General features: G+C 36.3%; 3 protein-coding genes across 4 annotated transcripts; 2 read left to right on the top strand and 1 right to left on the bottom strand.

Moving 5' to 3' along the window:
- The first annotated feature begins 32,810 nt into the window (after nt 1-32,810).
- On the top strand, nt 32,811-34,036 carry LOC141707708 (uncharacterized). Its single transcript, XM_074511035.1, has 2 exons — nt 32,811-33,264; nt 33,526-34,036. The coding sequence occupies exons 1-2, from the start codon at nt 32,957-32,959 to the stop codon at nt 34,010-34,012; spliced, it is 795 nt and encodes a 264-aa protein (XP_074367136.1). The 5' UTR covers nt 32,811-32,956; the 3' UTR covers nt 34,013-34,036.
- A 1,692-nt stretch (nt 34,037-35,728) lies between these two features.
- On the bottom strand, nt 35,729-41,851 carry LOC141707709 (2-dehydro-3-deoxyphosphooctonate aldolase 1). 2 transcript variants are annotated; one of them, XM_074511036.1, is made up of 15 exons: nt 41,698-41,851; nt 41,018-41,080; nt 40,794-40,891; nt 39,923-40,019; nt 39,619-39,684; nt 38,642-38,701; nt 38,430-38,504; nt 38,240-38,324; nt 37,883-37,941; nt 37,722-37,766; nt 37,204-37,302; nt 36,969-37,016; nt 36,829-36,876; nt 36,498-36,580; nt 35,729-36,087 (listed from the first exon to the last, which is right to left on the bottom strand). In XM_074511036.1, exons 2-14 carry the CDS (start codon nt 41,051-41,053, stop codon nt 36,524-36,526), a joined length of 873 nt encoding a protein of 290 aa, XP_074367137.1. In that variant the 5' UTR covers nt 41,054-41,080; nt 41,698-41,851; the 3' UTR covers nt 35,729-36,087; nt 36,498-36,523. The 2 variants fall into 2 exon arrangements, with proteins under 2 accessions (XP_074367137.1, XP_074367138.1); XM_074511037.1 differs by having other exon boundaries at nt 41,633-41,715.
- Nucleotides 41,852-42,481: 630 nt separating this feature from the next.
- LOC141706037 (zinc transporter 1-like) lies at nt 42,482-45,151 on the top strand. Its single transcript, XM_074508870.1, has 3 exons — nt 42,482-43,230; nt 43,319-43,468; nt 44,787-45,151. Exons 1-3 carry the CDS (start codon nt 42,607-42,609, stop codon nt 45,090-45,092), a joined length of 1,080 nt encoding a protein of 359 aa, XP_074364971.1. The 5' UTR covers nt 42,482-42,606; the 3' UTR covers nt 45,093-45,151.
- Nucleotides 45,152-72,089: the final 26,938 nt, after the last annotated feature.

Genomic DNA, 72,089 nt, shown 5'->3' on the forward strand with positions numbered 1-72,089 from the left:
GCCAATCCACTCTATGTTCAGATTCTCAAGAATGGACCCTTCACTCCTATGGTAAGAGTTGAGGAATCTACAGATGGAGACATGGTCATACCATCTCATTATGCTCCTAAAGATCCAGTTGAGTATTCTGACCCTGAAAAGGAAAAGGTCTCCCTGGACAACAATTTATAATTGATATTGATTGAGTCACTTGACAATGTGATGTACAACAACATTGTCAACTGTGACACTGCTAAGCAAATATGAGAGAAGATTGAAATACGCTGTGAAGGAACTGAGGAAGTTAGATCTAATCAAAGAAGGATACTGATTTCACAGTATGAGGGTTTCATGGCTAAGCCCAAGGAAAGCATTACTGAAGTGTTTGAAAGATCTAATAAGCTGATAAATGACTTGCAGCTTCATGACAAGTACTATGAAGCTGAAGAGGTGAATCTAAAGTTCTTGCTTACTCTTCCTGATCATTTGGAACAGAAAATCTCAGCAATCAGGGAAGGGAGAGACTTGAGCAGGATAACTCTGGAAGTTCTATATGGAATTCTCAAAACCTATGAACTAGAGATGATTCAAAGGCAATCATTGAGATCTGGCCAATGACATGTTGTAGATGGTTCAAGTGCTTTAATAGTAAATGAAGGCCAAACATCCAATGATGAACCAAGATCTCATATCTCATTTGCCTCAACAAGTGAGCAGAGAACAATTGATTCACAGGAGCAAGTCATACTAGAGTTAGAAAAGGATGAGTACTATACTCTTGAAGAACTGGATGAGCTAGATCAGTCAATGGCCTATTTGTCTAGAAAATTCTCTAACATTAGAGTAAAGAAGCCAAGGTACTTCAGGAATAAAGGACAATCCTTCAACAAAGACAACAGCTGGAAAGAGAAAGGGAAGTACAATTCTGATATCAAAAGTGGTTACAAAACTGGATTTGTTGACCGATCTAATATAAGGTGCTTCAGCTATGATGAACTAGGCCACTTTGCTACAGAATGTAGGAAACCCAAGAAGGCAAAGAAAGATAAGGCTTATCTTTAACTTGAAGCAAAGTATGAATCTTCTGAACAAACAGCAAAGTAAAGCTTATATTGCAGAAGATAAAAGTTGGGATGACTCTGAGAATGATGAAGATGAAGAACTTGGAAACTATGCACTCATGGTCTTGGAGCAAGGAGAATCATCCTCATCTAAATCACAGGTACAAACTCTTACCTCCACTGATTTAAATGTGAATCGATATAAGGAAACTGTTGAAAAGATGAGCACAGAAATGTTTCACATTCATACAAGCATGGTTGCTGCTAATAAAGAAGTTAGCAGATTAACAAAGTTAAATGAGAAGCTTGAAAGTGAAAAACAAGAAGCTGAACTGTTGACAGTGGAGCTTGAAGCCTTGAAACAAGAAAATGGCTATCTGAAAAATAAGCTTAAGTGTGCAAATGAGATTGAGGTTGTACTAAGAGAAAAACTGGAGAAAAGTCAAGTAAAGTTGAAGTCCTTCAAGAATGCATCTGAATTGGTTGGTCAGTACCATGAGAAAAATAAACCATGTGCAAACATTGCCATTGGTCTTGATTATAATACCTTAAAAAGCAAGAAAAAAAATACTGGTGATAGAGGAAAAGCAACAAAGAGTGAAAACGTTCCAGCAATGCTGAAAAATGCTGGGTCACCAGTATTTAAGACTTGTAAGGTAAACTGCAGTGAAGAAGAATTGATTATCAAGCAAGAAATTACAGACGAGGATAATGAAAAGAAGAATGCAAATTAATTTCAATCTTCCAAGGCTGAAGAAAATCTTATGGACAACCAAAGTACCAAGACTCCTGTCAAAGAAAACAAGAGTGAAGATGCAAGAAAGAAGAAGAAAAATAGAAGGTGAAGAATGGGGAAAAACAAAAGCAATAATATGGCCTATGTTGCAGATATTCCTGGTAAGAAGTGTGGAATATGTAATTCTACAAATCATCTAACTCATCTTTGTAAAAAGGGTATTAGTAAGCCAACTGAAGGAACTTGCAAATACAATGAAGCAGATTTAGATGATCCCTACTCATTCTGTGATAAGTTTGATTACATCCCTTGTAACTTGAAAGTGATGAAGAGTTGTCATAAACTGAGAGTAGACCTAAAAGAAACATAAATTGAGTCTACATCGGAAAGGGAAAATGCACAACAATCATTAAACTCTATTTTATCTGAAACAAATCACTCTACTTGTACTAAATCAGTTAACAAGAAGAAAGTACCAAACACTGTTTAGGTTACTAAACACACCTGAATCTCATTGTGTGCAGGGTGAAGTGAAGAAAGTCATATGGATCATTGACAGTGGATGTTCCAGATATATGACATGTGATAAGGCCCTGCTATCACAGTTTAAGGAGAAAGTTGGCCCATTGGTGACATTTGGAGACCACAGTAAAGGATTCACAATGGGATATGGAAAGATTGTTTCTGAAAATGTTATCATTGATGATATAGCACTAGTAGCTGGTCTTGAGGTGAATCTTCTCAGTGTTAGCCAATTTGTAGATAAAGGCTTTGAAGTTTTATTCAACAAAGAAGAATGCACCTTTATCAGCAAGAAAACTGGTGAAATTGCTCTAAAAGGAGCAAGGAAAGGAAGCTTGTTTGTTACAGACTTGGACTCAATAAATAAGGATGGTATATGATGCTTTTACACCAAGGCATCAGAAGAACAAAGTAAGCTATGGCATAAGAAGTTGTCTCACTTGAATTTCAAGGCAATTAACAACTTAATCAAAGAGGAGTTAGTGAGAGAGATGCCCAAGCTGGAGTTTGCTCAAGTTCAAGTCGGTGAAGCTTGTCAGAAAGGAAAGATGAAAAGATCTAGTCACAAGTCAAAAACTGTGAATTCTATTACTGCACCCTTGCAACTTATTCACATGGACTTGTTTGGGCCAGTAAATGTCTTATCAATTTCAAGGAATAGATATGCACTTGTGATGGTGGATGATTTCTCAAGATACACTTGGGTAGAGTTCACGTACTCTAAAAATGAAACTCCATATATCATAATTGAGCATATCAAGAAGATAGAAAAGCAGGCTGAAGATTATAATTATGTGAAAAGACTGAGAAGTAACAATGGAACAGAATTCAGAAATGCTATATTAAGTGAATTTTTCAAAGACAAAGGCAATGTTCAAGAATTCTCAGCTGCCAGGACACCTCAACAAAATGGAGTAGTTGAAAGAAAGAACAGAACATTGGTTGAAGCTGCTAGAACAATGCTGCAAGATGCCAAGTTGCCGACAAGTTTCTGGGAAGAGGCTGTCAACACTGCATGTTATACTCAGAAAAGATATCTCATTAACAAGGCACCTGGCAAGTCACCCTACTCAATCATGTCAAAGAGAAAGCATATTATAAAGCATCTTCATGAGTTTGGAAGCAAGTGTTATATTTTCAAAGACAATTCTGAATATGTGGGAAAATTTGACTCAAAGGTCTTTGAAGCAATTTTTCTGGGATATTCACTGGAAAGAACAACCTACAAAGTCTATGTGATTGATCAAAAAAGATTATGGAAAGCATAGATGTGACCTTTGATGATGACAAGTGTCCAGGCTTAAAATGCCTTGGTGATAATGAAGTTGAAGCCCTTGCATTTGAAAACCTCAATATTAACAGTGATTCTGATGGAGAAGATGAAGTTAATGCACAACTAATGATGAATGAAGAGTCTACTGAACAGGAAAATCTTGGTAATGGAAGCTCATCTCAAACACTTGAACTTGATAGCACAAACTCAGGGGGAGAAAGAGAAGAAGGATCTACTAGTCATAACAATAATGGAGAAAATGATGAAGCCACAAGTCAACAAACTCACACTAGGAAGTGGGATAGAAGTCACACCAGAGAAGCAATTATTGGTGATCCTATTGATGGTGTGAGGACCAGAAGTGCAACTGCTAATGAGTGCCTACATGCATGTTTTCTGTCTCAAGTAGAGCCTAAGAAAATTGATGAAGCTCTGCTGGATCCTGAATGGATATCTACCATGCAGGAAGAGCTGAATCAGTTTGAAAGAATCAAAGTCTGGAAGTTAGTTCCTGCATCAAAGAACAGGAGCATTATTGTAACAAAATGGGTGTTCAGGAACAAAATGGATGAAAATGGTATAGTTACCGAGAACAAAGCAAGGTTGGTTGCAAAAGGCTACTCACAAGAAGAAGGGATTGATTATGATAAAACTTTTGCTCCTGTTGCAAGACTTGAAGCTATAAGAATTTTTCTAGCATTTGCTGCACATTCAAATTTTAAAGTGTATCAAATGGATGTCAAAAGTGTCTTTCTGAATAATGAGCTAGAAGAAGAAGTTTATGTGTAACAACCTCCTGGCTTTGAGGATCCAAAATTTCCTAACTTTGTGTATAAGTTACTCAAGGCTCTATATGGACTAAAACAGACACCTAGAGCTTGGTATGACACACTATCAGATTTCCTATTGAAGTATGATTTTACTAATGGAACCATAGACAAGACTCTCTTCCACAAGAAATATGGTAAAGATATGATCCTAGTTCAGAGCTATGTAGATGAAATCATCTTTGGTTCTACTAATGAAAAGCTGTGCCAAAGATTCTCCAAGCTTATGCAAAGTGAATATGAAATGAGTATGATGGGGGAACTAAGTTACTTCCTTGGACTTCAAGTCAACCAAAGAAGTGATGGTATCTTCATCAGCCAAACTAAATATGTCAAAGATCTTTTGAAAAGGTTTGGAATGGTTGATTGTTCACCTGCATCTACACCTATGTCTACTGCATCAAAGTTGGATGAAGATAAAAAGGGCAAGAGTGTAGATATCTCAAGCTACAAAGGGATGATTGGATCATTGCTTTACTTAGAAGCAAGCAGACCAGACATTATGTTTGCAACATGTCTATGTGCAAGATTTCAAGCCAACCCATTTGATGGCTGTAAAGAGGATTTTCAGATATTTAAAGGAACTCCAAACTTGGGATTATGGTATCCTAAAGGAACTGGTTTTGAAGCTGTTAGATACACAGATGCAGATTTTGCTGGATGCAGGGTTGACAGAAAGAGTACCAGTGGAAGCTATCAATTTCTTGGACAAAGACTTGTATCCTGGTACAACAAGAAACAACAATCTGTATCAACTTCTACAGCTGAAGCTGAATACATAGCTGCAGGAAGTTGTTGTGCTCAAGTGCTTTGGATTAGAAATCAGCTAATGGATTATGGCCTAGTGTTACACAAAATTCCTATCATGTGTGAAAATACTAGTGCTATATCTATAGTAGCTAATCTAGTTAATCATTCTAGGACAAAGCACATTGATGTGAGGTACCATTTTATTAGAGAACATGCTACTAATGGTACCATTGAGCTCATTTTTGTACCAACAGAAAATAACTAGCTGACATTTTTACTAAACCTTTGGATTAAGCAACTTTCACTAGACTTGTAAGTGAAATTGGAATGCTCAATTCTTTATCCTAAGGCAAGAACTCAGCTAATGTTTTGCAGCAGATTAATCTCCAGTACATCAATGTTAATTTGATTAAATTGGAAATTAACTGAAATATGAATTATAAATATTTCAGAAATCTCTGCATATTTGTTTTTCAAATTCAATTAACTTAGAATTTTTCAAATTCTGAGTAAACTGCTTAGTTGTTAATTTACATCCTTAATATGTAAAATTAACTCAAGGCAAAATTACAATAACCAAAAGTATCTAGAGAACTGAGTTCTCGATAAGTATAAATTGACTTCTCGACAAGTCATTTTAGGACTTCTTGAGTGAGTCTTCGATAAGTCAACTTACTGACTTCTCGATAGGTTCAAAATGACTTATCGATAAATCCTTGTAGAGTTCTCTAGTAGTATTCATTCACAGAGTTCTCTTTAAGTACAAACTTTAACTTATCATTAACTCAGAACTGAGATAATTTAAATTGATAAATTATTTTTGTAAAATACTTTTGAAAAATGCATTCTAATTTTATTATGAATATATTCAAGTAAAAGTTAGAATTAGTTCATTCCATTTTTGGGGACAAACTGGGTATTTATTTGACATTTCGATAAGTCAAGTTTGAGTTCTCTATAAGAGTGATTTAAAATGACTTCTCGACATGTACTTCATTTCTCAAAATGACTTCTTGATAGACAACTCCAAATGTCTATTTTTGAGTTCTCGAAAAGTCATCTACTTTCACTATAAATACCCAGATTTCTTGATTATTTAAACTTAGAATTTCTCAAAATTATAAGTAAACTGAGTATTTATTAATTCATATCCTCAGTATATGAAGTTAATAAATAACAGATCAAAAGAAGCAAAAAGTATGAAAAACTTAACAAATTTAATTCATAAATTATGTTCAGAAAAATATTTTTGACATACTTTGGGTGTGTTTGGTATTGCTGTTGTAGACAGCAACAGCAGCTTTTCGCTGAAAAGCAGTTAAAAACTGTTTGGTAAAATTTAAAAGCTACTTTTCGGAAAAGTGCTTTTGGCCTAAAAGTTGTTGGTAGAGAAAGCAAGTCCCCCCATGCTTTTAGAAAAAGCTACTTTTCAGCTGTTGCGAGAAGCAGATGCTGATTTCACCATCAAACCTTACCAAAAACATCATTATTTTAATTTTTTGCATCAAAACATATACGTATCAAAAAAATTAACAAACAGTCATCTGATTTTTACAACAACACTTTTTAAGCAGCACTTTTTCTAACAGCACATTAATTTTTAATAGCAATCCCAAACAGAGCCTTTGTCTCTAATTTCTATGACTTATTGACACATTTACATTCTTATGTGCTTGCTTTTTTATGTGGAAATAGGTTAGTCTAATGTTAGTAGACTAGTACATTATTTGTGATATTTTGAGTATGCTAACAGTGGTTAAATTATTTGACTATATGCTGATAGGAGTAATTACTTTTATGTAGGGAGTACTTGTTTACTTGCATGGGGAACATTTATTCTAAATAGTGAACTAATATTCTTGAGTACCTGCATGGGGAATAGTAACTAGTCATTTCTAACTGTCAAGTATGCTTATGTGATTATTACTCTTATTATCCGGGCAACTCAAGAGTCTATTGGTTTCTATCTTTACTCCCTCTATAAATTAAAACGCTTCACTCTTTATCATTCATCACTCTCCTATTCTCAACAAATATCTGATTTCAAACTCACCTCCTGTTCATCTCTCTCTCACTCAAATGGATGCCCCAGTCTTTTACAGACTTATTCATGGAGCTTATCAGCATGTTCATCATTTAGAAGAAGACCAAGTTTACTTTGATCCCTTCGGACTCTGTGTCCATCTCAGGGGGGTTATTTGTAGCCCCTTTGATATTCCAAGAGAGATATTTGATGAACTCTCATGGGATGATCAACTCAGCATCATTTTCTTTGAGATGGAAGTTTCTCTAGAGCAGGAGAGACGTGCAAGAGTAGCTGAGCAGCAACGCCTTACTGCTTTGGAGTTACACGAGAGAATCATTTCTCTTGCACACTTCATGTTCAGAGCTTACCAGCGCAGGGCAAGGAGGTTGGAGGCAGAGAAGAAGAAGCCCAAACTAGAGTAGTTAAAATTAGGATTTACTTGTTGAATCTATGTCTTAATGTACTCTGTTTCCATTATTAATGAAAATCCAAATTCTTCTCTAAGAATTCTCTTGTTTGTGTAATGATTCCTATGTGTTTATACCTGTACTGAATATTGTCTTCTCTACTATAATGCTTGAAACTAAAATATCTTACAATGTATTTGTCTAACAAAACTCTAAAAAGATACTTTTGTTCAATGCATTACAGGTTCAACACAATCTACTCAGACAACAACAGGGAATTCAGATAATCTATCCACAGGTATTAGTGCTAAAACTGCAGCTAAAATATTTCAAAACCAAACTGCAGTTTACCCAAGCACAGCAACACAAACACAAACTCAAACACAATCCCACTCCGGTAACTCTCAAAAGGAACCTGTTTTACAAAAGGACAGAACCCCCCAAATGTTCTTCAGTTGTTTCGTGGTTTGAGAAAAGAAACATGGTATCACAAACATGGAAACTTATCAGTTTTTCACGAATATCACTAATGCACTTTCATGTGCAAAATAGTCTTAACAGACTGATAGGTTTGAGGGTAGTACTCCTGAGGGGGAGCTATCTAAATCCTCTCCAATTCAATTGGAGGTTCCTCATGTATAAACAACTCCCCTGACAATCCTAGCAAAAAAAGTTGCCTCTGCAGTTGAAGCTAGGAGTACAATTGCCTATGATAATGTCATGAGAAGGCAAGCTTAGCACATTCAAGTGTTAGTATGGTACAAGACATACAATGGTTTGAGGCTGGAGCATATGGCAGTAACCCAGTCAAATCCCCTCCAATTCAATTGGAGGTTCCCACTATAAGTAGAGGACAACACACTCTCAAAACCACAAAGCAATCTGTGAGTCAAACTGTGACCCTAGTCACAGATTTTTATGAACTCGCTCTTCTGGTGAAATGAGTATGATTATACCTATATGGATTTCCCCTACTCATATGATCACAGATAAACTCTTCTCAGCCATCTCTTATTTTTTTAGGACAAACAACAATTGAGCCTTTCATGTGAGAATGTGAGAAAAGATTGAGAGACTAACAGAAAATAAGAGAGGCAGGATCCTTCCTGGAAAAAGGAGAGGTAGATGAGTGTCTGGATTTAGCAATCCTTGTGAGGTTACTCTGACTCTTAAAAGTCATGAGACTAGTGCAGTGAGAAGTAGTGAGACTACTTATTCAAAAGAACAGAGAGCTTAGGAATTTCCTATTCTATTTTACTTGATGAACTCATCACTAAAGACTTCACTAAAGCTTGAAGCTGTTGATAGTGTTCTAAATGGACATTGATTAAAAGCTTGAAAAATATGCATCTAGCTGGATCTTTCTTCCTGAAGATAATGTCAAAAAGGGGGAGAATATATCTAAATGCCAAAACAGCTAATGGATGTTGCTAGATAATAATATTATTTTGTTGATAGGGGGAGAAGGAAGAGTAAATCTAAATGCAACTCACAAAAGAAGATCAGATGGGAAGATTGGTTTCTTCATTTAGATAAAGTTTTGACATCATCAATCAGAACTTGTGCATAATTTCATAATGAACAAGTTGGGGGAGATTATAATATATAATAGATGATGTCAAAGATTACTAGAGCTAACAATGTCATTAGCATCTATGATCTGAGTATAAGATTAATGAAAAGTTATTTTCAGTAATCAGTTAAGCTTGGGGTTAGCCCTAAGTAAGTTGTATTGTTATCTAAATTTGTATTCTGTACTTGTAACACTTAAAGTCTGTAAAATTACAAAGGAGCAGTCTGGAATCTTTTTCCTAAAATAGTATCAAGCCTAAGGTACCTATCTGGAAGAAGATCAAGAAGATCATGCCTCAGAAGAATTTTGAAGAAGCTTGGAGTTGAATAAATCTGTTTGGAGAAAAATGTTCTAAGTCAGGATCTCTACAAGTCACATATTTAATGTTATAGAGAAGTCATTCGAGAACTCCAGAATGACTTATCGAGAAGTCATTCAAACTCCAGAGAGTACCGACGGATAAGCAATATATCTACTCGACGGATAAGCAATATCTACTCGACGGATGGGCTATATATCTACTCAATGGATGAACAACATCTACTCGATGGATGAGTAATATCTACTCGATGGATGAGGTATATATCTACTCGATGGATGAGCTATATATCTACTCAACGGATAAGCAATATCCACCGGGAGTAGAGAAGTCAGGAAAACTACTCGAGAACTCAAGAAGATATCGACAAGTCATTCTTTCACTAGAGAACTCAGAGTTATCAACAAGTCTATATCCATTCGAGAACTCATAGATATCTACAAGTCAAGTGAAGTTATGAAGACTAGAGATCTCGATGAGCTGAAGACCTCTACAAGCCAAACTCATTATGGAATACTAGAGATCTCGATAAGCCTTTGTACTTATCAAGATATCAAGTGTTCTAATAAATATCCATGTTGTAAGGTTGTAAGTTATATTAGACAAAAAAATTATAATAATAATGAAGGGAAAGTGAGATAAAAAAGAAACTAAGGAGATATGATCCATATGAAAATGAAGAAAAGATATAATTAGTGGAGGAAAAAAGCTAATTAATTAAGGAAGGGAGAGATTTAGTGGAGATTTTTTTAAAGATAGTGGAGTTTGCCATTTAAGCACCAACTTTTTAAGGAGAGAATGACATGAGTGTACTCTCTTTTTAGTATAGTGTAGATTAGTTTCCGGGCAGATACCCGATTATATGATATTAATTTTAATTAAATTACTATTTTAAAGTTAATATATATATATAATATTAATGATGGTATATTACACATTTATGAAATAAAATTTACATATTTGTATACTAAATTAAATTATTTATAATTTTATATTAATAATCTATATGTCTTAATAGACATATTTAATATTTTATTCAAATGTGTTAAGTGAAGATTTACAATGATGGGTATGATTGAATAGTTTAAGTGATTATGAGTTTATCCTCTATCGTTACGGGTCATGGATTCGACTCTGCCTCACTTGAAAGATTCATTTCAAGGATTTCTTAGAACAAATACCCATGTTAGAGCAACTCCAACAGCTTACTTATAAAGGATCCTTACTTAAAATTATAAGGAATCAATCAAAATTGGAACTCCAACAGCATCCTAGTAGTTCCCTAAAAAGTTAATGATAACGGATACTTAATCATTCCCTATCTTACTTTTATTAATTAAATATTCATTTCCCTCCTGTTTTCACACTCCTTTTTCTCTCTCTTCTTTAAAAAATACAAATAGGATTTGAATTTAATATTATTATAATAGTAGTAAGGAACCAAAATAAGGATTGTTGTTGGAGTATGGCTACTTTATAATGTATTAAATAACTAGGATCCTATTAATTTATATTATATATAAGGAACACACAAGAATACTATTGGAGTTGCTCTTATAAGGGTGTAAGTTATATTAGTCAAAAAACATAATTTACAATGATAATGAAGGGAAAGTGAGATCAAAAAAATTTAAGGAGATATGATTCATATGAAAATGAAGAAGATAGATAATTAGTGGAGGCAAAAAAGCTAATTATTTAAGGAGAAGAGAGATTTAGTGGAGATTTGTTTTTAAATATAGTGGAGTTTGCCATTTAAATACCAACTTTTTAAGGAGAGAATGACATGAGTGTACTCTCTTTTTAGTATAGTGTAGATTAGTTCTCGGGCAGATACACGTTTATATGATATTTATTTTAATTAAAATACTATTTTAAAGTTAATATATATATATATATATATATGATGGTATATTACACATTTATGAAATAAAATTTACATAATTGTATACTAAATTATATTATTTATAATTTGATATTAATAATCTATATGTCTTAATAGACATATCTAATATTTTATTCAAATGTGTTAAATGAATATCTATAATGATGGATATGATTGAATAGTTTAAGTGATTATGTGTAACACCCCCTTTTTAATAATAAAAGGAGATATTACTTAAAATCCATAAACCTGCAAACATAGCACTAATATATTTCTAAATGTAATTTAAACAGTCTAAAATCTCAAAAATAATATTAAATCTCCAAACTGTCTAAATCAATAATATAAATACAGAAATCTCTATTTAAATAATTAAGTCTAGATAATGATAAAGTCTGAAATCCTAATCGATAAATGGGGTAGCTCTCCATCACACAGTCTCGGATCCCCCTAAGCACCTGCCAGAAAAAGAATACGGCATGAGCCAAACGCCCAGTACGAATTTGGAATACAATTTATAAAACAAAAAATCAGAAATGAATATTTCACAACTTATAATAAAACAATAATTTTAAAAACAAGCAGGGCTGAAATAACGAGGGGTTAGGATATTTCATACTGAGATCTGAACAAATACAAATACACACAGCATAGGGTACCTAATGTGTGCAACAGAATGGATAACATGTACGGCATATACAACGTAACCATAAATCAAATCATAAATCAAACTCTGAGTGCACCCACATATCCTGAACAAATATCAAATACGCAAAAACTCCTCCCAAGAGCTAACAGAAGGATACGCCGTGACCAATCACACTGTCACGGAAGTGTCATGTCACTGGTGCCGCAATGACATGGCTATAGTACCCCTATAGCTGGTTAACTCAGTATAGCCTATATCACACTAAGGGTCCAAATGAAAAATATTCTTGCAAAATTTAAAATCACCTGAGTCAAATAATTCAAATTTCTAAAACATAGGATGTCATAAATAATTTTCGATAATCGGATAAACAGATATTTAAATTTTCCAAATCATTTTTAAAATAATTTCCGCACGTCAAATGATCAAACAATTTTAAATGAACGAAGAAAATTTGAAATTGAGCGAATCAGAGATATTTAATTCTAAGAGAAGTAGCGCTGAATAGAAAGGGGACAGAATACGTACCTCGAATATTGCAACTAAAATGCTAACAAAATCCGCAATTGATCCGCTAAATCCCTGTCCCGCTATCTAAATACAAAATTTATTATTTATTATTAATATATTTTTGTAAGCATACGTATTATTAAAATCAAGTGAATGATTTGTAATTATGTAATTAGTTAGACCCAACAAAACAGTTAGGAAACAACTTTGTAATAACCCCAAAATTTTGAACTTTTTGTAACCCTTATGAATAGTGTTTTTGCTAATATTGCTGAATAAGAAAACTTTTCCTGCCACACTATGTAGGGGTTCTTTTATGGATATTCTGAGATTTTATTGGTACTCTATATGATATATAAGTGTATGTAACATCGTCAGAATCCAAATTTGAACCTTTTGATTTTTCCCGAAAATCAACCAGATATCAAAAGAATTGAATATAAGGTAACAGGATAAAAGGGATTTAAATTCAAAGATTTTAAGAGAGGATAAAAAAAGGAATATAATGTATTGAGAAAGGTAAGGGAACCTAAGTAATAAGATCCCGGGTATGATCCCTCAAACGATAAATGAAAACGAAAGTTAAGCGAACCGTATAACAGATCGGCGGTCATTAGCCAAATAATTAAAAGCTAATCAAAGAGATTAGTGGGGATGATGTCATCAAACCAATAAGAAGAGGACAAAGGTGGGAGGGTGACATCACATGGTGACATAAGCATGACCAAGCAAAGTGTGTTGTTGGTTGAATTAGAACCACACAAAAATTACCATGGTAAAAATGTAACAAAACAAAACAAATCAAAATGTCAACCAACCAATGCCAAAACATTTCATTTCACCAAAAACACAAAATTATCTCACCATTCTTCATCAAGCTCTCGGCTTTTTCTTCTTTTCCAAAGCAAGAAAATCAAAATCCTAGTTCCAAGCTTTGTTAAATTGCAAGGTAATTATCTAAGACTCCTTATGCATAGTTATGGATATCCTATAAGTTTGAGCTCCTAAATCATTCACAATCTCTTCCTAAAAATCATAGAAGAAGATGGTGAATAGTGTTTTTCAAGAACTAAAATTTTTGTTCTTGAAGTTTTGTTTAGATTAAGCTTGGATAAGGACTTTAAGGGTGATTCCAAGCTAATTACTTGATTCTCCACTCTCCAAGGAAGGTATAACCCCTCCAAACCCTAACTTTATTTGAGTAATTAGGTTTAGTTTTGTTGTTATAATTCATGAGAGGCTTGCTTGTTGTGAATGTAGAAATTAGTTGGTTTTGTGAAGTTTTTGGACTGGTAGTTCTTGGATTGTTGATTAATGAACTTAAGTGTAGTTTAAATTCATGTTTAAGAATAGTATAAATTGATAATGTGGAGTTGTTGGGGCTGTTATAATGAAGTATGGATGGATTTTTGGTTGGGATGTTGATTGTGAGTTGATTGTGAGATGATTTGGAGTGGTTTAAATTTGGGTAATCGCGTAAACATAGCCGTCGTAATGTTCGATTTACTTTAGGATGTTTTTGTTCTTAACATTAGGACCCGTGAACTCACTTCTAGGTTTTTACCATTGCCATTATTAGATAGTTCATGTTACGAGTTTCGTTTTGATATATAGTTCGTTTGATTCCGATGTACGGTTTAGGAGAAACAGTCGTTTTAAGTAACGACATTCCGCGAACGAATCATTACCCCTCGCCTTACTTTGAAACATAGGTTAAAGACCTAAAAGGACTAATTGGAGTATGAAACATTTATGTAAAGTGTGTTAGGCAGTTGGTAAGAAACTCGTGAAAGAATCGCCTTAAAACTCGTAATGGTTAATTTATTAAAAATAGTGGAGCCGAGGTTACTCGAGCGACTTAAGAGAATCATTAAGCGCAAAGCGAGCGTTAGAGTCTAAATTGGTTAAAGTATAGATTTATAAGTGCTTTGGTTTAATTCCAACTTATATGTTGTTTATAGGTTACCAGACTCGTCCCAAGCCATTTGTAACCCCCAGCCGCTCAAGAAAGTTTTCTATCCGTTATACTGTTGTTGTGATGTATACATTTGTACATGCATTATTTTGTGATAGATGCCTAATGGTTAAATTAGCAAATTCTTGCGATATATTGTAGCATGTGATATGGTATATATGCATGCCTATTTCGAAATCTTGATACATAAATCTGTTGATTCAGTTGATAATACTTATGCTAGAGATAAGCGGGATTTGCGTATACCCTTAGTATAGGGGACCCAAAGGTGAACTTTTTCTAAAACCGGGAGTCGAGGCTCCCGAGTATAATATATATATATTTATATATATATATATGAATAGTTTCCAAAACTATGAATCGAATAAGGTTTATTCGATAATTTTATTTTATTATTGAATATTATCTTGAATATTCATTCGAGGGCTTATGACCCCGTTTATTTATTATTGAATATTATCTTGAATATTCATTCGAGGGCTTATGACCCCGTTTATTTATTATTGAATATTATCTTGAATATTCATTTGAGGACATATGACTCCGTTTATTTTATTTAATGAATATTATTTTTAAATATTCATTCGAGGACTTATGACTCCGATTATTTACTAAATAATATTCTTTATTTTATTAAAGAATAATGTGTCGATAATCAAACTTACTTTTGATTATTCAAATAAGGATATTACTTTCGTATAAGTACATCTTTGATTATTTAAGATTCATTTCAAGTATAAGTTTTACAACTTCTACTTCAATTATTTTTATAAAGATTATTCTTAATGGGAATATTATTTAAATAATAATATTCAGATATTTTCTAATATATTGAGACTGATTTATTTATTAAATCAGCATTACTCCAAACATTCTTAAAAATGTTTTCGAGTCTTCAAAATGATTTTAAAGGTTAGGGCGGATCCCAAAGCTCATTTTTATATTTAAGATCCTTCTTTCGAAGGGGATTTAAATACTCGCTCAAAACCTGAGGGATCCGGCCCTGTGGTATGTTTTATATTCGCAATAAGGTTGCTATTTTGATAAAAGAGTTTTGATTACTTACCCAATACTCGGGAAGTAGAATTCTTGGAATAAGTTATCCATTTAGATACTTGCATTATTGTTTACCCTATATATTATCTTGCGAGCTGTAATGCTCACTCTTGCTTCATTTCTTCATCACACAACAACAGTTAAGAAAGATGGCCAGACTCAAGCAGACCCAGCGCAAGCGCGTGGGAAGCATCCCGCGTCTTCCCCTTGATGTTGTAGCTGCTATAGCTGCAGAGGTAGATCTATTGGTAGATCAGGCATTCTACTTTTGGGAACCAAATATTGTATAATTATAACTTGTGGCAGATAATGGCAATTAACTGTAAATTTATGAAGTAATCATTTTGGGTTGTAATAACTTTTAAATTGTGGATTCAAGGACTTGTACTTATTTCAATTTCATCTCTGAGACTATAACGGGTTGTGGTGTGTGTTAGTGTGGGGTCACAGCATGAGGTTATTTATTATTAATTAAGTGAAGTGATATTGTGGAAAGAAAGACCGTGACGACCCAGATCCCTTACCCCGGATCTGGGGGTGTTACAGAAATGGTATCAGAGCCAAGCGTTATAAACCTCAGAGATGATGCGACAATATAATAATAAACTCACAAAGATAATAAGAACTCTTGCCAAGTTAATGGTCGGACTACTTAAAGTAGCGCTGACAGTTAAAACCCTTACGGGCACCCTTATAAGTATCATGATAGTAACTTAGCTCGTTTAATGTGTAGGCACATGAGATAGAGGACCCTGAGATGTTCGAGCGGGAGCATGATGAGGCACTGCTAGATGCCGAGGATCAGGAGGAGCCTGAGATGGAGGAGGATGAGGAGGACCCCTCAGAGGAGTCAGAGACAGAGGTTGTTGCTATTTCAGATGAGGAGGACCCGGATGAGGTCCCAGTGTCTGAGGAGCGTGTCGGAGCTATGGTAGTGTACACTGGTACCCCTTTACCCTCACTCCCGGTGGTCAGAGCCCCTACCCCTCCACCACTATCTTGGAGCCCATATGATGACAGCTCAGAGACCCATACTCCCGAGCCTAGGAAGACCGAGGAGGCACCCCCAGCGGCTCCGGATTCACCACCTCTCGACCCTGCCCATAGGCAGTCTTTGTTAGCCCACGGCTATGTTCAGGATGTACTGAGGACCCGAGTGGCTGTTGCTGAGGCCCGGCTGGATGAGGCCAGGAGGGAGTTGGATGTGTAGAGGGCGGGTAGGCGTACCCAAGCTTATGAGACTAGGGCTGCTATACCCCGATCCTTGAGGAGGGAGCTGACGGGGATATAGTTCACGTCCCGAGCGAGACTCCGATCGCTCCAGGGGGACAGACATGGTAGGATCTCCAGGCGGCAGGCCGACTATATCTTCCCTCGTGCGATGGAAAGGGTATGGAAGCTGACCCGCTCCGGTGTGTGATTCAGGACTGACGATGGGATAGTCTAGTTGTCTAGTTAGTCGAGGCCTAAGTAAGAGCCAATTTTCCGGGATAGTTGACTTGTATATAGCATCCCTTTTTCTGACTGGACAGATAGACTCTTGTGTATCACTTTTGAGGCAGATGGCTGTAGCACTGTTGTACTTTTGACCAGATCAAACTATGTATTTCTCGCATTATGTATATATTTGTTTCCTTTCAGTTCAGTTCCTTAGTGACGAGATCACTGTTTTTATCATTATTATTACTGCACTTCTTATTAGAACTGTCATAAAATAATAAAATTGCGAGATACATTCTCCCCATTATAGAACTGTGCAAGGCACAATGTTGTGTATGATTGTGACCTAACGTTGAATTTCCCAATAATTTTTTTTATTATCAGTATCATGCCGCCAAGAAAGATTGGAACAAGGGCGAACCCTGGATCTGAGGACCAGGGAAGCCATAACCAGGACGATAGGAACCAGGAACACAGTGAAGAGGAAGACAAGGATTATGTTGAACAGGATCACTCCCTGTATGAAGAGGAGGAGGAAATATATGATGTTGAGGGATTTGAGATAGAGGCTGAGGAAGGAGAAACTGAGGTTGAACAACCAATACCAAACCCATGCATGGATCCCATGGGCCAGTTCATGCAACTCCTAAGGCAGAACCTGGAACGTCAAACCAACCCACCCCCTCAAGGAAATAGCAATGTTGTGGCAAACTCTTTCAGGGCTTTTAAGTCCCTTAAGCCCCCTGAGTTCCACGGATCAGCCGACCCAGTTGAGGCAAGGGCATGGTTAAAGGAAATGGAGAAATCCTTTGAGATTCTGAGTATCGATGAGGCACAGAAGACTGTATTTGCTACCTACCTTCTGAAAGGAGAGGCTAACTACTGGTGGGAGGCCAAGAAAAATATGGAGACATATGCTATTATAACCTGGGAGAGATTCAGTCAGTTGTTTCTGAGAAAATATTTCCCGAGGTTTATGGAAAACTAGATGGAGCTCAAGTCCTTGGAGCTAAAGCAGAATAACTTATCTGTAGCAGAGTACGAAGCGAAATTTACTGAGTTATCAAGGTTTGTGCCGAAGTTTGTGAGCAACGAGGAAAAGAAAGCTAGGAGGTTTCAGCAGGGACTGAAACCGTGGATTCAGAATAGGGTGACAATTCTTGAGCTTACTGATTATGCCACTCTGGTGCAAAAGGCAACAATTGTAGAAGCCGGAAGTGAACAGATGCAGAAGGAAAGAGAGAAAAAGGGAATAAAGAGGAAAAGCATGAGCATGGGTGGAGGTTCCGCAGAAAGGAGCTTCCCAACTAGATTTAATCGAGGAGCAGTGTCCCTACCGGGAAAGAACACTGGGTTTAAGCGGCCAATGAGTGTGAATGTGAGCCAGAGCGGCCAGAAGTCAAGAATGTCCTATTCCAACCAGTCTCGACCCCCATTTCCAGCCTGTAACACTTGTGGAAGGATGCATTCTGGGGAATATAAGGGAAAGCCAATAACCTGCTTTAAGTGTGGGCAAGTGGGCCACTATTCCCACAAATGCCCTTCGTCAACCCCTGCCGTCATTCCAACCACCACTTGTCATCAGTGTGGATGCCCGGGTTATTGGAAGAAGGAATGCCCAATGAACAAACCAGCAGCTTCAGGAGCCAGCAGGGCTGCCTTCAATAAGCCACCTACTGCGAGGACTTTCAACATGACAGTCCAGGATGCTATGAAAGACTCAGATGTGATAGCAGGTACCCTTTCTCTAAATTTAGTCAGTGCAAACGTTTTATTTGATTCGGGAGCAACTAAATCTTTTATATCAAAGGACCTTGCGCGTAAATTAAGACTTAATGTTGAACCCTTGATAGAACCCTTACAAGTAGAAATAGCCAATCATGAAATTATTCCTGTTAACCAGATTCACCCCGCCTGTGAGTTAGGCATAGGGGAGCAATCTTCTAGTGTTGATCTGATTCCTTTTAAATTAGGGGAGTTTGATGTAATTTTGGGAATGGACTGGCTATCTAGCAATGATGCTCAGATAGACTGTAAGGGGAATAAAGTTAAGTTAAATATCCCAGGAAAGAAAGAAGTCATATTTAGAGGAAAGAGGCAGACGCAGAAATTTTTGACTATGGCCCAGGCCAGAAGGATGCTATGAAAAGGAAATGAGGCTTACCTAGCCTATGTGGTGGACACACAGAAGGAGGTGCCCAACTTACAAGATATTCCGGTAGTCAACAAATTTGAAGACATATTCCCACAAGACCTTCCGGGATTACCACCTGATAGAGTGATTGAATTTGCTATTGAGTTGGCCCCAGGGACGGCGCCAGTTTCAAAAGCACCTTACCGGTTAGCCCCATTAGAAATGAAGGAATTAGCTACCCAATTGCAGGAACTTTTGGATAAGGGTATGATAAGACCCAGTGTGTCTCCGTGGGGAGCACCAGTGTTATTTGTTAAGAAGAAGGATGGGAGCATGAGGTTGTGCATCGACTATCGAGAGTTGAACAAGCTAACCATAAAGAACAGGTACCCGTTACCTAGAATAGATGATCTGTTCGACCAGCTAAAGGATGCTGTTTATTTTTCCAAGATTGACCTGAGAACTGGATATCACCAACTAAAGATTAAACCCGAAGATATTCCTAAGACAGCATTCCGTACCAGGTATGGGCACTATGAGTTCTTGGTAATATCCTTTGGATTAACCAACGCCCCAGCGGCTTTCATGGACTTAATGAACAGAGTATTCAAGAAGTACTTGGACAAATGTGTGATAGTTTTTATCGATGATATTTTAATCTACTCAAGGACTGAGGCAGAGCATGCAGAGCATTTGAGGATAGCTCTAGGAATACTCAGAGAGGAACAGTTATATGCCAAATTCTCGAAGTGTGAATTCTGGCGGAATGAAGTACAGTTTTTAGGACATATGATCAATAAAGAAGGAGTATTGGTCGACCCCTCCAAGATAGAGGCAGTCTCCAATTGGGAAAGGCCAACCACCCCCACAGAGGTAAGGAGTTTCATAGGATTGGCCGGCTACTATCGTAGATTTGTACAGGACTTTGCGAAGATCGCAGCCCCTTTGACACGACTTACTCGTAAGACAGAGAAGTTTGAATGGACGGAGAAATGCGAGAACAGTTTTCAGGAATTAAAGAAAAGGTTGGTAACGGCCCCGGTGTTGATATTGCCAGATGGAAAAGGAGATTTTGTGATATATAGTGACGTGTCGCACAAAGGATTAGGGTGTGTGCTTATGTAGCACGGTAAAGTGATTGCGTATGCGTCGAGACAATTGAAGAAATACGAGATTAGATATCCTACTCATGACCTTGAGCTCGCAGCAATAGTTTTTGCCCTAAAAATTTGGAGGCACTACTTGTATGGAGAGAAGTGCGAGATTTTCATAGACCATAAGAGCCTCAAGTACATATTTACGCAGAAAGAGCTCAACATGCGCCAGAGGAGATGGTTAGAGCTAATCAAGGACTATGATTGTGAGATTCTCTATCATCTGGGGAAAGCCAATGTGGTGGTTGATGCCCTTAGTAGAAAGGAAAGACTCAGAATGATAATGACTTCGAAAGAATTTATAAAGGATTTTGAGAGGATGGAAATAGAAGTAAAAGTAACCGGAACCGGAACTGAAAAGCTGTTTGAGATCTCAATGCAGCCAGAGTTATTGGAAAAGATCAGATTGTGCTAAGAGAAAATAATGAATGAAGGCAGAGAGTCAATGACTGGAGAAGAGATCCATACTGAGAAAGATGATAAAGGGATAATGAGGTACTCCTACCGGATTTGGGTTCCGAACGTTCAAGAGCTTAAAGATGAGATTTTGGATGAAAGCCATAGTTCAAGATATTCCATCCACCCGGGAAGCACCAAGATGTATAGGGACTTGAAGGAATATTACTGGTGGCCCAACATGAAGAGGGACGTAGCAGAATGGGTAAGCAAATGTTTGACTTGCCAAAGAGTGAAGGAAGAGCACCAGAGACCCAATGGACTCTTACGACCCCTGGAGATTCCCGAATGGAAATGGGAACAGATAGCCATGGATTTTATTGTCGGTTTACCAAGGACGAAAACCAACCATGATGCCATATGGGTGATTATAGACCAACTGACAAAGTCAGCTCATTTCATTCCTATCAATGAGAGATACACAGTCGATAGACTGGTGGACATTTACCTTAAGGAAATAGTGACGTGACATGGAGTCCCAGCGTCCATTGTCTCAGACCGAGACCCCAGGTTCAACTCCAGATTTTGGAGGAGCTTTCAAGAATGTACGTGGACCAAGTTAAATATGAGTACCGCTTACCATCCCCAGACGGATGGGCAGAGTGAAAGGACCATCCAGACACTAGACGATATGTTGAGAGTCTGTGCAATAGACTTTAAAGGAAGTTGGGATGATCACTTGCCGTTGATCGAATTTTCTTATAACAATAGCTTTCATGCTAGCATCGGAATGCCGCCTTATGAGGCCCTGTACGGAAGAAGGTGTCGATCTCCCTTATACTGGGATAAAGTAGGAGAGCGGAAGATGCTCGGACCCGAAGTGGTCCAAAGGACCAAAGACATAGTGGATCTCATCAGAGGACGGCTGGTAGCAGCCCAAGACAGACAGAAGAAATATGCAGACCTAGCCCGAAAGGACAAGGAGTATGGAGTAGGGGACTTAGTACTACTAAAAGTATCCCCTTGGAAGGGGTTAATGAGATTCGGAAAGAAAGGAAAATTAAGCCCAAGATACATTGGACCTTTTGAGATACTAAGACGGATTGGGAAGTTGGCTTACGAGCTAGCCTTACCCCCGAACCTACAAAAAGTTCATAATGTGTTCCATGTGTCAATGCTAAGGAAGTATCATCGGGATGCCAGACACATAGTGGAGTACGAGCATGTGGATATGCAACCAGATCTGACTTACGTGGAGAAACCAGTAAAGATTATGGATAAGAAGGAGCAGGTGCTTCGGAACAAAGTGATCAAGCTAGTCAGAGTGCTATGGCAGAATCATAATGTGGAAGAATCAACTTGGGAACAAGAGAGCGCAATGCTAGAAAAGTACCCCCATTTGTTTTCTATTTGATTCCGGGACGGAATCCTTTTAAGGAGGGGAGACTGTAATAACCCCAAAATTTTGAACTTTTTGTAACCCTTATGAATAGTGTTTTTGTTGATATTGCTGAATAAGAAAACTTTTCCTGCCACACTATGTAGGGGTTCTTTTATGGATATTCTGAGATTTTATTGGTACTCTATATGATATATAAGTGTATGTAAAGATCGTCAAAATCCAAATTTGAACCTTTTGATTTTTCCCGAAAATCCACCAGATATCGAAAGAATTGAGTATAAGGTAACAGGATAAAAAGGATTTAAATTCAATGATTTTAAGAGAGGATAAAAAAAAAGGAATATAATGTATTGAGAAAGGTTAAGGGAACCTAAGTAATAAGATTCCGGGTATGATCCCTCAAACGATAAACGAAAACGAAAGTTAAGTGAACCGTATAACAGATCAGCGGTCATTAGCCAAATAATTAAAAGCTAATCAAAGAGATTAGTGGGGATGATGTCATCAAACCAATAAGAAGAGGACAAAGGTGGGAGGGTGACATCACAGGGTGACATAAGCATGACCAAGCAAAGTGTGTTATTGGTTGAATTAGAACCACACAAAACTTACCATGGTAAAAAGGTAACAAAACAAAACAAATCAAAATGTCAACCAACCAATGCCAAAACATTTCATTTCACCAAAAACACAAAATTATCTCACCATTCTTCATCAAGCTCTCGGCTTTTTCTTCTTTTCCAAAGCAAGAAAATCAAAATCCTAGTTCCAAGCTTTGTTAAATTGCAAGGTAATTATCTAAGACTCCTTATGCATAGTTATGGATATCCTATAAGTTTGAGCTCCTAAATTATTCACAATCTCTTCCTAAAAATCATGGAAGAAGATGGTGAATAGTGTTTTTCAAGAACTAAATTTTTTGTTCTTGAAGTTTTGTTTAGATTAAGCTTGGATAAGGACTTTAAGGGTGATTCCAAGCTAATTACTTGATTCTCCACTCTCCAAGGAAGGTATAACCCCTCCAAACCCTAACTTTATTTGAGTAATTAGGTTTAGTTTTGTTATTATGATTCATGAGAGGCTTGCTTGTTGTGAATGTAGAGATTAGTTGGTTTTGTGAAGTTTTTAGAGTGGTAGTTCTTGGATTGTTGATTAATGAACTTAAGTGTAGTTTAAATTCATGTTTAAGAATAGTATAAATTAATAATGTGGAGTTTTTGGGGCTGTTATGATGAAGTATGGATGGAGTTTTGGTTGGGATGTTGATTGTGAGATGATTTGGAGTGGTTTAAATTTGGGTAATCGCGTAAACATAGCCGTTGTAATGTCCGATTTACTTTAGGCTGTTTTTGTTCTTAACATTAGGACCCGTGAACTCACTGCTAGGTTTTGACCATTGCCATGATTAGATAGTTCATGTTACGAGCTTCGTTTTGATATATAGTTCGTTTGATTCCGATGTACGGTTTAGGAGAAACGGCCGTTTTAAGTAACGACGTTTCGCGAACGAATCATTACCCCTCGCCTTACTTTGAAACATAGGTTAAAGACCTAAAAGGACTAATTGGAGTATGAAACATTTATGTAAAGTGTGTTAGGCAGTTGGTAAGACACTCGCGAAAGAATCGCCTTAAAACTCGTAATGGTTAATATGGTGGAGCCGAGGGTACTCGAGCGACTTAAGAGAATCATTAAGCGCAAAGCGAGCGTTAGAGTCTAAATTGGTTAAAGTATAGATTTATAAGTGACTTTGGTTTAATTCCAACTTATATGTTGTTTATAGGTTACCAGACTCGTCCCAAGCCATTTGTAACCCCCAGTCGCTCAGGCAAGTTTTCTATCCGTTATACTGTTGTTGTGATATATACATTTGTACATGCATTATCTTGTGATAGATGCCTAATGGTTAAATTAGCAAATTCTTGCGATATATTGTAGCATGTGATATGGTATATATGCATGCCTTTTTCGAAATCTTGATACATATATCTGTTGATTCAGTTGATAATACCTATGCAAGAGATAAGCGGTATTTGCGTATACCCTTAGTATAGGGGACCCAAAGGTGAACTTTTTCTAAAACCGGGAGTCGAGACTCCCGAGTATAATATATATATATTTATATATATATGAGTAGTTTCCAAAACTATGAATCGAATAAGGTTTATTCGATAACTTTATTTTATTATTGAATATTATCTTGAATATTCATTCGAGGGCTTATGACCCCGTTTATTTATTATTGAATATTATCTTGAATATTCATTCGAGGGCTTATGACCCCGTTTATTTATTATTGAATATTATCTTGAATATTCATTTGAGGACATATGACTCCGTTTATTTTATTTAATGAATATTATTTTTAAATATTCATTCGAGGACTTATGACTCCGATTATTTACTAAATAATATTCTTTATTTTATTAAAGAATAATGTGTCGATAATCAAACTTACTTTTGATTATTCAAATAAGGATATTACTTTCGTATAAGTACATCTTTGATTATTTAAGATTCATTTCATGTATAAGTTTTACAACTTCTACTTCAATTATTTTTATAAAGATTATTCTTTATGGAAATATTATTTAAATAATAATATTCAGATATTTTTTAATATATTGAGACTGATTTATTTATTAAATCAGCATTACTCCAAACATTCTTAAAAATGTTTTCGAGTCTTCAAAATGATTTTAAAGGTTAGGGCGGATCCCAAAGCTCATTTTTATATTTAAAATCCTCCTTTCGAAGGGGATTTAAATACTCGCTCAAAACCTGAGGGATCCGGCCCTGTGATATGTTTTATATTCGCAACAAGGTTGCTATTTTGATAAAAGAGTTTTGATTACTTACCCAATACTCGGGAAGTAGAATTCTTGGAATAAGTTATCCATTTAGATACTTGCATTATTGTTTACCCTATATATTATCTTGCGAGCTGTAATGCTCACTCTTGCTTCATTTCTTCATCACACAACAACAGTTAAGAAAGATGGCCAGACTCAAGCAGACCCAGCGCAAGCGCGTGGGAAGCATCCCGCGTCTTCCCCTTGATGTTGTAGCTGCTATAGCTGCAGAGGTAGATCTATTGGTAGATCAGGCATTCTACTTTTGGGAACCAAATATTGTATAATTATAACTTGTGGCAGATAATGACAATTAACTGTAAATTTATCAAGTAATCATTTTGGGTTGTAATAACTTTTAAATTGTGGATTCAAGGACTTGTACTTATTTCAATTTCATCTCTGAGACTATAACGGGTTGTGGTGTGTGTTAGTGTGGGGTCATAACATGAGGTTATTTATTATTAATTAAGTGAAGTGATATTGTGGAAAGAAAGACCGTGACGACCCGGATCCCTTACCCCGGATCTGGGGGTGTTACAAACTTGGTTACTAGTAGTCATCAACATATATATAAATATATACTCATATTATTAAATTAACCAAAGCAAGTACTAATATTAAATAACATAGTAACCAATATGAAGAACATGATTTATACAGGAAGTTTTGTAAATCCAAGTACGAGCGTAAATATGTGTTGAGTTAGTTAATCATGTAGTATACAATAGATGATGTCAAAGATTACTAGAGCTAACAATATCATTAGCATCTATGATCTGAGTAGAAGATTAATGAACAGGTATTTTCATTAATCAGTTAAGCTTGTGGTCAACCCTAAGTAAGTTGTATTGTTATCTAAATTTGTATTATGTACTTGTAACACTTAAAGTCTGTAAAATTGCAAAGGAGCAGACTGAAATCTTTTTCCTAAAACAGTATCAAGCATAAAGATTCTATCTGAAAGAAGATCAAGAAGATCATGCCTCAGAAGAATTTTGAAGAAGCTTGGAGTTGAATAAATCTGTTTGGAGAAAAATGTTCTAAGTCAGGATCTCTACAAGTCACGGATTTAATGTTATAGAGAAGTCATTCGAGAACTCCAGAATGACTTATCGAGAAGTCATTCAAACTCCAGAGAGTATCGACGGATAAGAAATATCTACTCGACGGATGAACAAATCTACTCGACGGATGAGCTATATATCTACTCGTTGGATGAACAACATCTACTCGATGGATGAGCAATATCTACTCCACAGATGACCTATATATCTACTCGATGGATGAGCTATATATCTACTCAACGGATAAGCAATATCCACCAGGAGTAGAGAAGTCAGGAAAGCTACTCGAGAACTCAAGAAGATATTGACAAGTCATTCTTTCACTAGAGAACTCAGAGTTATCAACAAGTTTATATCCATTCGAGAACTCATAGATATCTACAAGTCAAGTGAAGTTATGAAGACTAGAGATCTCGATGAGCTGAAGACCTCTACAAGCCAAACTCATTATGGAGTACTAGAGATCTCGATAAGCCTTTGTACTTATCAAGATATCAAGTGTTCTAATAATTCAAACTGGAGATCTCGAAGTACAGTCTCAAAGTACAGAATTGCAGATCAATTTAATATCCAAGATAAACAATCAACAAACAATCCAACAGCTGGATTGACAAGTCTACAAAAAGTAGCTTGAAGTGTGTGCAAGATCAATGACAAAGATTAACTGACAGAGGAAGATTAAAGTAAATACGGGATGCTAAAGATATGCTAATCCAGAAATGGAAAATTTTCTTTTCGATAAATAGAAATGACAAGTGATAGTTTAGAAAAGGTAATAGCATATTTATTATCCACTGTGTAAACCAGCAGTTAACTGAGCTATAAAGTTAACACTGGTCCTCTAGTTAGAAGTAACAATTTAGATCAAAATTCTTGTAACACTCTCGAGAAGAAGTTGAACTCTTTAACTTCAAAGAGCTTAGAAATTTTGTAGCAAAACATCTTAATTTTTAATACAAAAATTAAGTGAATTTTGAAGATCTGTGTTCTTTATTTTGTGCAAGTTTAATTTCTGCATGAACACTTTTGTATACAAGATTTAATTTACTTTGTTCAACCATTATCTTTCAAGAAAAGTAAAAAAAAATCAGAAAAACACATTCACCCCCTCCTCTATGTGTATGATTCATTACCTAACAAATCATTACAGGAATTAATTAAATATTAAATATTAAACAACTCCACATTGATGACCAAACTAACACATGAGAAATTACATACCCCATTAACAACTATGAAATTCAACTCATTAGCTTGGTTATTAACCTTACATTACAACACATGATTTATAAATAATATTAATATTCAAAAATAATCTATTATATATATAATAGAGCAAGTAGGGGGTTGGATGAGACATTTTATTCCACTTAAAATTACTAAATTATCCCTAATTAATAATTACAAATAATTATGAAATTTAATATCATGTATTAATTACACCTAAGTCATTATTACCATTTATTAATAAATATCAATAATTGTCATGTTTAATAACATATGTTAATTACACCTAACTCATTAATATTATTAATTTTATATATGTTACCATTTATTATTGAATATTAACAAAATTTAATCATATTTGCCAATATATAAACTAAATTCTTATTTTTTTAAGACTCTATATAAAATAAATTTATTTCAACAAATATATTTTATATGTTAGATAATCTGAAAATGGCAATGTTAGTGTATCAAGTATTAAACCAGAATTATAAGAGATCCTTTTATACTAATTAAAGAGTGAGTTATGAGGGGGGTTTATACTGAAATTGAGATTCTTATTATATGGCCAAATTGAATATTAACTAATATTGGTTTTAAGATTTTGAATATATGTGATAAAATATTAAAATATCAAGTTCATTGCGGTTATAACAATTTTTTACAATAGTAAGATAATTCATATTTCTTATATTAACCGGTTTTAAAAAAAACAGAGGTATAAATAAAAGATTTATAAGATTACTGCAGTGTTACAAAAATTGGAAATTTCATCGATTAATCGCTAGAAGATAATCAAACAATATTATAGAGCAAAATCAGAGAATAAAACATTTTTGTCATTTTCGATCAAAATTCGACGAATCAAGCACATGATTTGAGGCTCTGCAAAGAAGAAGTAGAAGCAGAAATATACTTAACCTTAAGTTGATGAAGAACGGCGATTTTAAATGAAGATACCAGACGACTGCCGACTAAAAACCGGAACGATAAGGGAAGAAGACTAGGAAAATGAAGAGAGAGGCATAAAGATTATTAAGACTCTTACTATTTTAATTAATAATGCACATAATGTTCTAACTTGGTATAGATGGAGAAATTACAATATGGCAATTTTACACATCTCAAGTATAATTAATTTACTTATATATTCTAAAAATTTATAAAAATATGTCCGATTTTATTCCGATTTAACATTTCGATAAATTTTTTATTTTTAAAAATTCGCAATTCGGTAGATCAACCGATTTATTCCAATTTTCAATTTTTATAACAATTAAGTACTGACCTAATTATTAATATATTTATCATAGAAAATGAAGTATATTGGAAAATGTATTCATATTGTCAATTGTATAATATTAAATTTAATATATTGGTTTTCATATTCAATCATTACATTTTGTGCTAAGTAAAGTAAGAATTATCTCATATTCATCGTATCTGTAACTATACCATGTAAACAACTGTAGTAATTCTTTAATTAACTCAGTAATATTTCATTCTTATGAGTTGTAATTATTTTCATGAGAAATGTGTGATTTCATTTGCATGATATTTTGATCGTTTGTTTCCATTTCATGACCGCACATTCAATTCATTTTGAAAGAAAACACGTTAATTAAATCATCGATCTCAATTTCATAAAAAGAGATATTTAGTTAATCAATCCATCAGAAAGAAACATGGATATATCGTCCATCATTACAGTCAAAATAACATCAATTCACGAAATATAGAATATGCCCGTGCATTTCACGGGCTATTGAGCTAGTTCTCTTATTAATATAGTACAATCTTGACTAACTAGTAACTACCTCAAAGTCACCATGTTCTATATAACAAAGTACATCATAGTATACCTGACACTAATATAAGCACAAAAACACAAAACATATATATATATATATATATATATATATATATATTCAAACTAAACCAGGAAGTCAAAAAAAAAGATAATAATATAATAATAATAGAATTATAAGTAGCACACAGCCTTAAAATCTAAAATTAATAATGTAACAATATTACAATTTAAAACTTAAAATTCTTAAGTTTATTGAATGACAGAAGTTGACAATTTTGGCACATAATAAAATACATTGTCTTATCCCTTTTAAATACAAGAATATATAACAGATAATTAAAGCCCTATACCCCAATTACAAGATCTGGACACAAAATTATTTTAATATTATCGATTACAACTTGGTTGCATTCATGAGATGGCTGACACAGAACATTACATACACATATCATTATTCTAATAAAATAATATATCAAAAACTTGTATAATAAGTAAAAGTATGATGTAGACGAAAGTTACCTACACAATTTTACTCAATTTTGTTGGTATGCTTAAACGGATTGATTAAATCACCGACTTCTCGCGTTCCCTGTGGCTCGCCGTACTCCTCTAAATATTAGGTTTTTTTTAAGATAGCATACTAGAGGTAGAGGCCGGAGAAGTGTATATATAGATTATATAACCAACTCCTTTTTCTAATCAAATTACTAACTCTTTACAAAGTCTATTATAATTCTTATTCTAATTATTATTATTATTATTATTATTATTATTATTATTTATTAAATAAAATAAAATTCACGAATATTACATTATGAGTTTATCCCCTATCGTTACGGGTCATGGAATCGACTGTGGCTCATTTGAAGGATTCATTTCAAGGATTTTTTAGAACAAATACCCATGTTATAAGGTTGCAAGTTATATTAGTCAAAAAAAATAATTTACAATGATAATGAAGGGAAAGTGAGATAAAAAAGAAATTAAGGACATATGATTCATATGAAAATGAAGAAGATAGATATTTAGTGGAGGAAAAAAAGCTAATTAATTCCGGAGGAGAGAGAATTAATGGAGATTTTTTTTAAAGATAGTGGAGTTTGCCATGTAAGCACCAATTTTAAGGAGAGAAAGACATGTGTTCAATTTAATGAGAGAGTGACACATGTCCAAGTGTACTCTCTTTTAGTATAGTGTAGAAGATAATGATTAATTATTCAAATTAAAATATATTATATGTTACCTATACAGCATCATATATTCTTACATATAGATCATAGCGATGATATATACTCCCTTCGTCCCTCTCATTTCTTTACATTTTGCAGAGATTGTCCGACACGCATTTTAAGGGACGTATAAAGTATAGTTACGTGACTTATTTTTATAATTTTCTTTTTCAGAATAAAAATTTAACCATTCAATTATTATTTAGAAAAAAGATTGTAGAAATAAGTTACGGAATAATATTTTATATGCACCTTAAAATGCGTGTTGGACACTCTTTCCGAAATATAAAGAAATGAGGGGGACGGAGGGAGTATAAAAAAAAATTAAGAAAAAAATAGCTTTAGAGTTAAATGCCTAGCTGTTGAGATGATAACATTTCGAAAAACAAATAAGATTTCAATGAGATAAAGGTGTTGGCACTCTCTGACACAATTTTATTAAATAAGCTCTCAAACATTGAAAAAATAAACGCAACTTAAAGAGATGTTTTGAGACATGTAATGGTGTGCGATGTTTCTTTTACCCGTAAATTTTTGATTAAAAAAAACCTGCAAACACGGGTTTAATTAGCATTTACACAAATTCTATGTCCGTACTATACAAGAAATACGTACCAAACAACCATTTTCATACACACGTTAGTTTATATTGCGTTGATTAATTACCATACAAATAATATATATATATATATATATATATATATATATATATATATATATATATATATATAGGGACTTGATCAAATACAAACCAAATTTAAAATAGAAACTTAGAACTAATTTTAACCATTAGATCAACATAATCTAATGCCTTCCTAAAAGCACCCCCACTCAACTACTCTGCACCCTCCCTCTCCCAATTTCAGGTTTTCTCCTCCGTTTTTAATTTAATTTTTCCCGTCAAACCGTAAGTTTTTTTAAAAATATGATTTCACTGTATTTTTCTACATCTCTCAACAATCGATTTGCTTACCATATGTGTTATATTTTGAAGTAAATTTTTTAAAAAAGTTGGTTTATAGTTTCCATTGTAATATTGGTTTCTATTGTATTATAATATTATATATATATATATATATATATATATATAATAGGTGGTGTCCACTCACGTGCTATTATATATAATCCCCTGCACTCGTAACACCTTTTTATTAAATAATTATAATTATTGTTTTAGTATTTAAAAATTTATGGCACAACACTCTAATTGCATGGCATGTCAACCATGTGTCATAGTATTCTGATTGCATGTTAACCCGTGTACAATTATAGTCTTTCTGCCATGAACTAAAAACGCAACACGATCTATCATTTTAGATTGTCGTAAAGGGTCATTATTTTTGCCTTTTACATTTTTTTTGTGTTATCTAGATCATTTTCTCACAAAAGAATTGATATTGAGAAATTTTATATGAAGTACAAAAAGAAAGGTTTTGGAAGCCTAACTACTACAAGTTCTCACAGTAGTCATATCGTGAAATTTTTTAATAGATACCCGCAAGCTACATTAACACAGCAACATACGATGACATATAAATAATGAATTTGTTAACTACACGTCATCACAATAAATTTAACAACATTGTACTGACATTTTAACATGAGAATACTGAAGTTAGACCAAGACATTGCCGATTCCATATACAATAAGGTTCAATCACCTTACAACTATAAATATCAGTTCTACACAAATTAAAATGAACATCATATCTTTAACTCAGAGATCGTGTACAACCAAAATATTTTCAGTCACCTGAATCATCAGAGTCTGCAAATTTTTTTTGCAAAATATGACACGAGATACCATCACTCAACAGTCTAAACAATCAGTGAGTATAAACTGCTTGCAATGGTACTTTTTGCACGTTTTAACTAAATTATTATGGGTCATTCACTTTATTTCTAACAAAACATGTGCAAGCTGAAATTTTAAAAATTGCATAAAATATTTCTTAGAAAATAGTTCGTGTCTCGCACGGGTTATTATGTTAGTATTATATTATTTAGCAAAATGGATAATGAAATTGAAGGGGTTAAGCAAATTATAAATTATACCAATGTTTCGTTATTATAGTATAGTATAGATGTAACTTATAATTTAAGATGTGCTTAAAAACAAACAAATTTATATGAATTTGGGTGAAATTAAATAAGTTTAACAATTCATAATATAATGGTTTTTATAATAAAATACCCTAAGTCCAAGAATATTTTTATAAAAAATACTGGGGCTTTTTAAAAATATTCTGTAAAACTTTTTTTTTTAATTGTAAAAATATTTTTTTTATTTTTTTGCCAAAATACGGTTATCCACGATTAGACAAGTTTCTACAATTTCATTTCATGCAACCTCAAATACGAACAAAAAAAATAGTTGCATTTTTTGTTACGTATTTTTTCAAATATTTTTAAAAAAATCATAAAATTGTAAAAAAAAACTTATAAAAGTTGGGAGCTCTACAACATAAAATGTGCAGCCGTGAAATTGGCTATCACCTGTAAAAAATTGGCTATCATGATCATAGCGAGAATGTAAAAGAAAGAGCTCTCTCATAACGATTTTAAACCACACAATACTTATAGGAATGCAAAATTGCCACCAACACCTCAAAGACAATTTAATGCAAATCTAAACTTAACTTGAACTAAACCACGGCCTTTCAACTAAAAAACACAAAACAAAATTTACTAGCAGTAATGGCTTTTGTTCTTCCCAATCTCTCTCCACCCCATGCTTTATTACAGCTTCAATCTAAAGATAAACCCACATGCTCTATTCAAAGTTGTCTCATTTCTTCTCCATTAACTTTTACAAATAAGCCCATTTCATCTGTTACTAAGCTTGATTCTCCTCCAAGTCAAGTTGGTCAGATTAATCAAGCTCCCCCAGGTGATCAGAAACAACAACATGATGATTTTTATGTTAATATTGGCTTGGCTGTCAGAACTTTACGTGAAGATATGCCTTTACTGTTCGCCAAAGATCTTAATTATGATATTTACAGGTACTTGTTTTCTTATGTTTTAAATTTCGGGTTACGAATCGTGTTCGTTTGTACGTAAAGCTCTTAGTTTTTGTTATGTTGTTAAACTTGCAAAAAAAAAGATAAAAAATGAATGTATAAGATTAAAGAAATAAAACCATGATAAGTGGACTATGTCGGTTTGATCAAATTGTGTTGCATCATTTTTAAATTTTGTTGATCTAATTGTGATGATAGTACAGAGTCATGTCAAATATTGACAGTTTCTTGACTTTTTGGCAGGGATGATATTACATTTGTAGACCCTTTGAACAAGTTTACTGGGATTGAAAAGTACAAGTTGATATTTTGGGCTTTAAGATTTCATGGAAAGATATTGTTTAGAGATATTACATTAGAGATTTTCAGGGTTTGGCAGCCTTCAGAGAATGTAATTGTGATAAGGTGGAATCTGAGGGGTATTCCTCGGGTACCTTGGGAAGCTAAGGGAGAGTTTCAGGGTACTTGTCGCTATAAATTGGATCGAAATGGTAAAATATATGAACATAAAGTTGATAACTTGGCATTCAATTTCCCACAACAGTTGAAACCAGCTGCATCTGTGCTGGATTTAGTGGCTGCTTCAGCAAGCCCCAACCCTACATTCTTATGGAGTCCAGTCGACAGCTATTCTTCGTCTTGGTTGCATTTGTATAGGGCTGTTCGAGAGTCTTTGGACAATGAAAGCGTTTCTTTAGTTGCTCAAGACTGCCTAGTTTCTTGTTCATAACAAAAGAGGTACCTTTTTGCATATGTACTCTACCTTTGTAGTAGGCACACTTATGGAACATAGATGATTAGATACACTTGGATGTTTTTTGTTGGCTAGCATATGTACAGAGATGTAAGGAGTTACATATACTACTTCTTGCTCTTTGGTTGGTAGAGGGAAAGATTGGTTGTATGGACAAGATTTGAAAATGTATGTATAGTAGTAGTATACAAATTCCTTCATTAAAATTACACTTATTAGTGAGGTATACAACATCACTTTTATAGTCCCATTGTCAAATTTGGTTTTTCTTGTCTCCTGTTACTCTTTAGAGAGACGCGTAAGCGAAAGCCTGTGAGGTTGCTTCTTTTTTGGATTAAACTAATTACAGATAGCCCAGCTAGGCACTTAGGCTAGTTAAAGGTTTGATAACTGGAGTTGGAAGTACTGTACTACTTACAAGTAAGCTCTGCGATAACAACACAGTTTGGCTCTTGCTAAAGCTCCTAACATTTCTAACTGTAACACTTCATTTGGATCTAGAGTGACCAAACTATTTTAGATATAGTAGTAGGTTTGCCTGTGATTAGGAGGCCAGCTTGGTGGTAGTATGGTACATATAGCCAAAATTGATGGTGAATCCCTTGTTGGCGGCATACATCTCAAAAGACAATACATAAGACTGCCACTTTGTGCACAGTCCTTGAATTCACAAGATTTGCTATGTGATTGAGAAATGCATTACCGGATTTGGATGCATTACTGAGCACTTATAGATAGGGGATGCATTACGAGCGTTGATCGCATTGCTAAGCTCATTTGAACAATTGATATAAATCTACATAAACAAAACTAATTTTGGACATAACAATTAAAACGCTTCTATACTTGACGCTTCAGATTAGTATATATTGTTTCTTATATACAGCTCTGTATTTGTAATGCCAAAATAAATTACCATTGCAACAGAAGATTGATGAACTTAGAACTTTGCCACTTGAAGACATACCTGACTAGTGACTAGTGATTCTTATACTGTGCATAAATGGCCTACTCGTTAGTTGTTACTACTAAACATGCTCTCAGCTGTGAGTCAGGACCTCAGTTATTTTCTTTTTGTTGCAAGATAGCTTCTCAATTTTCGATTGTTGTGAAATAGCGACTCCAACTGATGTTAGAAACAAACACAAAGTTCTATTTGACTGTTTCAGAACCCTGAATGTGTTTATGTTACAAACAATCTTGCAATTCTTTTTCCGGGACCCTTGTTCTACTAAACCGGCTTTGGAGAAGTTATATTGTTATGCAGCAGAACTGGTAGCACCATATACAAGGGAATGAATAATGCTATATCCACAAAATTGTATACAATAATTTTCAGAAAATGAACTTGTGGTAGGCATTCATTGGATGGGTCTCCTGGATTCACAACAACCCAATTAAAACTTCACAAATTATGTAACATCATTTTGTAAGTTTTTTGTGAATAAAATTTTGTAGCATTTTTGTCGCAGTCAAAGATTAGAAAGGCCAGGGGCTCAGTTTGGATTGGTTTTAATTTAAACATTATTGGCTAGTTTTGATTTTTTCAAAATTCCAATCTTAAATTATTTTTTTCGTAAAAATTTTCAAGTTTTGACCTTTTAATAAGCATCAACAAGTATGTATAACTGCCAATGCCATGGCATAAACACAGATGTGTTTCTTTAAAATTAAAAAAAAAATAGTATATGATTGTGTAGGAAGATTTATTTATTCAAGTTCAATTAATGTTTGACAATTTTCCAGTCTTCGGTATTACAGAAATCATACCACACATTCCCTCATCAAATGTGATTGACATGTAAATGATGACATTCAAATCAAATTTACATGGAACATTGGGTACAAGCATCCCCCTGCATATACAAGGAGAAGCTAGAAGACGGTCAATAAATTGCTGCTAATATACCAGACAAATAAGGCGGGAGTATTATAACATTAAAATGAAAGATACGTGGATGCCAGTTTCTGATGATAGTGTGTTTCCATAGGTGCTACCACAAGTCCACAACTGAGTATGCAGCAGAACTTCTACCAAGAAATATCATCAGCTGTCAAAGCAATTGCATGAATACAAAATTAACAAACAATAAGAATATTAGAATAATTAAAATCCAACCTAATGCTATTTTGAATTTATGACTTGTGTGTGTTATCATATGTGATCCAATATTTTGGTCTAAAGATCAAATGATCACTTACATTTGTATGATTAACAATGTCAAAGATACTGACTTGTAATTACTGATTCACTGCCTATCTTACTTTATTTCATAGTGTTACATACAAGGCAAAGAAAATGGTTTTCTGAAGGATTCATGACTGAAAGATGGCTTATCAAAGTAAATAATCAAGGTCCTCTAAAAAAGAGAAGTAAAGAATTCTGGAAACCATGACGATACATGGATACTTGACAGAATAGAAATTACAAGCTAACAGCATGGCATTTTGTAATGCTTACCAGGAGAAATGCCTCTAGTCCTGTGCCTAATCACGGAATGGAGTGAGATCAATCTTGAACTGTTGTTTTCCCTTTGTAACCCTCTTTAAGAAAAATAAAGATGGGAATAAATAGTTAAGCAAAAAAAAATGTTGGGGATAAATAACACTGAATTATAAACTATATATAGTACATCAAACAAATGGACTTTAAATAGCCCATCTCAGGAAGGCAGGCAACACAGGTTTAACAATCTGTGCTTTGGACCCCACAAGTAGTGCATGTTTGTCGAGCAGTTTTATCCCATTACAAAAATTCCTTGTAATACAAATTTTGGGGAATAATTACTTACAGCTATTTCTACAAGCTCCACTAGCAGTTCCTCCAAATGGCGCAGAGGCTGTTTTCAGAGTAATCAAGAAAGTCAGTACTCAGTCGTCATAGCAACTAGTAAGATCATTTTACAGCTTCCAGCAGTTTCAGAAAACTTACCCACTGTGTGGGACCATCGACAGGAGCATTTAGAGGATCATCATGAACCTAAAAGCCCAAATTTTTTGTGACAAAAAAAGCCCAAAATTTAATGTTAAATTGTCTTAACCAGCAGAAATTAACATAATAATAAACATTGTCAGATAAACTGAGTGAGTCCAGGGTAACATAAGAAGTCAAAGTGTGCCATCTAAGTGCATGGGATATTTTTTCGAAGAATTTGAGAATTTCATACCTCCATAAAGATTCCATCCACTCCAACAGCAACCGCTGTCCTCGCTATGCAAGGTATTAGTTCACGAAGCCCCCCACTTGCAACACCCCCACCTTCTAGCTATAGAAAAAAGCAGATAAGTTGTTCATTAATGTGGAAAAAGAAGAAGATACATGACAAGTAATGTCACATATGCACCAGAATATACATACTTTATAATAAGAAAATAAAATTACACCAGGAGATAATTTAGATAATATAATCCTTCAATTTCCATGCAAGCCAACCAACCACTAGTGCACTTAAGTATGAGCCACAGCCCACAAAGAAATAGTAATCCATAACAGTTAGTGACTTAGTGATACATTTAAAAGAGAAAAAATGTAAATTTTATTATTCTGGATAGTATTTAGCTTTGTGGCCGACGAATAGTTGATAAATAGCTTTGTTTGTTGAAGCATGTCTGTGTAAAAGACATTGCTCAATTAAAATACTTGTATTTTTACAATGAACTAAATGAGTTGAAAGATGATATGCACCTTCTTTCCAGCAGGTTGTTGTAATGAATGTGTAATATCAGCTACCTGAACCAGAATATTCATATCATATCAAGCAAGTCAAAAAGTAGGGTGCAACTGTAAAGTGTAACCAACAAATGATAATACTGCTCAGAGAGAGCAAATGTATATTGAAGACTTACGATCGGACAATTAGCTTCCCGCATCCATTCCAAGTTTCGTGGATCAACAATCAAATCACCTGCATAAGAGAGCCAATTACTACTTGGTTAGTAGTTGGTGAGAATAATATCATTAATGCGTCAAACTCAAAATCAATTTACAGTAGCATGCACATTGAGATAACACTTCACTTATATCAAATTTTACTGCTTCAGCTATTTACAAGAATTCTCATTCATGGAAATACAAGGAAAGTAACTATCAATGGGTTAAAATTTAAAATTTTGCAATGTAACTATAGCCCCCAAATACTAATATTGGAAAATGTAATAGGCACCAAGCAGTACAGAGAAGGCATAAAAATATAGGTGACTTACTATAGCCAAACATAGTTCCTCGCTCACAAACCATAACATTTTGATTTCCAGCTAGCCTAACTTTTTCAGCAGAATTTGCCATAACCTACATATGTAATTGATCATTAACAGCAGTTTGGGTCCATCACATAGAGAGTGATATCTGTGCAAGTTTGATTTCAAAGCCCAGTTTTGGAAAAAGTTTACTTACAGAAGGTGCACAAAATTGGCCTTTCTTGATGTTGATAATCTTTCCCGTTTGCGCAGCCGCAACTAATAAATCTGTCTATCATTCCAATATGTAATTGAACATGTCAGTTTAAATACAACATGGTAAAGTGCTTCGTTCACACGTATTTCAAGCCTCAATATTTATATATAGTCGTATGAAAACAACAATTTATCATTATTAAATAATTCAACCTGTCTGCAAAGGAATGCTGGAATCTGAATTATATCGGCAACTTGACCAACTGCATCACACTGAGATAAAGAGAGTGCTATACACAATTAGGCAATGATGAACACTAGTTCTATACTGCTCTTCAGCAAAATAATTCTTTAAATATATGCACCTTAAGATCACTTTAAGCAAAACAAATATTGCTAATTGACAAAAAACACGGCAGAGATGAAAAATGATGTTGGGCCTGCATGTTTTACAAAATATTTGGAAAATAATAAGGCTGGAAACTGAGTGCAGTACAACCTCAGTCTAACAAATGACTTGCTTCTCACTAGTAATTATCCTAGTTTAAGAAACAAAATGTAAGATTTTCTAACTACAGATAATGACTATCACATTTTTTGCTAGAGTCTTTGTTGCGTCATATGTAAATGTTCAAATTGTTTTACTTTATCACATTAAATTTAGGGGAAACAAATATCAAGAAGAAATACTACGTTAGATTAAATAATAGCTTCTTCTAAAATTCCTTAAAAAGAGAAAGTTGTATGAAGTCATTCATTTGTACCAAATTCTTAGACTTATATTGGGGAATGGGGATATAAAGAAAAACAGTTCACCAAGTTATAATCCACAAACAGTAATATCTGATCAATCTTAAACTAACCGGTGAGCTTAGTCAACATGGTGCATGTTAAGAAAGGAACCATGGTTTAATTATCTATAAAAGTCGAGATGAAGTAATTTGGAAAAAGTACACTTAGACACACACACACACTCTATATAAGCAGCACATCACAAGTGGGTGTTTTGTTGAGAAGAACAAACAGCATAGGGCACATGCTGCACCACAATTATTTGCCCCAGCATTCACAAACCAAGTTTGTTAAATATTAAATAGAGCTCATTGTTATACTTGAACATTGTTTGCGATGTAAAAATAAATGCATTCTAAAATGGCATTGGCATACAAAAGACTTTAAAGTAACGTTACCTGGCTTGCTTCATGTACGTCAGTCACTATGGGTAGGTCATATGCCAGTTTCACCTTTTCAAGTATCTGCAATCATGTTCCGCCAATTTTATCTTAGTAGCATTAGTCAGAATATATGGTGTATATCGGAAGACGTCTTTATTTTTATGTTAAAACCCGAGCAAATTCAGAAAGTCACAAGATTAGAAGGAAAAGCTTCGCAGATAACAAATGCATTAAACCAAAATATGAAAGAATATTTGGCAAAGGACTTTGTAGCCAGTTTTGTGGAAACATTTAGAATAAAAATAAACTAGGGTGATACCTTCAAGCCTTCTGATAAACCAGGACCACGGAAAGACTTGGATGATGTTCTATTAGCTTTGTCAAAACTGGACTTGAAGATCAGTGGAAGCCCAAGCCTACAAGTCAAAGGTAAATTGTCAGAAAAATTCAAACGATTTCATAATAACACTAACATTCAAACACTATAATGTGATGCCTTAACTGTATTACAACTTTCTGTTCCTTCCAATGGCCAAAGTCCAAGCAGAAAATCTTAAAGTGCACTAATATTACAACTTCCTTTTGCTTCAAAGACCAACGTCCAAATAGAAAATTACAAAGTGCGCTAAAATTACAATGATTTATTATAAAGAATAAATCGTAACTACACATGATATTCTTCTAAGGGGAAGAAGAAAGAAAAATTGTTTTTTCTCTCTAGTTTTTTACATGGTAGCCCGCAGTGTACCTTAGAAAGTTTGTTGGACATCGTAATGCTAGGTTTAGGGAGGCTTATGCAAAATGCCAACTTCCCCTGAAGGTGTTGGGTTTTCTTATTCTGTTATTACTTGTAGGGCATACAGATTTAAAAAGATGCTAGAACCTTTTCTTTTTTGTTGCAATTCTATGTGCATGCTATGTTTTGTACTTCGTGTTTTTGGCTAAATAAGCATTTTTGCGAAGAGTTTCTGTTTCTGATGTATGTGATTAAGGGGGGAAGAGCTGCATGAGAAACAGCTTTAATATATGTGTAGTACTCCTTGTCCTCAGAAATTAACAGGATCCACTAAATGGACCAACGTAGCACTGTCGGGTGAACTCCTGTAGGTTCTACCTAGCAGAACTTTAATCATCTAAAAGACACACTCAAGCATGGTTCATTGTAGAAATTTGTTAATGAGAGAACGTACTTTGAAGTAATAGCTTTGATGTGCTTCGCCATACGAAAAATATGTTCCTCCGACTCAATCACATTAGGACCCGCCAATATAAAAAATGGCTCCGCTGACTGTTACAAGGTTGACAAAAGATAAGAACATCAAGTCAGCAACCAGATAATCAAACTAATTCACATGCCTTGGCAAAGAAAAAATCAGTTTATCAAACACTCTGCATGTGATGACAGAATAGAAACCTTGAGCTGGTTATATAACTCTGATGCTGAATCCATTTTGCAAGCTTACGTCAACAACTCTTTCTGCCCAAAGTAAAACCACAAGTTTAGAGAATCGAAAACACAAATTCTATATCACCATTTAACAATGAAATCTTAAAATCTTAATAGCAGAACAGAAAACATCTCCTTGTTTATTAATATGCTCCCTCTGTCCTATCATTTTGGTACGTCCCGAGTTTTCTTTAATTTGTGTACAAAAATCAAACAACACAAATAACACAGGTACGGAGGGAGTATTTATTTATAAGTTGTAAGCAGTACAACAGAAGCAAAGGATTACAAATGCATATAATCTTATGATCCAGAATATACGCAGTGTTAAACAAATAACAAGTCGTTTAGTGAGAAGCTTAACCTAAAAGAATGTTTAGTGTTTTAAATGAGAAGAATTAGAACTAAATCTTAAAGCGTGAAACAGGGAGACAATTAACATAGATTAATTATACACATAAACTAACCAGGTACTAGAAATCCTAATTGTAGATGGAAACAAAAAACATGAGAATACAAATAAGTAAACAAATTGAACACAAAATCAGAAATTAACAAAAGGCATGTATATAGTGACATTACAATTAAAGTATAGATATAGAAATGAGAAATAGATAGACAGAAAGTAATGAGAAAGAAGTGCAAACTAGGAGAATGAAGATCCGAATTGCAAAAGAGCAGATAGCAGAAGAGAGTGTGTGAGTGAATCCTAGTAGAGTGTTTTATATTTATGATCTGAATGAGCAGCCCAGCCCAGCCCAGCCCAGTCAGCCACCAATAAATGTTGTTGGCTCACTCACACACCAACATTTCTTGGTTGGACATTGATTTATTCACGTACTCCCTAATTTCTTTTCACAATTTTTTTTATTCACATCTTCAAAAAAATTTAAAGTTGACCGCCTGATCTGAACTGAAGTTAGAGATGGTAAATTAATATTAGATCCGAAACTTTAAAATTTAAATTTACCATTATTTAAGAGTATTCCCTCTGTCCTATTTAATCTTTCAAAAGTGTTTGACACATATTCTTATAAAATGTATTTGTTTAAATTTTTTCTAAAACTTTTTTCTTCTTAATAAAAATATAATATTTAAATTTTTATAAAAAAAAACAAAATTTAAAAAATAAATTATGAACCTATATTTTTTATAAAAGTGTTAAAATACGTGTCAATACATCATAATCTTTTTTTGTAAAAAATGAATAAAATGAAGGCAGTATAGAAACTATCAATACATGAGAATCTTTTTTTGTAAAAAATGAATAAGATGAAGGCAGTAATCTCTGTTTAACCCTACTATTTTTGTTGGAAGAAATTATTTAACTTATTAACATAGGCAACTTGATTTTTTGAATTAGAATAATGAATCTAATTTTTAGAACCCGAAAATTTAAAATACGAATTTATATGTTGTTGGAGTGGAGGATATTTCAGACAAAAGTACAAATTTGTGGACTGTTCACAGAAATCTATTATAAATTGATGAAGAATCATATAAAAGACGAATATTAGGCTTCTGCAACTCCCTCGGACACACACCAGTCAGTCACCATGATTTGTCATCAAGCTTGTTGCAAAATAAACACTACAATATTATGCATTCTTCTTTTGCTTCCCACTGCAGTATTACAGGACTCCACATGTATAGATGGTGCTAAACAACATAACAAAGACGGGGTGCTTGACTATAAAATCATTGCTCTTGCTACGATTCTGGTTGCTGGTGGAATAGGGGTGAGCCTTCCGCAGCTTGGAAGCAAAATAAGTGCTTTGAATCCAGAAAACGATATATTTTTCATGATCAAGGCCTTTGCGGGTGGCGTGATATTGGCAACCGGATTTGTACATGTGCTACCAGATGCATTCAGCACTCTAACATCACCATGCCTTGAGAGGAACCCTTGGAAATATTTCCCATTCGCAGGGGTCATAGCAATGATTTCTTCAATTGGAACACTCATCATACACACACTTGCATCTGGTTACTACAAAAGGTCACACTTCCAAAAGGATAAGCAAGCAGTTGTGGAAGAAGAGAATATTGAAGTTGATGAACATGAGGGCCATTTGCACAATCATAATCATGCAAAACACGGTCATGATCATGGCTCTGCCTTGTTTCCTCAAGATGAAACTAAGTTAACTGATCTTATGAGGCATCGAATCATATCTCAAGTAAGCATTGTTACTGAATTTTAGTTGTCCGTTTTGGCTTGTTGGGAGCAAGAAGCATAATGAAAACTTACAATTTCCTTGTTGCCAGGTTCTGGAATTAGGAATAGTTATTCACTCGATCATCATCGGTGTCACACTCGGAGCTTCTGAAAGCCCAAACACAATAAAGACTCTTATTGCAGCTTTGTCTTTCCATCAGTTTTTTGAGGGCCTGGGACTTGGTGGATGCATCTCGCAGGTTTAATCATTCTATTCACTTCATCATTCTATCCTTTACTATAGTTTAATCACTTTCGAAGATTTGTTAGCCATTTGCCCATAAGACGTAAAGATATATAATAATTATAATCTTCAGCATAATAGTTACCACGCGTAACCAACAACTAACAACTAACAACTTCTTATTAAATTTGGATAAAATGCACGTAGAATAGCTGAATGTCAGCAACAATAAATTTAAATTGGACCAGAAGAGCCCTAAATTTTGATGTATATAGAATACTATGACACAAACCAGATAAAGCAAAACGTCCATATTTGAATATTAATATAAGATGACAAAACAAGGGGATTTCTGTTGAAGAATTTTGATGAAGTTTATATAGCACTACATGTATATACAATAAATCAAGGCATGGATCTTTTGTGCGATTCCCAGATATATTGGATTAAATTATTTAGTCGATTTTACTACGGGGATAAGAACAGAAGACGATTATAGTTCAGTACTGCCAGAAAATTGAGTTGCCTTGCTATGCATTTTCAGATATATCAGACCAAATTATTTCTAAATCTTCAAACGATTCAATCAACTATCTTTGTTTTGGTTACATAAATTTAAATACTCAGGCGCACAAGCCTTCGTGGAGGCTGGCTTGTGTGCCCTCAACCTCTTATCACCAAGAGAAGAGGAGTTTAGCCACGTATACATTTTGAAGCTTTTGATATGTAGAATTCTATATTACATCTCACAACTTATAAATATATATGAGTCTTCCCTCATCCTTAACATAAGATTAAACATTATTCTTGCATTGTATCTTGGCGAACACTTGGATTTCTTTTAGTGTCCAGCTGCGAGTGCTGCATGTAATGCTTTAATTATGCAAGCTTATTGTAATCGATGACGATGAAAGAAAGTATAGTTCTGAGACCAGGACATGGCTAAATAAGTAAATACCATAACGGACATATAACACACGGTTAGAAGTTAGAACCTCTTCAACAACGGCAAGGGGAGTTAAAGTTAGGACCCGTATTCAACTGCAAATACTCCTGTTAATTGATCTTAAGCTTCATCATTCTCTGCTTTGAATTTGTAATATTTGTCAATGGCCAGGTTATATTCACACGCTCACATTGACAAGAACTCCTAATTTCTACATCCTAAATGGGCTTGTTGCATATAGTACATGCATATAAGTGAATATGATATTTTGGAATGTGAGCTCGTGTTTCGCAGATTGTACAACATATTAGCTGTTACACAAAAAATTATTCGGACACATAAGTCTCTCAAAACATGCATGAAAACTTATTTACATATATATATGCAGGCGAAATTCAAATCTCTGCGCACAACAATAATGGCGCTATTATTCTCCCTCACCACTCCGGGGGGAATTGCTATTGGCATTGGGATATCTAATATCTACAGCGAACATAGTCCCACTGCTTTAATTGTTCAGGGTATATTCAGTTCTGCTTCTGCTGGGATACTGATATATATGGCACTTGTGGACCTACTAGCAGCAGATTTCATGGATCAAAGGATGCAAAGCAATGCAAGGCTTCAAGTAGCAGCAAATATTTCACTACTCCTGGGAGCTGGTTGTATGTCTCTGTTAGCCATATGGGCATGAACCTTAAAACCACGCATAACCTTTTTCATATATATAAAGATACTGCTCTAGTTTCAAGGAGGATTGTACTCTTTAATCAAAAAAAATAAGATGATTGTACTCTTAGAATCAGAAGGCTTGAAGCTAAATGATTTACAATCTGAATCTCATCAATCATATGTGCGCATTATAAAAGAAATCACATTTGCTACCCTATTAAAACTTAAAACTAGAAACATAAAGAAAATTATGACAGCCGAAACCAATTGCGTAGTTGGAAATTTTCCTAGGTTTTATAGGTTAACGGTGTACATGGCAAAATGGGTCTGGCAAAATGATTTAGCAGCAAATATTTCACTACTTCTAGGAGCTGGTTGTATATCGCTTTTAGCCACATGTGCATGAACCTTAAAACGAGGCATACTTTTTTCATATAAATAAAGATACTGCTCTAGTTTCAGAAATATTTGTACTATTTGATTCAAAGAAAAAGAAGAACATGATTGTACTCCTACTGTTATAACCACTTTCTCCTGCTGCTATAACCAGTACTCCTACTGCTATAACCACTTTTCTGCCTACCCGGTCTTTATCCATATGAATAGACTTCGGCCTACAAAAAGAAAAATGCGAGGGGTGATCCCCGATTCATTTCCGGTGTGAGAATAAGTTAACTGGTTTTGATATGGATATTTCGGAATACAAGATAGTAATGTGATCTGAGTATCGATGAATTCTCTTCATCGTGTATATAACCTGGATGTTAACGTTACACCCCTAGAGTTATCAGTCAGTTCTACCAAAGGAGGGATGAGGATGTTGTGCCTAACAGACCACGTCTTCATCTAGATCGGGCCGGTCCATCTTCGCTTCAACAAGACAAACACACTTCGGCCCATAAACGATTCTAATCTTCATCGACCCAAATTGACTTAATGGGCCTAAAGAGATGGGCTTCTAACATGTCCATGGGCTTCGGTAAGGGGAATGCATGGGCGAACCCCAATCTTTTCAGCCCAACGACCAATTATGAGATGAATCCTAGTCTTCAGGATTCCCAAGAATCTTTGGACAGTGTAGGAGTCGTTTGGGGAGTCGCGACCACCTTAATGATGACAGTTGTCCCACCTCGAAATCGTGACTGCCATCCCACCGTTGAATCTCAAACGTCTATAATCTCAACTGTTGGTTTTAAATCCAACATTTCCTAAACTAAGCGACTTAAACGTCGTACCCAGGGGACAATATATATACTTCTCCCCTTTTTCATTTCATTTTTCATCTCCCTCCCAACTCAACTCCATATTTTCAGAGCAAAGAGAACTTCCATCAACACGGGAAATTCCAAGTCTAAGTTTCCACAACCACCATATCTGGCTTTGAGCACTTTGAATACAAGTAAGTAAATATTTTATTTTAGAGTTTCGTCTTTTGATTTCTCCTGTATGCATGTTGAGTTTTACGGGGTTTCACGCTAATTTGTGTCTCTAGGGGGTTTAGACTTTAATTAATGTTTCTAGGTATTCTAGGCTAGGATTAGGGAGAAGTTTTTTATATTGTCCCAGGCTTCTTTCTTCTTTTTTTTTTCTTTTTTTTTGGTCTAGAGGGACTTAAAGAGGGCACACGGGACTGTTGCGTGGTTTGAACATGCTTCGGTATATTCAAGCCTTGGAACAGTCTTTGGGAGCCATTCCCCAAACTTCCTTTCACCCTTCTATGGATTTGTCGGGATTTAAAGATGACATGCATGCGTGTTGGGGGTCTTGAACTTTATTCGGACTGTCCAAGTCCTGGAACATGCTTCGAGAGCCGATCCCTCAAGTCCCTACGAATGAAGCTTTCATCTTCTTCTTCGAACCGATCCTGGCATGCTGTACTCGGTCTTCCTCTTTTAGTCTTTTTTCCTTCATCTATGTAATCCGAGTACACGGCTAACCTTTCCTCATTTTCGGATGCAGGATTATGAATCGGTCTCGCGTATGAGGGCTTTCGGTACCAAGTGGTCCGACCCATTTTAGCGATATCGCTTCTTTTCCAGCTGCTAACAACCCTACGCAGCTGAGGACTTCTGACATAGAAGCATTCTATGACAAGTACCAAATTTCGAGGGGGGCTTACCATCTCTATCAACCCAAGGGTTCAGATCGATTTTTCAATACCCCTCCCGTCCTTTCGAGTTGTGGAGACTATCCCGTCGGGATTTCTAAAGCTGCCTTTAAATTCAGCTTCCGTGTCCCTCTCATAAAGCTGGTAAATAATATGTTCAGGCGGATGAAGATCGCCTTCTCTCAAATGGATCTGAATGGATTTATCCACATCAACAGCTTTCAATGCTGATTCTTGGAGACGAAGATTAAACCTTTAACCCGGTTGTTCTGGTTCCATTACGACTTCCGAAGGAACAAGAAAAACCCGGGTTTCTATACTAATTGGCCGAAGAGCTGGCCAAGGGACTGGTGTTTCACCAATTCCAGCAACAAGAAAAGCCATACGTACTGGTGTTTTATTTCCGGAATTTACTTAGTAGAGTTCGGAGTTTGGCGTGAGGTCGAACCGACTCGGCTGTAGATGCCCACCCTCGAGTGTGAGGAGGCCATAGATTACAGGAAGTTGGTGACTTTGGATGTTCCCAAGGTGCCGTTAACTGATAGTCGGGACATGGATTGATTGTTCACCCTATGGGGTAGTGGTAACACCTTTCTGTCCTCCTCGCATGCTTTATTTTTTTCTCTTCTACTATTTTACTTGTATAAATCCACTGCTTCTCATGACTTCAGTATCTAACATTTTCCTTGTTTGTTTTTTTATTTTTGCAGTGTCTTCCCATCAAACAGTATTGGAAATGAAGCGGCGTATGGCCGAAAACAAGCTTGCTTTGAAGAGGGCGGCCGCGGGCACTTCTCACCCTGAGGATGCTGACACTCGTGTGCCTATTACTTCACCTTCTCACTCTCCCACTCCTTCCGTGCAGTTGACTGGCGAGATTCGGTCGGATGCTTCAGATGAATTGGCCGACCCCTGGAAAAGGGTAAGGGCTCATGACGATAATGTCATTGAGACATATGTCCCGAATTGGGGGGGTACTCTCATCGGTCCTCATTGTGATAAGGGCTCTTGTATCGTCTAGGGAATTCAGGCCCGATCTCTGCCGCGGTCTCATACTGCCGAAGGACCAACATGTTTATGCTACGGCGGACCTCCCTGAGGCTTGCACTGAGCTGATGGATAGGCTCTCTTAGGTATGTTTCGATCTCTTTCTTCTTTATATTTACCATTTCGTCCTACCTCTTTATTTCTTGAGTATTAGCCTTGATTTATATTTATTTTCCTTCTCATGTTTTTATTCCAGGTTGTTCCTTGGGCGGCTGCTATAGCCGACAAGGTCCAGGATGCCTAAGCCCGGATAAAGGCGATGAGCCAGCTCGAAGTCAGGGTCACCAAGGCCGAGGAGGAGCTCGGGCGGGAGCAGAGAGCGAGTGAGGTGTTTGAAGGTCAAGCTTTAGCCTTGGCTACTGATAAGTGAAATTTGGAAGCTCGCCTAAAGAAGCGTGTGGACCAGCATAATGCTTAGCTGAAGGCTTCCAGGATAATGTTCTAAAAGGAGAAGAAGATGTTGAAGCGGCCGAAGGAACGCTGCTTCCATATGGGCTTTGACGAGGCCGTTATTCGGGCTTCCGATAGGGGATGTGACTACAATTTTTTATTGGATGTCGGCATGGAAGACCCTGTCTGAAGGGCTGACGATGACGCATCTTTGGTCGTTTCCTCTCACCCAGATGAAGACCTCTCTGAATGATGTAATTTTTTATTGATTTTAACTGTTGTAAACTTATTACCTTCAGGCTAGACTACTATTGTCTTCGGGCTGATTTGCTGGTTTGCCCTCGAGCTTGTAACATATAATATCCTTTCATTTGATGCATCTTTAGTTCTTCTTAGCATCCTTTATTATTGTGTATATATTTTTTTTTATTTACTTCTTCGACCTCAACTTTGGGCCTTCGTAAAATTTTGAAAAGTTTTTACTTCTTCGGCCTCAACTTTGGGCCTTAGTAAATTTTTTAAAAAATTTACTTCTTTGGCCTCAACCTTGGGCCTTAGTAAAATTATGAAAAGTTTTTACTTCTTCGGCCTCAATCTTGGGCCTTAGAAATTTTTTGAAAAGTTTGTACTTCTTCGGCCTCAACTTAAGGCCTTAGTAAAAATTTTAAAAAACTTTACTTCTTCGGCCTCAACCTTGGGCCTTAGTAAAATTTTGAAATGTTTTTACTTCTTCGGACTCAACTTTGGGCCTTAGTAAAGTTTTAAATTTTTTTACTTCTTCGGCCTCAACCTTGGACCTTAATAAAATTTTGAAAAGTTTTACTCCTTCGGCCTCAACTTTGAGCCTTAGTAAAATTTTGAAAAACGTTCACTTCTTCGGCCTTTCTTTGGGCCTTAGTAAAAAATTTTACTTCTTCGACCTCAACTTTGGACCTTAGTAAAATTCTAAAAAGTTTTACTTCTTCGGCCTCAACTTTGGGCCTCAGTAAAATTTTTGGAAGTTTTACTTTTTCAGCCTCGACTTTGGGTCTTAGTGATTTTTTTTAAAAAAAATTGTTTTACTTCTTCGGCCTCAACTTTGGGCCTAAGTATAAATTTTCAAAGTTTTACTTCTTCGGCCTTCTTTTGGGCCTTAGTAACATTTTGAAATAAGATGCATGCCTTCAGATAAGTAATATGGTGGATGGACTATTGCCCCTATCCGGAGGTCTATAATTCTAGCTTCAAAAGATATATAACTAGGAATTTATCATTCAGTGCTAAATAAAAATGTAAACTGAAAATATGTAACTTTCATTGAGAAATAAGAGTTCATACGACGTCATACATGCTTCTCGTTTAGGGAATTCAAGTTGCGATACTGAATTAAATGACAGAATTAAATAAACTGAAATAGACTAGCAGGGCTTTGGACGAGCTTACTAAAAAAAATTCGGAGCCTAGAAGCATGCCAAGTATTCTTGACAGGTTCTCATGCAATGGTTTTCAGTTTGTATGTTCCTGGCCTGATCACTTCAGAGACTGAATAATGGCCCTCCCAATTAAGCTAAAGCTTGCCTTATTCAGTAGGCATGGATGTAGCTAATTCCCTCAGTACCAAGTCGCCGACAAAGAAGTTACATTTTTTCACGCCTTAGTTATAGTATTGGGCGGGTTGTACTTGCTATTTCAAATTTCTTTGGTGAGCTGCTTCCCTTTCCTCTTCTAAGAGATCTATATTGGCCCGCAGTCCGACCTCATTACTTTTAATATTAAATACTTCTATCTGATAGGACTCTAGGCCCACTTCGGCCGGGAGTAGGGCATCTGTTCCATAGGCTAGTCTGAAGGGAGTCTTGCCCGTGGACGATCTTGGCGTCATTTGGTAAGCCCATAAAATCCAGGGTAACTCTTCGGCCCAGAGACCTTTAGCTTCGCCTTATCTTTTCTTAATGTCATCAAAGATGATTTTGTTTGTAGCCTCAATTGTCTCATTGCCTTAAGGGTGACCCACATAGCTAAACTTCTGCTATATTCCGAAGTGGTGCAAGAAAGTTCTGAAATTATTTCTGTTGAACTAGGTGCCATTGTCCGAGAAACATACTTTGGGGATTCCAAATCTCAGTTTGACCTTCTCTAGCATAAATTTATTCGCTACTTCTTCGGTTATGGTGGCTAAAGGACGAGATTTGACCCACTTGGTCATATAGTCGATGGCCACAATGCAATACTTCGCCTGCTTAGTACTAGTTGGAAGGATTCCCACAATGTCCACTACCCACATGGCAAATGGGATGGGATTTAAGACCAAAGCCATCTCCTCTGGGGGGATGCTTCGAAATAGGACTGAATAGCTGACATTATTTGCACTTCTTTGTGTACTGCTGTGCATCAGCTCTTAGGGTCGGCCAGTAGAAACCTTTTCGGATAATCTTGAAGGCCAAAGCCCTTACAACAAGGTGCTCTCCGCGGATGCCTTTATGGACAGTCTCTAGAGCTAGCTTCTGCTCTTTCGCATCCAGGCATCGAAGAAGAGGGGATGAAGCCGACCTTCTATAAAGTTTCCTATTTATGATTATGTGGTTGGCCGCTCTGTACCTGATTTTATGCGCCTCTTTTTTACTCAGGGGCAACGTTCCCTTCTCCATAAAGGCTAGGATCGGTTTCATCCAAGTTATCACTTGGTGAATTTCTATACATTGCTTCTTGTCAATCGAAGGAATCTTCACTTTGTGAGATAAATCGAACCAGTTTGACTCTGAGTCTCGGCCGATGTCAAACGGGATAGTGCATTGGCCCTACTGTTATTTTCCCTGGCAATTTAAGTTAGTTCAAATCACTGAAAAGACAAAGATAAATCTCGTACCTTGGTAGCGTAGGCTCGGGTCCAAAGATCTCTTTTTTCATATTCTCCCGAAAAGTGTTTTACTATTAACATGGAATCACTAAACACCCTAAGATTCTTTGCTTCCAGATTTTTCACCAAGTTCATCCCATATAGTAAGGCTTCATACTACCTCATTTTTGGTGAGGGGGAAAGTGAACCGAATAGCCTGACATATTTCAAATCCATCGGGAGATGATAGGATAAGGCCTGTTCCACACTTCGACTCTGCCACTGACCTGTCGATGAAGAGTTTTCATTTTCCTAGATGTCGAATCAACTGTTCTTCGGGCGTCAAGTCCTTTTACCCTGAAAAGGTGCATTCTATCATAAAATCGGCCAGAGCTTATGCTTTGATGGACGTTCTCGGGACATACTCCAAATCATACTCCCCCAACGTAATCGACCAGGCGACCACCCTTCCTGAAGCCTCTGGTCTTGTCAAAATTTTCTTGAGTGGTTGGGCGGTCACAATTTGCACTATTTTCCCTTGAAAATAATGTCGCCATTTTCGGGTAGCCATGGCCAACCCATATGTGAACTTCTCAATGTTAGGGTACCTGGTTTTAGCATCTTTAAGCATGTGAGATACATAAAAAATAGAATGCTGATTACCTTCATATTCCTTCACTAGAACTGCCCCCAGATTTCGGTCTCAAACAACAAGGTAGAGCTGAAGCGTCTTCTTTAAGTCATGTCTCATCAACAGAGGGGCCTTAGTCAGGTATTCTTTTACTTGCTCGAAGGTCGTCTGACATTCATGTCCTAATTCAAAGTTTTTTGAACCTTTCAGCACAACGAAGAAAATGAGGGCTTTTTCGGCCAATCTCGATTTGAAGCGCCGAAGTGCTGCCAATCGACCGGTTAACTTCGAAATATCCCTGATAAAATTTGGGGGCTCCATGTCTATTACTGCTTTTATTTTTTCTGGGTTAGCCTCTATGCCTCGCTCACTTACCATGTATCCTAGGAACTTCCCGCTAGCCACTCCAAACGTGCATTGCTCAAATTAATCTTCAGGTTATTTTTTCTCAAAGTTTCAAAACATTCCTAGAGGTCTTTGGCATGGTCATGAAAAAGTGACTTAACAATCATGTTGTCCACATAACATTCCATGTTGCGTCTGATTTATTCCTTTAAGACCTTATTGACTATACGTTGAAAGGTTGCCCCTGCATTCTTTAGATCGAAGGGCATTTTGATGTATACGTACGTACCCTTCGGCATGATGAAGGATGTCTTTGGGATATCCGTCGTATTTATGGAAATTTGGTGGTAACCCAAAAAGGCATCAAGAAACCTGAGGACCTAGTATCAGCTGGTCAATGCTCGGCAGGGGTAGTGATCTTTTAGACAAGCTTTATTGAAGTCGGTGTAGTCTACGTACATCCTCCATTTATTTTTTATTTTTTTGACCACAACTACATTAGCAAGCCAATGAGGGTATTCATTCTCTTTAATAAACTTAGCTTCCAAGAGCTTATCAACTTCGGCTTCAATAACTTCCTGTCGCTCAGAGGCGAAAGTTCTTTTCTTTTTCCTTTATCAGTTAATCTTGGCCTTTGATCTTGTACTCTTTAAGCTGCTTTTGTAGACTTTTCAATCTAAGTATTAGATCATTTGTTGATTGATAATCTTGGATCTTTAATGTTTTTCTACATTATGTACTTGAGGTTCATATCGAGATCTCCAGTTTGTTGCATATAGAACCGACATCTCGATAAGTATAATGGCTTATCGAGATCTCTTAGTTCTCTATAAGTATCTTTGACTTGTCGAGGTCTCTGAGTTCTCTATAAGTGAACTTGGCTTGTCAAGGTCTCCAAATTTCTACATGCAGAATTGACTTGTCGATATCTCTGAGATCTTTATAAGAATTTTTACTTGCCGATATCTCTGAGTTCTCTAATGAGAAAATTGACTTGTCGATATCTCCAATCTTCATATCTTTATTTTGACTTATCGATATCTCTGAGTTCTCTAATGCATAAATGACTTATCGATATCTTAGAGATCTCTATATACATTTTGACTTGTAGATATCTCTGAGATCTCTAATGATAATTTGACTTATCGATATCTCCAATCTTCATGTCTTCATTTGTCTTGTCGATATCTCTGAGACTTCTCTATAAGCTAATTTGGACTTCTCAATAAGTCATTCTGGAGTTCTCAAATGACTTCTCTATATGACTTGATCTGTGACTTGTAGATAACTTGACTTAAAATATTTTTTCCTAAAACAGATTTATTCAACTCCAAGCTTCTTTACAAATTCTCTGAGGCATGATCTTCTTGATCTTCTTTCAGAGTTTATTCTTAGGCTTGAAACTGTTTACATAAAAAATGCTCCAATCTAATCTTTGACATTTTTATAGACTCAAGTAATATAATACATAATACAAATTTAGATTATCATAAAACTAATTCTAAGGGTTGTCAATTTGACTTAGTCTTGTTATGATACATGCATGTCTTGCACAATATTGGGCTTCATATTAAAGAAATGCTTCGGCCTATTCGGATCTAGCCCGGGCATATCCTCCAGACCCTATGCAAAGATGTTATGGTATTGCCTCACCATTATGATAACTTTCTCCTTCAGTTCAGGTTCCATATTTTTCCCTATATGGACCATCTTTCCCGAACATCCAGCATAGAGCTCGACCTCCTCCACTTCGGTCACCGATTCGGCAATTGGGCAAGACAAGTCGGTCCCAAACTTTTCCAGTTCAATATTCAGTAACTATTTGTTCCCACTTGGTTCGGCTTATGAACGCTTTCTTCTCCCATTTAAGTCATTCTCCTCATATTACTTGTCTTTGTCGAGATCCTCGAGCATGATAATCCTCGCTATTTTCTGGTCCCCTCTCATTTCTCCAATCCCTTTTTCCGTGGGGAACTTCGGCTTGAGATGGGGTATGGAATTCGTGGCTTGGAAAGCAGACAAGAAAGGTTGGCTGAGGTGCGCATTATACTGGCTTTCAACCCTCACAATATAGAACTTGACCTGTTTTTCAGAAGTATAGGGCAATTTACCAATAAGAACAGGTAAAGTGATCGTACCTTCACAAGGGATATGATGTTTGCCGAAGGTTTCGAGAGGTGCTTCGCAACAAGGTTCCATTTGCTATCCCGCTAAGTTCATCTTAGTGTATGTCTGATGGAACAATATGTTATCCGGGCTTCCTCCATCCATCATCACTTTCCATATCTTATTTTCTCCAATTATGGAATTGATTACCAACGGGTCCTCGTGAGGGCATATGACATCTACATAATTCTCTTTGGTGAAGGAGAGGGGCATGGCCTGTCTGGAAGGGCTGAACTGATGTTGGATTTTTAACGCAGCGGGGGCATGGTAAAACACTTTTACACATATAAAATCCAAATAAAAGCATATAAATCGTGAATAAAAATCCGAGGGATCGAATCTAACCTTTTAAAATAATTCGGAGACAACGATCAGAGATCCATAGCAGTTGCTCCTCAAGTGTGAAGCACTCCACCGGTATCCACCAAGAAAACGATGTTAAGGAGGAGGAAGGAGGTGGAGAGAATTGGGTTTTCCAAACTTTTTGGGTTTTCGGGTTTGATCTGGGTTCGAATAAAATAGGGTCTATAATAGTGTATTTATAGGGAAAATTTTCAGCTGAAATTTTCCCATAAATATTATTATTATTATCCCATTTATTATTCTCATTAATAATTAAAATACCTTTTAATCATTAATCCTTTTTCTAAACACTTTAGAAATAATTCTCTCTCTTGATTTAATTTCCAAAAATTAAATCCTTTAATTAATAATATTAAGAACTTTTCTTAATTAATTTATAATCAATTAAATCTCATTTAATCAATTATTAAATTTGCCAATTAATTATTTATTTCACAAATAAATAATTATTAGCCATTATTAATTAATTCCTCCACCATTAAATCATTCTCTTTTTATGGTGTGACCCTGTAGGTTCAATATTAAGCCGGTAGTAGAAATAAATAATAATAAAACTATTTTATCATTATTTATATAAATTCTCTAATTTATTAAATATGATTAATTAATTAATCACATTTATTCTACATCGTGAGGGATACTTCTCAGCATATCGCGACTATCCGGATAATATGAATTCACTGCTTAGAATATCAAGAACCTATTCAGTGAATAGTTATCGTACAATAAACTCCTTCTACCCTACAATGTCCCGATTAAATACAAGGCATGGATCTCGTGTCAAGCCTATCTAATTCAATCACTTGCTTACCATTTACTATGCGTAGTTCTATGCAAATTAGAAACTCCTTTCTAATTTCATTCACTCTGGCCAGAGATTCCTGAACTAGCATAAGCGGATCAGCCTTGAACATTCGCTTCCTTCACTGGAAGGGGTAGATCCTTTATTGATCATACACTATCTTCGTGTACAAATTCCTATACCCAGAAGAGCCCTAATAATTGTCCCTGGAGACTAAGAACTAAACCAAAGCATAGTTCAGTGTACACAAGATGACTATGATGACCTCAAGTCTAAGGATACTTGTACAACTATCACTATGTGAACAACTGCTGACACATGAGTGAACTCCATCAGTTGTTCAGCTGTGCGAGTCATGTTCAGTGAACTTATTCTATAATAAGCACCTATATACTAGCTATAGTGTCACCACACAAATGTCTATGAGAACAGACATCCTTCATAATGAAGCAAGCATAGTATGTACCGATCTTTGCGGATTATTAATTACCAGTTAGTAATCCTATGACCAGGAACTATTTAAGTTTAGAGTTATCATCTTTTTAGGTCTCATTATTATGATCTCATCATAATCCATAAAAAGCTTTACTCTAAACTATGGTATATCTTATTTAAACAATTAAATAGATAAAGCCCGTAATAAAAACAAAACAAGTCTTTATTAATATCAATGAAATCAAAACAGATTACATAAAAGTTATTCCTAAATCCTAATACACGATTGGACTTAGGACATTTTCCTTTCAATCTCCCACTTGTACTAAAGCCAATCACTCTGGTATCTAATACCCATCTTGACGATCAAAGTGACTTTCATAAAGTAGCTTTGTGAGTGGGTCTGCTATGTTGTTATGTGTGTCAACTCTAATTCAATACAATATAAGAAATGTTACCGCGCTCCCACTAACCCTTTTGTAGACGCATGGTTCATCTGCGTTTTTGATAAAATCAAACTCTTTGATTGTCTCATCAAAATGAATGTTCCATCTTTCGAGAAGCTTGCTTTAAACCACATATGGTTCGCAGCAGCTTACACATTAGGTTTTCATTTCCCTTGGAAAGAAAACCATCTGGCCATCTGCCAGATTTCATAGTCGCAGTAAGCAGCATTCGCAAGCAAAATCCGAACTGATTTTAATAGGGCTACAGGTAAAAGGTTTCATCAAAGTCAATCCATTGCCTTTGTTTGAATCCTTTTGCCACAAGCCTGGCCTTATAGGTCTCCACCTGGCCATCTGCTATAATCTATCTTTTGTATACCGTATACATAGATTCCATTCTGGATTTCATGGCACTATGCCATTTCTCTAAGTCAACACTACTCATAGCCTCATTATAGGTCACAGGGTCGTCATCATCAATGATCGACAACTCATTGTCATTCTCAATGACAAGGCCTTAATACCTCTCAAGTTGGCGAGACACTCTCCCTGATCTATGAATGGGCTGTTCCACAAAAGGTTGTTCAGTCAGAACAGGTGTTTCCACTTGATCCGTAGTAGTTTGTGCTTCTTGAACTTCATCAAGTTCAATTTTGCTCCCCCTGTTTCCTTCAAGGATAAACTCCTTTTCCAAGAAGGTAGCATGTCTGGAGACAAACACCCGATGATCGGTGTAAAAGTAATACCCTAAAGTCTCTTTAGGATATCCCACAAAACTACATTTTACGGATCGATATTCCAGCTTATCTGGGTCAACTTACTTGACATAAGCTGGACATCCCCAAATCTTAACGTGTTTAAGACTCAGTTTCCTTACTTTCCATATCTCATACGGAGTTTGAGGAACAGATTTGGAAGGCACCATATTCAGTAAATATGCTGAGGTTTCCAATGCATAACCCCATAGGAATACTGGAAGATTTGCATAGCTCATCATGGACCGGACTATGTCTAACAAAGTTCGATTTCTCCTTTTCAGATACCAATCTGGAGGAGTCCACTGGGAGACTATACCATTTACTTTGAGATAATCTAGAAACACTCCATTAAAGTATTCACCATCTCGATCTAATCGAAGAATTATAATACTATGTTTGGTTTGTTTCTCCACTTCATACTTATATTCTTTGAACCTTTCAAAGGCCTCAGACTTGTGTTTCATCAAACACATATCCGAATCCAGATCTATCATCTATGAAAGTAATGAAGTATGAAAATCCACCCATGGCTTGCGTAGACATTGGTCCACATACATTTGTGTGTACCATTCCTAGCAAATCTGCAGCCCTCTCTCCATGTCCACTAAATGGAGACTGCAGTGCCACTATAAAGTGAGATTTTCATCATCCCTTTTCTTTTATTAGTTTGTTTAATCTGAAGTAAATTATGTCACATATATACAGACCATTATTTAAAGTACCACGTCCATAAAGAATATTATCTCTAAGAATAGAACATTCATTATTCTCAATAATAAATGAAAATCCAGCCAAGTCTAACATGGAAATAATATTCCTCACAATCGAGGGAACAAAATAACAATTATTTCAAACAATAGTCTTGCCCGTAGGCATATGTAAATGAAATGATTCTACATCTTCAGCAACAACTCTTGCTCCATTTCCATCAGTAGAATCACCTCCTCTTCCTCAAGAGTCCTACTTCTCCTTGGTCCCTGCAACAAATTGCAGATATGAGAACCACAGGCGGTATCTAATACCCAAGTAGAAATGATATATTCACTTCTATCATGAACATACCTGAATCAGAAGCGGTAGTCTCACTACCCTTCTTCTTCAATTCTGCAAGGTAAACCTTGCAGTTCCTCTTCCAGTGCCCCACCTTGTTACAGTGAAAGCAAACAACTTTGCTCTCGGGGTCTTCAGCTTTTGGTGGAACCGGCGTTTTCTCACCTACTTTCTTCTTCTTGGAAGAGTTCCTCTTCCTTTTCTTAGGATTGGAACCTTCACCAATTAGAAGAACATAACTCTTCTTAGGGGGAAAATTCGATTCCGCAGTCTTCAACATGTTGTGGAGTTCAGGCAGGCTGACATCCAACTTATTCATGTGAAAGTTCACAACAAACTGCGAGAATGAACTCGGAAGCGATTGCAAGACCAAGTCTTGGCTCAGCTCCCCATCCATGGCAAAACCAAGTTGTCCAAGACGTTCAATCAAATTGATCATCTTAAGTACATGGTCATTCACAGATGATCCCTCAGACATCCTACAACCGAACAGCTCCTTCGATATCTCATATCGAGCTGTCCTCCCCGCCACATCATACAACTCTTGTAGATGCATTAGGATAATGTGAGCATCCATATGCTCATGTTGCTTCTGTAGCTCAATGTTCATGGAAGCTAGCATGATGCATTGAGCAACATTTGCATCATCTATCCACTTACGATACACAACATGTTCATCATTATGTGCATAACTAGCAGGTTCAGTAGGCTTAGGTGAGTCAATCACGTATTCCAGCTTCTCAATCCTGAGAACAATTCTCAAGTTTCGAAGCCAGTCAGCATAATTAGGACCAGTCAATTTGTGAGCATCTAGTATGCTCCTGAGTGATAGTGCAGAAGACATAACGTACAAAGTAAATCTGTAAATGATAAACACATAACAACACTTAGCAAATATTCGATTTCATTTTAAAACACTACATGAATCGGGTCTTTATTCATAAGTGGCTCCCACTAGTTTATCTAATTTATTCAACCCCCTACATGAAAAATTAAGCATTCATAATGCTAGTGGGAATAGGGATCCTACATTCCATTACACGACCCCGGCTGTAGTACGAACCGCCATGTAATGTTCAATAGGCAGACAACTCTTGTCAATTACATCTCATGTTATTCCCTAATCAAACTTTAGCCTCTTGAATAATTGAGTCTCGGCTGTAGCACGACAAACTCAATATTCTAAGTCAAGTCTAACCCAACATTCCGTACAGTTGAATCAGTCCCCAAAGGCCCACGGCTGTAGCACGTACCGACCTTTAGATTCTTATTCAATGTACACATCTCTATGTAATAGACAAGTATTTCTTATTTCAAAATCAAAGCCCTCGGCTGTAGCACGAACCGACAATGATTCAAAAATAAAAACTACTTTCTACCATGTTGGAAGGCTATGACCGACACAAGCCCGTTGTATCATTGGCCAATTACTACTTGATATTATTTAATTTTAGAGGGATTATATTACGTTACAATCATAATCATATTATAAAGAGATTCTTCCTTTTAAATTAAATATTTCAAATCAATAATCAATAATCAGACGATTCCCAGATCGGGTGGAGCATTGTCAAGAGGCGTCACTTAATAACCCTTTCTTACAGATAGAAATCTGTTGTTGACAGAATCATCCTTTCTCTCATATCGAAAATTCATATTCAATTACGTGTTTCACAAACACAAGAATCTCATGATTGTATTCATAATATTGTTCTTAAGGTTATGAAACAATTTCACTATACTAGGTTGTCCAACAAACGCCTTATGTTTATTTAAGTTCACCTAAATCTATCATCGCATGATAAACTAAGCATATATCACATATATCAACATGAATAAACATCAAGGTAGGTATGTTATATCATCTAGCACATTATTCTAAGCATTATACATCTCTATGTATCACATGAAGCATTTAAAAGCAACTAAAATAGTTAAAAATAGCTTTAAAACACTTCATGGAAATATAAACAGTTCAAAACTTTTATATAAACTAAAATTGATCACTCCATTAGATCCGTCTCGGAAAAACGAATCCAACGGTATATTGCACGCCCAAAACGGACTTACGAAACTCCCAGAAAATCAAATTTAAAATCAACAGACGGGCTGTAACGCATTACAGGAACGCGTTACAGGACCTGTAACGCATTCCCGTGATGCGTTACACCCCTTTTCAACCATTAAAGGGTGTAACGCATTCCTTGAATGCGCCACAGTTGTGTAACGCATTCCCGGAATGCGTTACACCCCTATTTTTTTTTCTCGGTTAACGTGCCTGACAGCTGACTGTGTCCTTGTCTCACCTGATCTGTGTCTCTCTATCTTTCCGCGTAGAACAGCAGACAACAGATGCACTTTAACACAGACAATACAAACATATATATATATATACTATATATACATATATTTATACTTATTTAATTACGAATTTAATTATAAGAACTTCAAAAATTCATAATAAAAATCTATACATCATAAAATTATGAAAAAAATACCCAGACGATCTACAACACTTGTAGAACCCAGATCAACATTCAAAATTATTCTGAGAAACGATTTCTCATCAGACAAAATAAATCCATGATATAACTTGTAAAAATCATAATTAATTCATACAAGCACATAAAATTCTGAAATTTTTACCACAGATCTATATACATACAACCTATGCTCTGATGCCATTGTTGGATTTTTAACGCAGCGGGGGCATGGTAAAACACTTTTACACATATAAAATCCAAATAAAAGCATATAAATCGTGAATAAAAATCCGAGGGATCGAATCTAACCTTTTAAAATAATTCGGAGACAACGATCAGAGATCCATTGCAGTTGCTCCTCAAGTGTGAAGCACTCCACCGGTATCCACCAAGAAAACGATGTTAAGGAGGAGGAAGGAGGTGGAGAGAATTGGGTTTTCCAAACTTTTTGGGTTTTCGGGTTTGATCTGGGTTCGAATAAAATAGGGTCTATAATAGTGTATTTATAGGGAAAATTTTCAGCTGAAATTTTCCCATAAATATTATTATTATTATCCCATTTATTATTCTCATTAATAATTAAAACACCTTTTAATCATTAATCCTTTTTCTAAACACTTTAGAAATAATTCTCTCTCTTGATTTAATTTCCAAAAATTAAATCCTTTAATTAATAATATTAAGAACTTTTCTTAATTAATTTATAATCAATTAAATTTCATTTAATCAATTATTAAATTTGCCAATTAATTATTTATTTCACAAATAAATAATTATTAGCCATTATTAATTAATTCCTCCACCATTAAATCATTCTCTTTTTATGGTGTGACTCTGTAGGTTCAATATTAAGCCGGTAGTAGAAATAAATAATAATAAAACTATTTTATCATTATTTATATAAATTCTCTAATTTATTAAATATGATTAATTAATTAATCACATTTATTCTACATCGTGAGGGATACTTCTCAGCATATCGCGACTATCCGGATAATATGAATTCACTGCTTAGAATATCAAGAACCTATTCAGTGAATAGTTACCGTACAATAAACTCCTTCTACCCTACAATGTCCCGATTAAATACAAGGCATGGATCTCGTATCAAGCCTATCTAATTCAATCACTTGCTTACCATTTACTATGCGTAGTTCTATGCAAATTAGAAACTCCTTTCTAATTTCATTCACTCTGGCCAGAGATTCCTGAACTTGTATAAGCGGATCAGCCTTGAACATTCGCTTCCTTCACTGGAAGGGGTAGATCCTTTATTGATCATACACTATCTTCGTGTACAAATTCCTATACCCAGAAGAGCCCTAATAATTGTCCCTGGAGACTAAGAACTAAACCAAAGCATAGTTCAGTGTACACAAGATGACTATGATGACCTCAAGTCTAAGGATACTTGTACAACTATCACTATGTGAACAACTGCTGACACGTAAGTGAACTCCATCAGTTGTTCAGCTGTGCGAGTCATGTTCAGTGAACTTATTCTATAATAAGCACCTACATACTAGCTATAGTGTCACCACAAATATGTCTATGAGGACAGACATCCTTCATAATGAAGCAAGCATAGTATGTACCGATCTTTGCGGATTATTAATTACCAGTTAGTAATCCTATGACCAAGAACTATTTAAGTTTAGAGTTATCATCTTTTTAGGTCTCATTATTATGATCTCATCATAATCCATAAAAAGCTTTACTCTAAACTATGGTATATCTTATTTAAACACTTAAATAGATAAAACCCGTAATAAAAACAAAACAAGTCTTTATTAATATCAATGAAATCAAAACAGATTACATAAAAGTTATTCCTAAATCCTAATACATGATTGGACTTAGGACATATTCCTTTCAATTGATACAAGTTATAAACTTGGAGGGTATACCTCTTCTGGCGTCTTTGCTATCAAGGCCTAGGGCACCGCCTCCTGAGATGGTCTTCACCTCTCCCCGATATCTTTCTTCGGTCATCATATTTCTTGCATCTGTCTATTCTAGCTTGTCCCTTAGATCCCTTACAAACTCATTCAATTCTTTAGCCTTAATCATCTTTTTTATCAGCTTTTTCAAGTGGAAGCATTCATCGGTGTTATGCCCCTTATCTTGATGGTAGTCACAGTACTTGTCAGCATTTTTCTTGTGATCCACCATTTTCATTTTGGCATAGCGGACAAAGACCAGCTTGCCTTTAATCTCATGGGGAATCTTGGAGATCGGCACGTTAAGAGGTGTAAATGCGGTCAAGGGTTTATCTCTTCGCCTTTCCAACCCCTGGTTAGTCTGTTTTTTACCGTCATTCTTACGATTGTCCCTTCGGTCACGGTTGGACCCTCGGGAGTACTCATAGCGACCAGACTACCTGCTTCTGTCGTCTCTTTGGGGTTCTCTATACCCTTCCAAAATTTCCATTTTTCTTCGGATGTTCTTACCCCTCACATATATGTCATTAAGGGATTTGGGAGGATAATCATAAAGAGAAGATTGGAGTTTTTTTTACCTTTAATTGGGTCCAGTCGGGTGGTCAGATACCCCATAACCTCTGTTTTGTTCAGGTTGGTGACCATGCATGCTTCCTCCCTAAACCTGGCTAGGTAATCACCCAGCGACTCATTCGTTCTCTGCCTATAATGGATGAAGGTCTCAATATCTTTCTCTCTTCGGCACAAATGTGAGTAGTGTCTTTTGAATTTCAACTTCAACTGATAATAAGAGTGGATCGATCGTGGTCGAAGCGACTTATATCATATTGAAGCCCATCCTTTCAGGTACGTCTTAAACATCTTACACAACATCATCTGGATGTGACCCATGCCAGTCATCAATAATTCGTATTTGTTACAATGATCTTTGGGATCCCCCCTCCCATTGAACTCAGTCATTTTCGGGAACTGTTTATCTTCTCCTGGGAGAGGCCAATATGCCTCTATCTCTTCAGTCACAACCGGTTCACGATTAAATTTTTTATCCCCAAACATGGCCTTTTCTAGCCTGGACATCCTAGTACCAGACACATTGCATTTTTCCTCCTGGTCAGAGTCCGAAGTCAGAATGACTTTCGTCCTCCTCCTCCTACTGTGGTGTGAGTAAGAGTCCGTGGACTCATCTTCCTCAACGTGGACTCGTTTCTCTTTTTGAGAACTCTTGGCCCCTTCAGTTTCTTTGAGTGACTCTCTAAGCGACCTCTCCTCCAGTTCTAATTCCTCCCTTCGTAGTTTTATGGCCTTGATTTTAAGCGCATCGACTTTCCATTTTTTGGCCCTTTCTTGTTCAGCCTCATCGGCCTCTTTAGATTTCCTCTTTTCCTTGACCATATTCTCTGCTCTCAGCTTCCTCAATATTGCCTATTCTTCAGGGGTTGGGACTACTTTGGCTTCCTCATCGAAATCAACATAAATTGTATTGTAGGGTTAGTTTTCGGATCAGTGAACCCCGAAGGGCCCTACTCATCGTTGCCATTAGTCATCGTCTCAGATCTCAGGACTTAATCTCGTATTCCCACAGATAGCGCCAACTGTTATAACCACTTTTCTGCCGACCCAGTCTTCGTCCAGATGAATAGACTCTGGCCTACAAAGAGAAGAATGTGAGGGATGATCCCCCTGATTCACCTCCGGTGTGAGAATAAGTTAACTAGTTTTGGTATGGATAATTCGGAATACAAGATAGTAATGTGATGTGAGTGTGTGTCGATGAATTCTTTTCATCGTGTATATAACATAGATGTTAATGACGCCCCCGCAGTTATCGGTCAGTTCCACCAAAGGAGGGACATGGACGTTGTGGCTGACAGACGGCGTCTTCGTCTAGATCGGGCCGGTCCATCTTCAATTCAACATGATAAACATACTTCGGCCCATAGAAGATTCTAATCTTCATCGGCCCAAACTGACTTAGTGGGCCTAAATAGATGGGATTCCAACACTTACTATCATAAGACTTGAAGCTGAATTATTATAATCTGAATCCCATCAATCATATTTGCACTTTACAAAAAAAATACATTTGCTACCCTGCAAAAAATGGAAATAAAAAAAATTATTCTAATGTCATTGCTCACTGATTGACAGCCGAAACCAATTGCCTAGTTGGACATTCATCTAGGTATTATAGGTTAACGGAAGGAAGATCTCCTTGCAATTTCACTTGTTAGAAATCCGTGGATGGAGTATGTTTACTATGCTAGGCAGCGCCAACCCAGAAAAGTATGAAAGCTCCAAATGATATTTTTCTTGACCACCATTAATATCAATCAAATATACATGAAAGAATAATATTAAGGGTCTCAAATTGGGAGTCAAAATGGATCACAAATGTCATGTGTCTTGAATACGATACAATTAATAGTAACAGACCTACCTTCATTCATATTAATTTCACCAATAAAATCATTTCAAACTGCCACGATCAACTTGAACCTGAAAAAAATTAATTTCACACGCCCTATAACTTGTATAGTTAATACAATTCTAAAAGCAACTAACATTTGAATATCATTTTTTCATCAGTTTTAACTTATTTAGTATCTATTACTTTCAACTAATTTAATAGCACAATAGCCTTTTTAACTTTAACCGTTAACACCCTAAAAACTTTCTCAACTTCAAAACATTAAAACAAAATTTAATAAATGAACTTGTGCCCCTAAATCTATATTTTTGTGATGCTCGATTCGGTAGAATCAGCCGCTTGTAACACTGGTTCTGCTACAAGGATTGATAGGGAGAAAAATAAACCCTGGTTGCGTAATTAATATCACATTAATTATGCCCGGATAGGGCTGACAATAAAGCCCATTATAAAGGACCCAAAACCCTGAATATTAATTAATTTCAGAATTAATTAATATGGGATAAATCAGCTGATAAGTAAAGTCCAAATAAAGACACAATTTCTTGGAGATTGGCCTCCAAGAAATCTCATTGGATAAGGAATCAATTTCCTGCATTGTAGGACTCTAAAGTCCACTCTAAATCTGAGACTTATCTACCAAGTCTCCCAACCCTAACCTAATACCAAGATATTTTATGCCTATATAAGGGGTCTCGCCCCATAAATCAGAACTACATTTTTTGACTTGATCTTTGGTATACAACAAGGTACGTAGGCATCTTGTTAAGGCAGATTGAGTCACGAAACACAAGAGCAGTCAAATCGAGTCTCGAAACTCATGAACCCTAGCAATAAATACACCCTAAGTTTTTATCCATAACATTTGGGGCCGTCTGTGGGAAAGCATAACAACAACCATGGTGAGAACACGGAGCGGAAATAACGCCCCTGAAGGAACGCCGGCTGGGATGATCCAAACGATTTCGTTAATGGTGGAAATACCCCCACACTCAACCTACGTCTGTTAGGGCGAAATCACGCACTAATATTCACGCAAGTATACGCGTTCGCAAGTAATATAGAATACTTTCTAGTTCGTTCCCTCAGAGACTCAGACTAAGTTATTGTCTAATTAAACTCACTCACCAATGTATGATTACTTCTCAATGTTAAGATAATAACACTTAAAATTGTTGATTAAATATTAACTATAATTAACTACTTAATTAACCACTTAACTAACACTTCAATTTATCAATAATAAAACACTCATGAGATCACAACTTCATTATTACTTCCTTCTATAGCCATTGTTATTACCTTTAGCATGTGACAGTGATGACATTAATCGAATAACACGAAACTGATAAAAGCCAACTTTCATTGTACTAATACCATTCTACCAAGCATCCACAATTAAGATAGAAGTTGAATAGTCATCAATTATGTTGAGTTCCTATATGTCTACAGAAATTGACAACACAACGATTTAAGCACAAGTTATCCCTTTTGATTACATAGGGAAAATAAAACTGTTAGAATTACCCACTAATCATGCACAACGTACATGAACCTATGCTAGCATGGCAAGTTCTAAATCTCAAGATCCACCGTTGCTTCACAAGAGATTAACACCCTATCTTATATGTTCGCGACGCACATAAGACGAATACGCACAACCAATACTAGATATCATGCAATCATCACACACTAAAGTATTAAACAATTAACTAAAGAATTCCATAATAAATCCGTTGCAACCCCATGATCACGATTAGCCCATAATAGAACTTATCGCCATCATGGGTTCATATGAAATCATGATAAACAACACAAGAAAATAATAACTAAACTAATTATATTAAAACAGAGTACGTCACAAGAGTAAATAAGTCAAAGCAAGAAAACTAGCATCCAACGTTACAACGAAACAAGAATCACAAGAATATATGCTTCCTCTTCGCTGCAGTGTGCTAAATCGGTCTTCTTCCTTATCTCCTTCGCTTCTTGCGCAAAAACACAATCTAAAACCTAATCTCCTTCCTATTCTCTATTAAAACGTCTCAAAGCTACTTATATAATAGTCCCATAAAACTCAGATTACATAGAAGTTGGAAGCCAAACAGAAGTAGAAGTCTAAAATAATTCAGCTTTTTCCCCGACCCTGCGCGGCCGCTCAGCATTTCTGCGCGGGCGCGCAAGGCTGCTGCGTGGCCGCTCAGCATTGCTGCGCGGGCGCGCAGGACCCTACTGGAAAAATTCCAGGTTTGCTCCGTTTCTTCGCCGTAATCTGCCCGTTCTTTTCCTCTCTCAATGGTGAACACATGCCAAGGCTTATTCTTGATGATTCCTCCTCCGAAATGCAACTAATACCCTGAAATGCATAAACACTAGAAAAACGCATCAAATACACAAAATACTTGATTTCAAGACACCAATTTAAGCCATTTTAAGACGTTCTAAGTGGTATAAAATGCCACTTATCACACCCCCAAACTTAAATCGATGCTTGTCCTCAAGCATCACAGACTCAAAACAAATAAAAAAAATATGCATGAATGCAATCTATATGAAAATGCAACGATCCCCCTTACTACAATTAACCAACCAAATTGTCATGTCTCAACGAATGCAGTTAGACACTAAAGATCAATAAACTCATGCAAACGGACATACAGCCAGAAACGTGGTGTGTGCACATGCTTAATAGATATGCTTCGGAACTAGACCAATTACTATGACTAGACTATCCTCAAGGCAATCCTACGATTATACAAAGAATAAAAATTCTAGGTACAAAGTGATATACAACACTACAAGAACTCTGGAGCTTACTACGGAATCATGCTTTTTATTTACAACTCAAATGCTTATTTGACCGTGCAATGAGTGAGGTCCACAAAAGACTTATACAATGGTATCCATGTAACGAGCGTTAGGTTAGCGGATCCCAGACTCTAAAAGCCTTAGGTCACTAGGCACAAAGTCCCCTAAGAACTTAATAACTCGAATACCAAAGAGCCCACTCTTGATCAATTATGCAAAATATATATATATTTTTTTTCTTTTCTTTTCTTTTCTGAGCAAGTGCATTTCGCTCCATCTTGCTCAACCCTAGACTACTCGCATAACATGCGAGCCGGCTACTAGCCATTTGACGCCTAGCTACAACTAGCAACAAATTCCATTTTTACTCCATTTTTTTCTTTTTCATGCCTTTACCACTAAGAACCTATTATCAAATTCTAAGCATAATAAATAGATTATCCTCGAAAATAATCAGATCATAACAACAATCTAGCCCTTAAGCATTCTCTAAGAGTTAGTGAAAATACAAGTGCTTCTAGCATGCATATCAACCTACACAACTTAATAACACTTTAATGCTATCACTACACTCGCATCAATATCACAATTCAGTCGATAAATTATTGTAAAAGGGATCATGGTATATGCATGAGCTATATGATATGACAAACAACTAAAGCTATATAAAAAAAACTATATGGCAAAAATTATGCAACTATATGAACTAACTTTCATGAATATGCAGCTATATGACACACACAAAATATTCCTTAACTACCACCCCCAAACTTAAAATCTTCACTGTCCCCAGTGAAGGTAGTAGAAAGGAACACAGGGTATACCTACTCGGAGTCATCATCATCATCACCCTCAGTGGGTGGAGTATCAGGCGGCGGGTATGCAGAGTCCTCACCAAAAACTGGCCACTGGATATCAGCTCCAAGGCCTCGAAAAGCAGTCCCTAACGCAAGGGTGAGCTCCTGAGCAAACCTGCTCTGCGTCTCATACATGGCATCCATCCGCCGTGAAAGCCTCCTATACTGGGCATCACCCATCCCAGCACCCTCCTGAGCTCTCGAAGAACCAGCCTCACCACGCCCTGGCCTAGCCATAGTAGCACCTCGTGCTGGACGCCCTCCTAGAAGACGATAACCCAGCCCATGCTCCTCAGGCTCACCACCGGTCCACTCCTGCATCCCATTCAGAGTGCCAGAATCTATCGGAGCTGCTGGCAACTGCAACTGCTCATGAGCCGGCCAGTTCACTCCTACTGCTCGGCATAGCTTCGTAACCGTGGATGCATAAGGGATGTTCATATGCTTTGCTCCCCTCAAAAACTTCAGAATTCCTTGGTAGATAAACTCACCAAGGTCCACATAGTATTCCTCATTCAGAATTCCCCACAACAACTGTGCTCTCTCAACTGTGACCTCGTGTGCATGTGAAGAAGGCAAAATATTAGCACATATAAATGCATTCCATGCACGGGCATACCTGTTCATGGCGATCGCCGGAAAGTGACGATACTCATTATTGGCTGGACTGCGGTTCCAAACTGTGCCCGGTCGACAGAGAGTCGCACAAATCAAATCCAAGTCAAAATCCTCAGCAGTCTTTTCATTCCAGTTCTCCTCCTCGGGCTTCTCTCTCGCTGTCCAATCACACGGCGAATCGCCGCAGGATGATAATCAACCGTCATCCCACGAACTACAGAAAACCCATTCTTTTCAGCCTTCGCGTTCGCGTAGAACTCGCGAACAACACTCATCGGTACTGCTTCGGGTGACTCATAAAAAGCTATCCACCCCTTCTCTGCAATCATGGGTAACAACTCACCATCCCTCCCTGATGGTAAAAACCCCCTCTCCTTCAGAATCGGCTTCCCCAACAGCCTAGTGTACTCCTCCTCCGCAGCTCTGTCTGTTAACCGAGGCCTTGCAGCAGTACCCCTTGATGAATCAGCAGTAGGAACTGTGCTGCTGCAGTCAATAGTGCGTGCTCTCTTGGGTGCCATTGATTTGTGAATAAAAGTGAGTAAGAACTGATTTTTGATGTTTATGAGAGGATTTAAGTGTAGGAAGTTTATGGGAGATATGTGGGATAGGTGTATGTATATATAGGGTGTGGAGTAGGTTAAATTAGATTAGGAGTGGGGTTGAGGGATAAAATCATGGGGTAATGGGAAAAGAATTCGTGGGTTTATGGGCTGTGATGGGTTTTTGTGTTTTTGTTTTTTTTTTTCTGAACTGTAAAATTTTTTTCTGGAACTCGACCCCTGCGCGGCCGTTCAGCATTTCTGCGCGGGCGCGCAGCAAGCTGCGCGGCCGCTCAGCATAGCTGCGCGGGCGCGCAGAGGGTCTCTGGAAAAAAAAAATTTCAGCCCCTTTTTTCTGATTTTTTTGTGTTTTTGGATAGGTTATTAACTTCTAAGGGTTCCTGTAACAACAATTCATGGGTTGCCTCCCACGCAGCGCTTCTTTTTCGTTATTAGCTTGACGTTCCGTACCTTTCTCAAGTAGTCAACAAAATGGCACTAACCACCTCTCGGTTTGCCATGTCCCCATAGTAGTGCTTCAACTGCTGACCGTTAACCTTGAATGCTTGGTCCGAATCATTCTCAAAAATTTCCACCGCTCCATGCGGAAACACAGTTTTGACAATAAAAGGTCCAGACCACCTTGATTTCAACTTCCCAGGAAAAAGTCGGAGCCGAGAGTTGAATAACAGAACTTGTTGCCCTGGCACAAATAACTTAGGATGTAGCTTCCTATCGTGCCACCTCTTCACCTTTTCCTTATACATTTTGTTATTCTCGTACGCTTGAAGTCGAAATTCATCAAGTTCATTAAGCTGAAGCATTCTTTTCTTACAAGCTGCATCTAAATCCAGGTTCAATTTCTTCAATGCCCAGTAGGCCTTATGCTCAAGCTCCGCCGGTAGATGACATCCCTTACCGTACACCAACTGAAACGGTGACATCCCAAGTGGAGTTTTGAATGCTGTTCTGTAAGCCCAAATAGCTTCATCGAGCTTTAAAGACCAATCCTTCCTTGACGGACAAACAACCTTCTCTAGAATGCGCTTTATCTCTCTGTTAGACACTTCCGCTTGACCATTTGTTTGCGGATGATAGGCAGTAGCTACTCGATGATTCACATTATAACGCTGCATCATAGAAGTGAACTTACGGTTGCAAAAATGCGATCCTTCATCACTTATGATTACCCGAGGCGTTCCAAACCTTGTGAAAAATTGCTTATGAAGAAAATTTAGCACTGCCTTTGCATCATTTGTCGGTAAAGCTTTAACTTCGACCCATTTTGAGACATAATCGACTGCCAGCAAGATGTACTGATTATTGCAAGACGAGATAAAAGGCCCCATGAAATCGATTCCCCACACATCAAAGACCTCGACTTCAAGCATCACATTTAATGGCATCTCATCCTTCCTTGACAAATTTCCCACTCTTTGGCAACGATCACACCTTAAAACAAACTGATGAGCATCCTTGAACAAGGTAGGCCAAAAAAAACCTGCTTGCAGAATACGAGCTGCCGTCTTCTCACCTCCATAGTGTCCACCATAAACCGTGGAATGGCAGTCTCGTAATATCCCCTCCGTCTCACAGAACGGGATACATCTCCTGATGATCTGGTCAGCTCCCTGTCTAAACAAATATGGTTCATCCCACATATACCACTTCACCTCATGCAGAAACTTCTTCTTTTGAGCGGATGTCAAATTAAGCGGCATTATATTGCTGACAAGATAGTTTACAATATCTGCAAACCATGGTTCTTCCTCCTGAATTGCAAACAACTGCTCATCCGGAAAAGATTCATTGATTAACGTCCTATCTTGTGAAGTAGAATCGGGATTCTCCAACCTAGAGAGATGGTCAGCTACTTGATTCTCAGTACCTTTTCTATCTTTGATCTCTAACTCAAATTCTTGAAGTAAAAGCACCCAACGAATGAGTCTCGGCTTCGAATCCTTCTTAGAAACCAGATAGCGAATAGC

Source organism: Apium graveolens, chromosome 2 (genome assembly GCF_009905375.1).
Source record: "Apium graveolens cultivar Ventura chromosome 2, ASM990537v1, whole genome shotgun sequence".
Lineage (NCBI taxonomy): Eukaryota > Viridiplantae > Streptophyta > Magnoliopsida > Apiales > Apiaceae > Apium > Apium graveolens.

Bases quoted from the DNA above. Each gene is read 5' to 3' on its own strand.
- LOC141707708 (XM_074511035.1), top strand. From the start codon at position 32,957: ATGGCTTTTGTTCTTCCCAATCTCTCTCCACCCCATGCTTTATTACAG. The intron at 33,265-33,525 runs GTACTTGTTTTC...ACTTTTTGGCAG, and splicing joins CTTAATTATGATATTTACAG to GGATGATATTACATTTGTAG.
- LOC141707709 (XM_074511036.1), bottom strand. From the start codon at position 41,053: ATGGATTCAGCATCAGAGTTATATAACCAGCTCAAG. The intron at 38,505-38,641 runs GTTGAATTATTT...TTGGAATGATAG, and splicing joins CAGCATTCCTTTGCAGACAG to ACAGATTTATTAGTTGCGGC. The intron at 37,017-37,203 runs GTATGAAATTCT...TTGGGCTTTTAG, and splicing joins TGGATGGAATCTTTATGGAG to GTTCATGATGATCCTCTAAA.
- LOC141706037 (XM_074508870.1), top strand. From the start codon at position 42,607: ATGATTTGTCATCAAGCTTGTTGCAAAATAAACACTACAATATTATGC. The intron at 43,231-43,318 runs GTAAGCATTGTT...CCTTGTTGCCAG, and splicing joins GGCATCGAATCATATCTCAA to GTTCTGGAATTAGGAATAGT. The intron at 43,469-44,786 runs GTTTAATCATTC...ATATATATGCAG, and splicing joins TTGGTGGATGCATCTCGCAG to GCGAAATTCAAATCTCTGCG.